Genomic DNA, 71,505 nt, shown 5'->3' with positions numbered 1-71,505 from the left:
GTTACTTCTAAAGGCTGTCATTTATTCCCCTGACAGCACAGATTCCTATTTTTATAATAAGAGTTTCCAGCTGGTGGAGGCATTGTCTTGCCCAGATAAAATTAATGTATCATGAGAAAGTTCCAATGCTGGGAGTAGTGTCTAGTGGAAAGGGCACTTCTTAAATTTTTACAAAGTAGGGGATAACTCTGGTTACCGAGGTGAGGCTCATGATGGGTAGAACTCTTTGGGAAAAGAAAGATCTTGGGTTCCATGTTGATCTGTTAAAATAGTTCAGTGGCATAGTCAGAAGGAATTTAATAGATTCAACTAAAATTAAGTTAGAGATGAAGATAAAGGAAGAACAGCACCTAGACCATGGCAGTGATGTGATGTGGATGGAACCACCCAGGGACAGAGTATAGAGTCGTAGGAGAGGGCCAGCTTTGGAGGAGATCCAGAATTTTATACAGAACAGAGGAGGAGTCAACCAACAGAGTCAGGTTGCAGGTACAACCAGAGTCAGGAAGAAGAGTCCTAGAGGGCTTCATGGAGGAGGTGGGAATTGAGCTTGGTCTAGCGTGTATGTGTGTATAGTTGCTCAGTTGCATCTGACTCTTTGTGACCCCGTGGACTGTAGCCCGCCAGGCTCCTCTGTCCATGGGATTTTCCATGGAGTGAGTCGCCATTTCCTTCTCCAGGGGATCTTCCCAATCCAGGGATTGAACTTGTGTTTCTTATGTCTCCTGTTTGGCAGGTGAGTTCTTCACCCTGTGCCACCTGGGATGCTCTAAGCTTGGTCTTAGTGGATGGTTAGTATCTGAGCACCTGGAGAGGAGAACAGAGGGAAGGCACTGGAGACATGGAATGAGATGAATAAAGCATGGAGGTGAGCAGGGGTCTATGTGCTTGTTTCAGGCAATCCTGATGAACCCAAGTGATGAATTCAGAACTGCTCCCTGTGGAGGAGTCACCTCCACCCTCCAGGAGCCCAGGCCTGGAGGCAGAGGACAGACAACAGAGGAATGAGCTCAGCCCTGTTTCAGAGGAAAGGCTGATCCACAGCAGGAGATGCCGACGGGGAGGGCTCTGTGGATGGAGGGATGTTCAGGTGGGGACCATGCTGGGCAGATGAAGGCAGTGAAGGGTGGGGTATGGGAACAGTGGGATCAGAGGCGTGGAAGCCATCAGAGCTTAGCCCAGTGTGTGCATCACCCAGAGAAAGGCAGCTCTCCCCCAGTCCCTCCCCAGGAGGCAGGTGGGCAGAGGCCAAGCTGGAGACATAGGCTCAGCACTGGGCTCGCACCTATATTTCATTAATCCTTAAATAGGTCAAATCCCTTTCCCACTGTCCATGGGGCTCATCGATTTTTGTGGTACAGAATTTCGCTGTGTTACAAAAAATCCATTTCCAATTTATAAGAGCAAGAGATGAAACAGCTGTTACTCAGCTTTTCTTTATTGACTGAGGAAGTGGAGGAAAAAAAAAAAAAAAAACGCTTCAGAAAACAGGAGAAGAGGAGGAAATTGCATGAATTCTTCAAACCATAGATCCCACAGACAAAATCCTTTCTCTATCTCCACTTTCCAAGTATTTGGTGGAGGGTCGGGGGGCGAGGTTTTGTCTGCTTCTATTTCATCTTTCCCAAGCCCATTTGACTCTGATGCTAGAGGTGGGCTGAATGGGTAATTTGTGCTTTTGGAAGAACATCAAACAGATGCAAGTAGCTTATTCCATCCATCTCTGAAAGACAGGGAGTTAATTAGGATGGGCCTGCGGCTTTGATGTGAGGCAGAAGAATCATAAGGAGTTCAGAACTTCTCAGTTCAGAGACATTTTCAGAAGGAGAGCTAGCTCACAGTTGTGCTGTGATTCCAAACAGCAAAAAGAGCTGGACCATCCAGTCACCAGATCTGAGAACCATGGCTTTAAGATGTGGGTAACTGCCTGAGTGCCCCTCCCTAAGGAAATGGTAACTCAGGCCAGTATTCTTGCCTGGAGAATCCCATGGACAGAGGAGCCTGGTGGGAGTCAATGGGGTTGCAAAGAGTTTGACATGACTGAAATGACTTAGCCCGCATGCACATAGCTGATTAACAACCTCGTGGTAGTTTCCAGTGAACAGCAAAGGGACTCGGCCACACATGTACAGACACAGGGATTTTTAATGATGTTGCAACTTTGCCATCAGCTTGTAGGTTGAGGAACCTTGATTCTGTAAGCCCATCTTACAGTTAATCCTAGCCCGAGAGGAAAAACCTTCATTATGATCCCTAGAGTCTGGAATGTTGGAGCCTGAAGGCATTTCTTTCCAAGAGCCCACAGTCCTGGAGGAGGGTTTGTCCTTTTTACTCACATACAGGACACCTGGCTGTTTGAGTTTTTCTGATTTCCTAGTTGGAGAAGGCGATGGCACCCCACTCCTGTATGAGTTTGAGTGCTGCCTTCTCCATTTCTACAGAAAAAGGCATTGATATTTCAGTAGAGGTGGCATTGAAGCTGTAGATTGCTTTAAGAAGTGTTATCATCTTGGAATTTTGCTTCTGGAACATGTTTTTTTCAAGGTGTGAATTATTGAATTACTTGAGTTTTAAATTTCATGTTTCCATAAATACAACCTCACACTGATGACTAATCTTTATCTACCAAGCAGCATGTTCAATGACGCGGTCGACGTGTCAAGCACATGTAATAAGCTTCATAAAGTTACTGCCGACATAAGTTATAGGGGAAAATCAACTCTCAAAACCTTCCGATAGAAGCAGAACATATTATGTCTTTAAAAGTAGATGTCTTTTCACAATGGTTCAGAAATTTTCAAATGGAGAGAAGAAACTCAAAAAATTGTTTACTGAGGTGTCAGATGTTCATTAAATGCTATGTAAAATTAGCAGGATGATAAATCTGATTCTGAAGCTCTGGAAAAAGTACAAGGAAATCTGTGTTTGGGAGGAAAGTATACAAGCACACACACACACACATACTTGTATATGTACATGTGTATGTAAATTATATACATAATTTATGTAGTTATTTGTATTGTATATGTAAATTATACTTGTATATGTAATTTATACCTTATCTCATTTCTGATTTTACAATAGCCAAAGTATTTTAGCTTTCCATCAGCCTACTCTGAAATTTTGAAGCAAATTGTAATTTATATTTATAATACTAACTTTAATAAATGTTCTAATTTTTCCATTTAAGTTAATTTCTTACTTACAAAAACTTTTCTAATGAACATGATGTCAAATGATGTTATCAAAATATTTCAATAGCTGTGATTAAAAGTGGTTGCTAGAAAGATACAGAAAAAAATCTTTGCTAGAAAATTGTCTCATTTTTGAGGAGCGCTTTTGATTGCTTGGGATACTAGTCAATCCTTGGTTGCAAGAGATAGAAACAGACTTCGGCAAGTTCATCAGAAGAGGAAGGATGTTGAGCTGTTGATGACAACAGTGAGAGGGCTGAGAATCAGTCTTTTTTTTTAAATTGGAGGATAATTGCTTTACAATGTTGTATCAGTTTCTGCTGTACAACAGAGTGAACCAGCTACATGTGTATGTATGCACCCCCTCCCACCTGGACCTCCCTTGCATCCTCTTCCATCCCACCCTCTAGGTCATCGCAGACCCGAGCTGAGCTCCCTGTGTTTTACAGCGGCTCCCCACTAGCTATCCGTTTTACACATGGTGGTGTATGTATGTCAATGCTACGCTCTTGATTCGTCGCACCTTCCCCTTCCCCTGCTGTGTCCACAAGTTCATTCTCTATACCTGCGTCTCCGTTTCTTCTCTGTAAATAGGTTCATCAGTACTATTTTTCTAGATTCCACATAAACGTATTAATCAATAATTGAAAATGAACCAACTGATGAAGGATTAATCTCCCATATATATGAAGCAGCTCAGAGAGCTCAGTATCAGGGATGTAGTCCTGAGAAGTAGGAGGTGGGGCTGTGGACAGAGCCCAGCTTGGGGCCACTAGTGACCTGGCCAAGATGCTGTCAGGCTCATGTCTCAGTGATCTTCGGGACTTTGTGCCACAAACGCAAACCTCAGAGTCCAGGGGGAGGACACGCAGTTGGTCAGTGCACGGCTGTGTGCCCACCCTCTTGGTCGTAGGCTGGGAGAGGAAGCACGTGGTGTTGCCAGTTTCCCTACTGCTTCCCGTGGAGACTTGTAAGGAGGCATTCCTCCCAACTCGAACGAATGTGTGAATCAGGTGGGCACATCCTCAAAACTGTGAGCTATTTCCTGCACTCACACCTTTGATTACTCAGCTCCTGCCTAAACCTTCCTTCTACCTTCACACTTTTGAAGTGACAGCTTCCACCTGAAATAACATGGCCCTTCTCCACAGGATCCAGTCCAAGCCACCATCATTCAATAAAACAGCTCCAGCCATCTCAGGAGACACAGGGGCTTCTGCAGCAGTTGTAATGCCCTTGAAATATTCTGCAACTTATAGTCACATTTTCAACATGAATATCACTAGGATACCCTTTATGCCAGGGCTCCCCAACCTCCAGAATCTAGTTCCTGATGATCTGAGATGGGGCTGTTGTAATAATAATAGAAATAAAGTGCACAATAAATGCCATGTGCTTGAATCGTCCCGAAACCATCCCTGTCCACGGAAAAATTGTCTTCCATGAAATTTGTCCCAGGGACCTCTGCCTCATACAAGGCGGGGAAGAAGGAAAGGGAAGAGAAAGGAGACCATTAAAATTATGAACAGATGTTCCTCCGGGCAGGGAAGGAAACATGCACAGAGGCCACACTCCCATTCCATTTTCCCGGGGATAACTCAGCTTTTCATTTGCATCTCAGCCTCAGTAAACCGGCCCATGTTCAGGTGTCACACAAGGCATGGCAGCCTAAAGACCAAGGGTTGTCTGGGCTCCATTCTCCTCTTCCTGCCCCCATAGTGTAACAGCTCCCACTGTCTCCTCCATGGCAGGACCATGGTACCCCAGCAGACTCTGCAACCTCTCTTCTCTGCTCACTTTTTTGGCCACATGACCCGAGAACACAAATGGCCAAGATGGTGGTGACATTGCTGTGTTCCCTGCTGGAAGCCTTCCTCTCTTGGTTAGGAAGCCTCCAAACAAGAAAAGCACTGGGACTTCCCTGGCAGGCCAGTTGCTAAGTCTCTGCACTTCCAGTGCAGGGGGCATGGGTATGATCCCTGGTCGAAGAACTAATTCCACATGCCTCATGGTGTGGTCAAAAATAATGAATAAATAAAAATTTTTAAATGAAAGGTTTAAAAAGAAACAAAAGAAAAGCACTGAATTGCAGCGACCAGCAATAAAAATATTTCACTGGGTCTGTCGAGAAGGCCAAGCTTTATCTTGACTGTCTTAGGGGTTCCAATTAGGCTGAGAATTAAGTTGACAAACAGTAGATTTACAGAAGGGTGTGCAGATACTTGGGCTTCCCTTATGGCTCAGACAGTAAAGAATACACCTGCAATGTGGGAGACCTGGGTTTGATCCCTGGGTTGGGAAAGTCCCCTGGAGGAAGGCATGGCAACCCACTCCAGTATTCTTTCCTGGAGAATTCAATGGACAGAGGAGCCTTGTGGGCTACAGTCCATGGGGTCACAAAGAGCTGGACACAACTGAGCAACTAAGCACAGCACACAGCACAGTGCAGATTCTTGCAGGCACGTGGGAGCCTCCGGAGGCCTTGGTGCTCGTATAGCACGTTGAACAGAGTTTCCGTCATAGGGAAGAAACTAAAATACTCAGAGGCTAAAGGAAGGTCAAGGTATTTCATCAGAGTTTGTACAGATTTCTCTCCACCTCGACTCCCCTTCTCAGGGAATGGGAATGCTTCTTTTCTCCTAGAACCGGAGGGTATCATTCATAGCGGAGCTTCATTTCCTGCCTCCAGGAGGAAAATAGGTGATCTGAGCACACTTCTTGCACCTGCTGTCTTTCAGGTGCCTTTAGATCAAAATAATCCTTAAGCCAAAGTGGTCTGTTTGAAATGGCCTATTCTGCTAGCCTCCGACATGAGGCGTGATCATACGATGGGTACCCTCGTTTTGACTTTAGATCTATTTATTTTGGCCAATGATGAGAAAGCACCACATACTGGTGGCTGGTTCACCACATACATCAAAACCCTGGACAGTATCCCAAACTTGTGCCAGCGCGAGTCTGTGCTCCCACACACAGTGAGGCCAAACAAATGGAAACATTGGAGTTTGGAGCAGAGGTTTGTTGCAGGGCCCTACAAGCAGAAGGGTGGTTCATGCCCTAAAAAGCCCCTAGCTCCCCCAAACTGCCTGAAGGGTATCAGCAAAACCCTTTTAAAAGCAGGTAAGGGAGGGTGCCTCAGGGTGTGTGATCAGCTCGCCTACAATCCTCTGATTGGCTGATGGGGAGGCTGCAGGTTGTGTCACAGGGTGAATAGCATCAGTCCTTAGGCTATAGGAGGCCTGGGCTGTGTGTTCAGGGTCTCAAGTCCACCACCTTCCGCTTGGTGGAGAGGGTGGTTTTCTTTATATCTGCAAAACAGCTCAGGAAATGTGCATCAAATACTGCCGTCTATGTATTTCAGAGAGGAGCTGCAGCAGAGAGTGTGGGGGAGGGGTTCTGTCCCCACCCCATCCCCAAGGCCCTATGAGTCCTGCTCAGTAACAGTACCTCCAGTCACTGCCTCTCATGTCCCCTGGACCATACTCAGACCTTAGACCACACACCCCTGCTGGGACACAAAGGGATTGAACCTGGGTCTCCTGCATTGCAGGCAGATTCTTTACCACTGAGTCACCAGGGTGTAAAGGCTCAAAGCAGAAGCTATGTGCTGTTCATCCCACTCTTCAGGTCCATCGGCCGGCTCCTCTGCTGGCTTCTCCTGGGTGGTTCCAGGGCTACATGCAGCCGTGGAGTCACCCAGAATGGATGGTTCACCTTATCCCCACGTCTGATGGATGGTGTCAGGCCAATAGGCCCTGATGTTTCTTGTAGGCCAGCGTGACTGAGCGACTGACACTTCTTCTTTCACTACTTTCAGCTTGCTTTGCAGCACTTGCTCTGCAGATAACTGCTGTACCAATAGTGCACATGTTCAAAGAGAGCGGAAAGCTGTAAAGAAGAGGAAATAAATAGGAACTGAGCTATTGACAACACTTCCCCGTTTGCCGATTTATTCTGTTTAGTGAGAGTTTGTGCAGATTCTGACCAGCATCGCTGAGAGGTGATTAGCTCCTTCCTGGGGGCAATACAATGCAGGCACGGATCCTCTGTAGGCGGGAAAAGGGTCAGAAAGAAGAAAAAAATTTTCTTTCATATTTACCTGGGCTTCCTTATTTCATGCAAGAGGAGGATTCCTGCTGCATTTTGTTTAGAGAGACTTGAAAACAAATCATCCCCACAAAGACATAGTTTCATTTTACTTTAAAATTTAAACGTCTGAAACGTCTGTGAAAAAGCAACCATCTGCTCTGTTTAGCATCCATGAATGTCCTCTTCTATTAATTATTTAGATATATTAGACTGAGGAGATCAAAATATAAAAATAATAACAAGACCAGCAACCATTCATTTTATTAGCTGTCAGACCCTGTGCTAAATAATTTACGCACACTGTGAGTAGGTGCTGTTATGACCTCTTTTTTCGCACATGAAGAAACAAATGTCAGAGAAAATAAATGCTGTACTCAAGGTTGCCTGGCTAGTGAGGAGGTAGGTACTGACCTGGCCTTTCTCATCAATAACATGATCCCGTGCTCTTGGTGGTGACATTACAGGGTGCTGGGTGCTGAACTTACTGTATAGCAGTGAGCATCTGGGGGTTCTGATCCCCACCACATCTGGATCAATTAAATAAATAAAGCAAAGCAGGAGAGGGGTTCTCTTCTCTGACCAGCCACACTGTTGAAACTCATCTCTTCCCACTAGACCACAAGATCTCCTGAATATTGTTAAAATTTGTTTTTTGTTTTTATGTTTATAGATCTTTCAAAAATATGTAAAGTATAAGGATAAGATAAGCTCCTCATTTTCTCACCATGCCGAGATAATCACTAGTTCTAATTATTTGGGCACTTAAAATTATTTTTAAGTCATGTATGTATTTATGTATGATATAAAGGTCTTCCCTAGTGGCTCAAATGGTAAAGAATCTGCTTGACAATGCAGGAGATGTGGTTTCTATCCCTGGGTCAGGAAGATCCCCTGGAGAAGGAAATGGCAACCCACTCCAGTGTTCTTGCCTGGAGAGGCAAGTATACTGAGGAGCCTGGTGGGCTACAGTCATGGGGTCACAAAGAATCGGACATGACTTAGTCACCAAACAATAACAACAGCAGCCGTCAGTGCAGCGGTCTAGCGGGCCTAGTAGCTCAGAGGTGGGTGCGGAGGCCAGTAACACTGAAGCAGCACAGCAAAGTGAACAAAGGCCGAGGGACTGGAAGCTTGGATTAGATCCTGCTCCTGCAGCATACCAGTTTTCTATTTTTTTTTTTAATTGCAGTATAGTTGCTTTACAATGTTGTGTTAGCTCCTGGTGTACAGTAAAGTGAATCAGCTGTACATATACATATATCCCTTCTCTCTTCAGCTTCCCTCTCAGTCCCAGCTTTCTCATTTTTGTTAAGTTATTTTGCCTTCCACTCTCTACAAATTCACCTTATATCCATTGATTTTTCTGTTCCTTTGACTTCTGTGATCATTTCACACGTAGTGTCTCATTCTTCAAAGTGGTTTCTCCAGCACAACACCGAGGAGTTAGGATGGGAGCTGTGTATGTGTTGGGGGGAGTTTATGGGGTGTTGGCTTTCTCTTTGCATATGAGACCTGCTCCTTCCACTGGGCTGTGACAAACACAGAGACGGGCTGCTAATCAGGAAGTAGAAATTGCACTTGACACATGCAGTTCAGGGGTTTAGGGAACAGCTCTCTCCATAAATTTCAAAGCACAATTTCTCAAAATATTCAAGCAAAATGAGGCTCCAGAGTTGAGCCCTCAGGGTATGTGGGGGGTTCGGGGGGTATTTGAGCAGCAGAGTAGTGTCTCAGGGAGAGGAGGCTCTAAAAAGCCTGACACAGGACTTCCCTGGTGGTCCAGTGGCTAAGACTCCGTGCTCCCAGTGCAGGGGGTCCAGTTTTGATCCCTATTCAAGGAACTAGATCCCACATGCCAGTAACTAAGACTTCACATTCTGTGAGCATGCCGCAACCAGGAACCAGGGCAACCAAATAAATATATAAATATTGAAAAGAAAAAGAAAGCCTGACCTAAGAGTTCTAAGCAGAGGCTTTAAGTCAGATGGGGACTGCAAGCTGGACTCCGTCACTTCCTGATTGTAGGGTTGCAGGCTGGTGAATTAACCTCTATAATCCCAATATTCCTGAAGCTAATATTATAACTACTTAGAAGGTCGTTTGGGAGGACCACCTGCCTGCCATTAACACAATGCTTGCCTAAACGAGCTCTTGTATTTTGTATCTGAAATTGAGACTCCACAGATCCTTTCTGTTGGAGAAGGCAATGGCACCCCACTCCAGTACTCTTGCCTGGAAAATCCATGGACGGAGGAGGCTGGTGGGCTGCAGTCCAAGGGGTCGCTAAGAGTTGGACACAACTGAGCAACTTCACTTTCACTTTTCACTTTCATGCATTGGAGAAGGAAATGGCAACCCACTCCAGTGTTCTTGCCTGGAGAATCCCAGGGACGGGGGAGCCAGGTGGGCTGCTGTCTATGGGGTCACACAGAGTTGGAAACGACTGAAGTGACTTAGCAGCAGCAGCAGATCCTTTCTGTAAAGAACCAGATAATACATATTTTAGGATCGGTGGCTATTAGGTCTCTGTAGCAACTACTCGATTCTGTATGGAGTAGCCATGGCTAAGACGTCAACACATGAGTGTGGTTGCAGTCCAATAAAACTTTACTGACAAAAGGAGGCTGTGGGCTGCAGTTTGCCAACCTCTGCTCAGATGAGGGGTCAGCGGAGGTTTGCTGCCAGAGGGCTTCCCTCCTGCCAGATTCTGTATACCTAGGGTTTTGTAAGCACAGCACGGAGCACCCAGGGCTGTCTCCCCTGGCACCTCTAGCCTGAGGCAGGTGGAGTTGGCCTCCTGCTCCCCGCTCTTTGGCCTCATCTTTGTCCCGGGGCCGCCTCATCTCAGCATCCTTGCAGGGCTCCAGCTCTAGTCTTCCCGAATCGGGCCTGCATTTCAATGACCTGGAAGCTGGCATCTTGCACCTTATGGGGAAAGAAAACTGATGGCAAGCTACAGTGTGGGTCCCCTGTGACTCAGCACATCACTCAGAGGGAATTCAGGGCCTCCAGGCTGCTCACGTCAGACCTCACAGTCAACCCTGGACACTTCCCCTCCAGGACTCCTTCACATTCTAACCAGAAAATCTCTGGGAATTTCCTTCCGGGGGCCTAACTAACTGATTTCCCTTCATGAGGAAAGGGCAGAGACACTAAGGATAATGTGACATAGTACTGGGTAAGGTGACTTCAGTGTCTCCAAGCCTCCCTCTAGTCATTCACTTATCGTGTGTGCAGGCATCCGAAGTTGCTTAGTGTGTCTAACTCTTTGCAACCCCATGGACTGTAGCCCACCAGGCTCCTGTGTCCATGGGATTCTCCAGGCAAGAATACTGGAGCGGGTTGCCATGCTCTCCTCCAGGGGATCTTCCCGACCCAGGGATCGAACCTGCGTCTCCTATGTTTCCTGTATTGGCAGACAGGTTCTTTACCACTGAGTCACCTGGGAAACCCTTATTTGTAGTCTCTAAGACTAAAAGCTCTGTCATGCTGGAGACAATAAATTAATCAATGTGCTGGCCTATAGGTAACGTTAGGACCTGTCTGCCTAATTTTGCCTTTTGTGCTGGAGGGCTTCTCTCCTGCCGGATTCTGTGCACTTGGGGTTTCCTGAGCATGGCACGGAGTGCCTAGGGCGGCCACTCCTCTGAATGTCCATGCCCTTTCTCCTGGTCTGGCAGGTAACCCTCTGGTGAGGACCGCTGGCCCCACCTCTGTTTCAGGCCGGCTGTGTCCAGGTTCAGAGTGGGAAGGCCTGCTGTTCTTACTCCTTTTACAATCTTGCAGTTAGATCTCGGCTCTGTGCCATTTTTTTTTTCTTGAGACGCCTCATGATTTTGCCCCTCATTCATTATTTTGTGCAATTTCTACAAATTAAAACAGAGATGCATCTAGACAAATGAAAACATGTTTTATTTACAGGAAAAAAGTCTGTACATTGTGTACACATAAAAATATACAAAACCAAACTAGAAAATATCAAAGTGTTAAACTGTGTACAAACACATTTAAAAGGTGACTCCTGGAAAACCTCAAGCCTTAATTCATGTTGAAGAGTACACATTTCATTTTAAAAAGTATCATACAAAAAAAATCCCCAAAGCTGTTAAAAAAGTTGACTGGTTTCCAAGGATTTTTTTTCCCAAGAAAAATTTCACAAGGATTTTTATATAGAGTCTAACACGATGTGTGGTGTCATAAATGTTAGGTTTTAACAGTTCTGACGCAGTTAATTTGTGTGAAACCTAAGCTAGGAGACTATTTTCCATAGATCCAAATAAGCATTTCTTCCCCTAATCTTGCAAAAACCATGAATTCTAGATCAACTTCTCGTCAAAGGTCAGAGTTCAGTTAGGTTTCTGATGAGGACACAACCTTTAGGTTGTAGTTCTACCCTCAGAGCACCTTGTAAATATTCCTGCCATACTTTTTAATGTAGCCAGAAGGTGTGAAATATGAGCGCATGGGAAAACTGGATTTTTTTATTTCATAGAAAGACATATAACATTTGCTTACTTCTCTTAAAAAACTGGTGCTTGCATAATTAAAAAATTTATTGTCAAGGTTTTAGAAATAAAGTTTGATGAAAAAAAATGTTTAAAAGCAACCATGTACGTAGATATGTATATATACAATTATATAACTATATCTACATGCACACTTGTTATAATAAGAGTCAGAACTATATCAGTGTCTTTCATTCCTTAAATTCCATTAGCCTGAGCTCATAGAGAAATTTTCTGGATTTCTTCTTACTAAAAGGCTTCAGTTACTTAATAAAGCAAGAATCAGAACTTATAATTTCTTCCCTCAACCAATTAATATCTTTCATTTACCAGTTGTATAAATAATGCCTGAGAGACAGATACATGCAGAATAATTTCATGATGGAAGTATCTGGAGTATAACACACAGGTGTGAACTCAGGCACACTTTCCCTAAGCACTGAATTTCAATATACAACTGCCCTCATTGGCTGTGGAACCTCTGGGTAAGAGTCCTAAACGATCAGAAAGTGAGAAGTCGACATACGCAATCTGGTTGAATATATTCAGACACTATGTGGCTTGCACACTCAGCCACGTGTTTCTTGGTCATCACCCTACCTCCTGGCTCTGCCTCTTGCCATAGTTAAGCAGCAGTGAGACTGGGTCACTTTGGCCACCAGCCTCAACCATGCACGGTGCCTTGATCTCTAAGAGAAAGGCTGGTCAGGGTGCTCTCATCATGACGTTATCTGTGCACACGAAATCCTCCATCACCTACCATCCCTCACGTGATCCTGATACCGCCAGACTGGACCTAATTAATTCTGTGGCTGTGAGTATTCCTGCCCCTAAGGGACAGCCCACAACATCAGGAATTAATCTGTTCCACCAGAAGGAACTGGCTCATGGTCATGTAACAGAGTGACCCTGGGTGGCTTTAAACACTTACTTTCATTTCCCAGCTTTGAGAAGGCTGATCATTATTTCAGCATGGCTTTGTCTAGATGCTATAGCTACTGTGATGACGATTACTAGGGAGCCCAGGGTTAATTAAAGGAGGGTGTGGGACATGTTGGGAGGACAGGGCTGGGGTTCCCTGAGCCCTGCATACTGTGGACAATGACAGACCCTGGGACCAAAGTTGAACCAAAGCCCCTCGCCAACCCTAACGGAGGAGGGTACTTATGTAATTCCTCCTGTCCACCTGTGAGCCCTTCGCCCTTAAGGTGATGTACAGGGCCAGCACTGGCATCCCAGGGGACAGCGTGGATGCTCTACCTATTAGACCCTCCCTTCATACCTAGGGAAGGGCTGGAGAGCCTCAAGGGGAGGACCTGAGACCTGGACGCGAGTGAGTTGTCATTTCTGGTCAACATTTCAGTGTGACAACAGCAACAGCAAAAGATGGAGTGAAGTTACCTCAAGAAGTGACGCAGTGTGACCTTCTTCAGTCCCGAGAGAGAAGGACCACCTAACGGCCTCGGTTTACAGAGCATCGCTTTATAGCAAGGGTGGAAGGTCTGGAAGGGGTGAAGCCTGAAAGAAATGCAGCGGGCACCATTTCCTTTAATTCCTTCATGGAAAGGCCGGCTGCTTACTGCAATGTGTGTATTTAGAGGGCTTAATCACTGTCTGCTGACGAGAAGAGTCAACACATCAACTATAACTGCCTAATAGATTCAAGGAGCTAAACTGAAACTCTTAAGCAGAAGAATGCCCAGCCTGCAATGTATGAATACTTGTACCGCGTTGTCTCAGTGTTTTTAACAGACCCTGGTTCCCAAGAGTCTTTAAGGCCATAATAAATCCAAAACCTTTAATTAAATGTTCTGTATCCTCTTCAGTCTTTCTTATAACCTCTGTGAGCTAAAGGTACATTTTAAAAGTGCATGGGTTACAACAAAATGTATTTGGAGGCCTTTGAAGTGTTTTCTGGGGCTTCTGAACTTGAATATCTATGCTGACCCACCAGCAAATTTCCTTCTGCCCAGTATCTCATGCCGGCAGAAGGGGCTGTTCTGGATACAAGGAGGCCCAGAGGGAAACCCAGTAGGAAGGTGAGTAAAGAAACTTCAGTGTCATGGGTATCTGAGGTCAGAGCCTGCACAGTCTGGGGAGGGCCCAGGGTGACTGGACCAGTCACCCTGCACCAGCCACTTCGCAGCGTCAGGACTCACTGAACACCGCACAGGGCTGTATCCCTTCAGGAAACGAGGGAGAAAAGCGGCCTGTTCATGTCTGCTTGGATATTAGTTGGCAGGCTGGACAGAACTATCCATCCCTTACCATAAATCTGGAAGCGAGGCTCTCACAGTAGGCTTGTAGTGGATATTGTCACAATCAAAGATTTTCAATGACCCCAAATTCACTGTGACAATAAGCCATAGGAGATGTCTGCGACTTGGCCCAGTTTCTGCTAAGTATACTGACCAGAGAGGCCAGTTTCTGTCAACCATTCTTGCTCAGGAAAAAAAAAAAAAAAAAACAAACAATCCTGGAACAAAAAAACCTTCTGTACTAAACTTTCCTGATGTTCACACTCTTGTGGAGAAGAACACATTTAAAGAAGCTGTGACTGTTCCGGCCAATAAGTTGTAACTGGACCGTGGAGATAGGTGTTGGGTATGGATTGAAATTGTACGTTGAACTAAGGTATTCCATAATGTTTCTGTTTTACTACATTTATGGGAAAAAAATTTTTTTTGATGCTTTTGTGACAAAAATTGAGATTACAACCAAATGAGCTGCTATAGCTAACACACTGGACTGACTCCTCTCTCACTGTCTTTCCCTCTGAATCATATACTTTTATTTTTTATTTGCTAAAAATCAGTGCTTTCACGCAAATGTATTTAATTATATGGCTTTGTTATGTTACTGACGCACAACAGATCTGTGAAGATGATGATGGGATTCCTAAACATCTGACTGTAGGAAGAATCAGCGGAAGTCAGTGTATCACCGTTAGGATCCCAACAGATGATATGAACCTGTGAGGAAAACACATGGAAGAGACAGGTGTGCAGCTCTAGAAGCACAGGGGGACAGCTCTAGGCTGGAAGGACCCCCCCGCACCGCCACCATGGGGAGTCCTAATTGTCAGTGCCTGTAGACACGCAGGTTGTGTGGAGGGCTGGCGGGTGCTGAGGCCAGAAAAGCTGGGGCCTGGGGCCGTGCTGCCCACGGCCGCCTGCTGCCCCATTCTGTGCATACCTGCCGCGATGTTCCCGCGTGCCTGGGGATTCTAGTCAAGCAAGGAAACGCTGCAGGAGGGCAAAGTGCCTCCCCTGGGTGCTGCCTGGGGCTGGCTTCTTCCTGGACTATCCAGGAAGGGGGCTTCATGCTTTTAGAAACGTGTCCTGATACACAAAACTGCAAAGCCTTCGGTGGCAGCTGGGAGCAGAAGTGGAGAAGACACCTCACAGGATATCCTGTGGGGTCTGCTGTTCCTATAAACAGGTCCGGGTGATAATCAGGGTTCATCATCAACCCTGGGCTCTTTCACGACAAATGACATACAAATGACACAGCAGATGTGTCAGGTACTGTCCCGAAGCGAGGCTGCTTCCAGGTACAAACCACATCTCCATCAGGTGTGTCAGCTGAAAGCAAAGACCAACATTCTGGAGCTATTTATCCATTTCTTACACATTTTTTTTCCCCCTAGCTATCTTTGAAAATTTTTCTTTTGTATCTTTCTGGAGTTTCTTTGAATTCCATTTCTATGTTCTGAACGGTCGGACACACTCACTGGCTTAGAAAGGGAAGGATCCCCATGGTCAGCACAAAGTCACAGCTGCAGACACAAGGTCACGCTGCCTCCAGGGTGCCTTCCAGCATCTCCGGGATGCAGAGCCCGGCTGGCCCCTCAGGCACCTGGCGGGCAGCGCACGGCCTGCAACCCGGGCAGCACGACCTTGCCTTTGCGGTGCAGGTCACCATGGGTGCCCACGTTGAGCCGCTGCACCAGCAGCTTCTCGTAGAGCAGCGGGTGGTAGGCGCCCAGTGTGCAGGCCGCGTCATGGTAGGGCTCGTGGTAGTGACACAGGTCTGTCTGCCGCACTGACGGGACGTATTCGTACACGTGCACCTCGCCACACAGGTTCATCATCAGCAGGATGCCTGGTGGGGGAGGGGGAAGCAGAGCCGTGAGCAACTCGGGGAGGGGGAGGCATCAGTCCTCAAGGGTGGCGGATTCCACCGTCGTTTCTTCCTTGTCTACGTGTCTCCCTGTCCTAACCATGTGTCTGCTTACAGTCTCTTTCCCACCAGAGAGCAGAGGATTCGAGGGTGAGGGCTGGGTCACTTATCCATCTTCTTGTCATTAGTGGCATGCACAGTATTGGTGGAGAGTTAAGGATCCATGTTTGTTGAATGACTATATGACCTACTTTCCTTTTTAAAATTTTAAATTTATTTTTTAAATGAAGGATAATTTGCTTTACAGAATTGTGTTGGTTTCTGCTCAACATCAACATGAATCAGCCATAAATATATGTCCCCTCCCTCTTGAACTTCTCTCCCACCTTCCTTCCCATCCCACCCCTCTAGGTTGTCACAGAGTCTTGGTTTGACTTCCCCGAGTCCTATATGACCTACTTTCTTGAGGGGAAGTAATGGGGGGATGGACATCTTTAGATGGGATGGAGGGTCACAATTGGGGCAGGAGATGCCTGCTCTGTGTCCCCTACCTTGTTGGCTTCACCTTGCGACTCTAGCTTCCAGTGAGTGGCATGTGTGAGGTCTGGGGACTGGGGCCGTGCTAAGACACGATGCTATTACACATTCACCCATCCAGCTGACCACTGGGGACCCGGGAATGAGAGAAGAAAAGACCAAGCAGTCAAACTTAAGCAGAGGACAGTTGGGGCCAGATCTGCATCCCCAAGTCTGAATATACTATTTCATTCCACACCCAGGTCCACCTGATTTACAACAGGAGAACTGTGATGTAACAAAGAAATGAGTGTAATGTGAAAAAAAATTTATTATAAAATCGTTAAAAGGAAAGAGATGGAGACACAGAGTTTAAGACAGCAAAAGAGACACTGATGTATAGAACAGTCTTATGGACTCTGTGGGAGAGGGAGAGGGTGGGGAGATTTGGGAGAATGGCATTGAAACATGTTAAATATCATGTATGAAACGAGTTGCCAGTCCAGGTTTGATGCACGATACTGGATGCTTGGGGCTAGTGCACTGGGACGACCCAGAGGGATGGTATGGGGAGGGAGGAGGGAGGAGGGTTCAGGATGGGGAACACATGTATACCTGTGGCGGATTCATTTTGATATTTGGCAAAACTAATACAATTATGTAAAGTTTAAAAATAAAATAAAATTTAAAAAAAAGTGTTTTTCTCACTGAAACTATCCATATTAAAGTTTCTTTGATTTCTTTTTTATTTTTAATATTTCAAATAGCTATAAAACTGCGTCATCATAGAGGAAGTCTCATCTGGATCTGTGCTAAAGAGCGTTATTTTCCGAGCTCTGTTATTTTCCCCATCACCTCTGTTAACACTCTTTACACTTGATCTTAGAAAGGGCGAGAAGCGATGTAGTAACACCTTTTAAACTTAAAATTATGTATGTGTGTGTGCTAAGTCGCTCAGTCGTGTCTGATTCTGTGACCCTATGGACTGCAGCCTACCAGGCTCCTTGGTCCATGGGATTCTCTAGGCAAGAATACTGGATTAGGTTGCCATTTCCTTCTCCCTTTTAGGAAAGGATAATCCTTGTTATGAAAAAGACATGAAATCACACAGTGAGTTCCTGTTACAGACAAGGCTGGTCTGCAGAGGACAAGCATATTTCTAAGTAATCAACTGTGTTTGCAGCATGAAAATGCTCACAACTGGGTAAAGTCCTGCACAAGGGCCTGGGGGAGTAGTGGGAAGGGCTTGGGGATGCAGAGAAAGGTTCCTGGGGGAGGTGAGGGTTGAATCTGTAGGCACCACCTGGGGGGAGGGGGAGGGGAGACAGGATGACAGAGAGGATCCGGTGTTCTGTTCAGAAGACATCAGGACGTGCCTTGACGGCCACAAAACTGCTTGCGGCTGCGAGTAACGCTGCTCCGTACAAGAGACACGGAGATTCTTCAGGTCAGCTTCTAGGAAGTCAAGCTGTTCCCAAGAGCTATGTGGAAACATCAAGTCCCAGCTCAGTCCCCCTCCTTCCTCCCAGCAGTGCTGGCTCCCTCCTCCTCTCCCCCTTCCATGAGCCCCACAGTGTGACCCAGATCCAGGTAGAGCCAGAGAGAACCAAGGACCAGTGCCTTCATATATAAATATATTTTAAAACAACTATAAGAGCTTCAGAAATTTGCTAGGTATTTCATGGCCATCCCAACTGAAGGCTGACAAAGGTTTAGGAAGTGGGGTCCTTATCTTGAGTTATCTGCATTCTTCCTCCTGGTTTTTGCATCTCATTTTGTGTTCTTGTATGAACTTGCTTCCCTGGTGGCTCAGGTGGTAAACAATCCTCCTCCAATGCAGGAGACCCAGGTTCAATCCCTGGGTCTGGAAGATCCCCTGGAGAAGGGAATAGCAAACCATCGCAGTATTCTTGCCTAAAGAATTCCATGGACAGGGGAGCCTGGCTGTAGTCCATGGGGTCACAAAAGAGTCGGCCATGACTGAACGACTAACACACACACACACACATATGAACTTGTGAGTTCCTGTAACCATGAGCCTTGGTCCAGAGCACTAAAATTTAAGTTAGAGCCGACTCTGCCCCAAGTGTTTAAATGACAGGCAGTTGTAGCGGTGATATCAAATCGTTAGGGCAACACCTTCAAAGGGAGGGAAAAATCAGTTTGCAACTTGTAGGGTACATGTGAAGTGTGGGCAAGATTTAGAAAACCAAGTGGAGAATATTTTTAATTATTCAAAAATTTTTCAGACATCATGGTCATTTCATTTAGCATATGTATACTCTGCTTTTTCATTTACCAACCATATATTACATATAAATTTGAGTTTAAATTTAAACTCTGCCATATAATAAATATTGAACATCATTATTAAATGTGGTTAAATCTGCACATCACTTTTCCTAGGAGTTTAGAGTACTTAGCCACACACAAAATCCTGAAATGAAACTTCTGCATGTGTTGCAAAGAGGAAGTGCATGGACCATGATGTCTGGAGTGTGTGCCAGCCCTGGCACAGCTTGGGGCTAGAGTTGGGAGATGGGGTGTGAGGAGGAAAGACCGCAGGAGGTGGGGTTGGGACCACACTGGGAGGGAGCAGGCTGTTAGGGACTGTTGGAAGCCTCTTCAGTTAAACTCACTCTGTATTCAACTGGGCACAGGCTGAGGACTGGGATTTATAAAACGTTTCTTTACGAAAAAAATGTAGGGTTTACCCTGGTGGTCCAGTGGTTAAGAATCTGCCTGCCAATGTAGGGGACACAGGTTCGATTCCTGGTCCAGGAAGATCCCACATACCGTGGGGCAACTAAGCCCGTGCGCCACAACTATTGAGCCTGTTCTCTAAAGCCTAAGAACTGCAACAAGAGAAGCCACTGCAATGAGAAGCCTGAGTGCCACAACTAGAGACTAGCCCCTGCTCGTTGCAACTAGAAAAAGCCTGAGTGCAGCAATGAAGAACCAACACAGCCAAAAAATAAATACATAAATTAAAAAAAAAGTAAACTAAACTAAAGAACGAATGTTTACATTTAAAAACAGGCGGCAGGCCCATGACCTACCATCCTGAGAATGACTGAAGAGAGTGTCTTCGCTATGGTCTGAGACAAATGCCTGCACTGCCGGCAGCATCTCTTCTGACCTGCGGTGATGCTGCTCTATCACCATGGTGACGTCAACACCAACAACACATGGGCTGCAGACATTTTCTCTGCACTATGCTGACGAGGGACCGGGTCTGAGTTCCCCAGCCTGCCTCTGGGTTTGATGACTTGCCAGAGGGACCTACAGGGCCCAGCAGAGAGTCAGTGATTTATTACAAACCTGGCTCACACTGTCCAGACTCCAGAAGGATGCAGGTGCTGGGAAGAGGCCCCACTGCTGCATGAGCATCTGGGCACAGTGACCCACTCTGTCAGAAGGGAGGGTCTCCCCAAACCCAGGCTCCCAGAAGCCAGCCAAGGGTCAACCCTGCAGGCAGGGGTCCCTGGTGATCAGCAGGCAGGCCAGCGGGGCTGCAGCCTGTCTGCACAGATGCCCTGTACGTATAAACTCACAGCATCACATTGTTCCTCATCATTCCCCCAAGCCAGACCCATATGGGGACTTCACATCTGGCTACACTAAAAATTTTTTTTTTCATTTCCTTTCTTAGGACTGCTCAGGATTACCCCCAGAGCAAAAATGAATACAAATCATCTCATGCTATCTTATTCAGTAAAGAATTTTTAGAAAAATCACTTAAGGAACTTTAATGTTACATAATTTCGTTTATGGACTATCCAAAAGGAACTGCTTTCAGCACTAATAAAATTTTACTGCTCTCAGTGTGCAGCCAGACTTTTTGATAAGTGGATCAATATTTAGACACTTTTTAATGTATTTTTCCAAACCAATCAAATGGGCATGCAGCCAGTTCCTAAAAATCTTTGAACATAATTCATGTTAAGTTTTTTGGCCAAGTTTTACAAATGAGTAGAGATTCATTTGAAGAAAAAAAAGTGCAAATTTTTCTGGGCAATTATGACTCAAGAGCCATTCATTTGCCAAATTACAGGTTTTAAAATATTGTATAATTCAATATAATTATCTAACCAATTAAAAAGCATTTCCACTGGTCTTAATAAAAAGTCAGTCTATGACTCAGCTTAACAAGCAGTATGTACACTTATTTATTTTTCTAAAACCTGGATAAAAAGCAAACTTCCACCTGCATCTTTGCATGTTATGTTCAGACGACCACAAATTCTGAATAAACAAGGTTCTCCTATAAAGACTCTACTTTTGGGGCTCCTCTGGTGTTCAGTGGTTGACAATCTGCCTTCCAATGCAGGTAACGCTGGTTCAGCACCTGTGTGGGGAACTAAGAGCCCACATAAGCAACTAAGCCCACTCGACAACTAGAGAGCGCACACCCTGCAACAAAGACCCAGCCCCGTGCAACCAAAAAAAAAAAAAAAAAGAAACCCAAACCTCTACTTTTCATATACATAGATATGATTGATGTGTTAGAGTCTAACAGAACTTAATCATTTAGATTTTAATTGTGATCACACCAAATTATCTTACTTTGCACCTGGCAAAATATTTAAAATGATACCCCAAATTGTTAACAATAATAGAATTTTCTCCTTGATGAATGTATCTTTTTAACATGGAGCAAAATAAGCTATGGACATAAATAGAACCTAATGCAAGTGATGGGAAAAATACAGGCTCTCATCAATTTCAGGTAATACTTGAACATAATTCAAATAAGGAATTTCTGAGAATATCCAATAAACCCTGCAAAACATGTTTCTGAATGAGGGGTGAGGGTGAAAAGTTAAGGGTATTGAATGTGCTGGTCTAATGGAAATGTAGTAGCTATTCTGTGGTTTCTCCATAAATTCATCATAAGATGGAAAATTATGAAAACTGTACTTAAGATTACTGAAGGAGCAAAAATGACATTTTAAGTGACATTTCCAGAAGATATCTGTAATTAAAATGTGGTTTCTATGGGGATGAGATGAATTGGGAAACTGGAATATATATACTATTGATACTATTTATAAAATAGATAACTAATGAGAACCTATTGTGTAACACAGGGAACTGTGGTGAATGGGAAGGAAATGGGAAGGAAATCCAAAAAAGAGGGGATATATGTATATGTATAGCTGATTCACTTTGTTGTATGGTAGAAACTAACAGGCTGTAAAGCAACTATACTTATATAAAAATTAATTTAAAAAATATCAAAGACAATATTCACAATAGCAGCTCAACAAAATGAGTTACTTAAATTGTAAAAAAAGAAGTGGTTTGGAAATTTGCATTTCATGTAATAAAATAATAATTTAACAAGCATGTACTATATTAAGTAAAATCATGTAATGCATGAATAATACTTGAAAATCAATTTTTTAGCCCATTTATATTGTATTATTTGATGGTAACATACATTCGGGATTCACTGTTTACAGGGAAATATAAAAAGTTGTTCCTCGTCAACATAATAATGATTGGTTTTACACAGTCATGTATGAGATGTTAAGCGGCTTATTATTTTGAGTTAACGTGTTATTATTTTGTGTTACCATCTGAGTTTGGATGATATATTGGAAAATTAGAGTCCTGAATGCAAAATAAAGTGGAAAAGAAATGAAGTCATGACTTGTTTTTAAGCATATTATTCTGCCTGTATATTCAATAGTCTGAAATTACAGCATTTGCATCTGTGAAGTCTAGAAATAGTACTTATGCTATAAACAATTGAGGCTGCCTTTTCAAAAGGTGTGAGCGGGTGCTGGTGGTTTGTACAGTGAAAGCAAGTCTCCTATCAGCGCTGGTCAGGTTGGTGCAGAGGCCAGTCTGCCTGACGATGCTCAGCCCGGAACCCCCTGGGGTGAAGCTGGAGGGCCTCCTACATCAGACGGCAGAACCACCCAGCCAGACTTCAGGACTTCGGATGAACTCACACACCTCCCACAAAACTATCAGTGTGTATGAAGGCAATGTGGAAACCATGGAATTCCTAGGAAATGACTCTCCATTCCCTAGGAAGGCCTCAGTGCTGTCAGAACCACCTCCCAGTACCAGGTAATGAGAGAAGGCCTCCAGCATCCAGACAGGGATGAAAAAGAGAGATGTTCTTGCCATGTGAACAAGTGGCTCCCAGTGGACTGAAGGGTCCTGACACTGTGGGACAAATGTTCCAAAGAAACGGGTCCTGTGGAGCATCCAAATTACCTGGATGTGTGCTGCTGCTGCTGCTGCTGCTAAGTCACTTTAGTCGTGTCCGGACTCTGCGACCCCGGATATGACAGCGCACCAGGCTCCCCCGTCCCTGGGATTCTCCAGGCAAGAACACTGGAGTGGGTTGCCATTTCCTTCTCCAATGCATGAAAGTGAAAAGTGAAACTGAGGTTGCTCAGTCGTGTCCGACTCCTAGCGACACCATGGACTGCAGCCCACCAGGCTCCTCCATCCATGGGATTTTCCAGGCAAGAGTACTGGAGTGGGGTGCCATTGCCTTCTCTGGGATGTATGCTATTTCTTTTTATAAAAAAAGAGTTTTTTTTTAATGTGGACCATTTTTAAAGTCCTTGTTGAATTTGTTACAGTATTGCTTCTGTTTTATGTTTTGTTTTGTTTTGTTTTTGCCACGTGGCATGTGGGATTGAAAGCGTACCCCCTACATTGGGAGGCAAAGTCTTCATCACTGGACCACCAGGGATGTCTTATGTTACTTCTTTTTAATTAAAAAAATATAAAGCAGAAAAAACTCAGGTTGGTGCTCTGTGATGACCGAGAGCAGTGGGATGGAGAGCAGGTGGGAGGAAGAACCAAGAGGGAGAGGATACGTGTATGTTGTTGTTTTGTCCCTCAGTCGTGTCTGACTCTTTGTTACCCCATGGATTGTAGCCCACCAGGCTCCTCTGTCCATGGGCCACGGACAGGCATACTGGAGTGGGTTGCCATTTCCTTCTCCAGGGGATCTTCCTGACCCGGGGATCGAACCCAGGTCTCCTGCATTGACAGGCAGATTCTTTACCACTGAGCCACCAGGGAAGCCCAGATACACATATCAAATCAGATCAGATCACATCAGTCGCTCAGTCGTGTCCGACTCTTTGTGACCCCATGAATTGCAGCACGCCAGGCCTCTCTGTCCATCACCAACTCCCGGAATTCACTCAGACTCACATCCATCCAGTCAGTGATGCCATTCAGCCATCTCATCCTCTGTCGTCCCCTTCTCCTCTTGCCCCCAATCCCTCCCAGCATCAGAGTCTTTTCCAATGAGTCAACTCTTTGCATGAGGTGGCCAAAGTACTGGAGTTTTAGCTTCAGCATCATTCCTTCCAAAGAAATTCCAGGGCTGATCTCCTTCAGAATGGACTGGTTGGATCTCCTTGCAGTCCAAGGGACTCTCAAGAATCTTCTCCAACACCACAGTTCAAAAGCATCAATTCTTCGGTGCTCAGCCTTCTTCACAGTCCAACTCTCATATCTATACATGACCACAGGAAAAACCATAGCCTTGACTAGACGGACCTTTGTTGGCAAAGTAATGTCTCTGCTTTTGAATATGCTATCTAGGTTGGTCATAACTTTCCTTCCAAGGAGTAAGCGTCTTTTAATTTCATGGTTGCAGTCACCATCTGCAGTGATTTTGGAGCCCAGAAAAATAAAGTCTGACACTGTTTCCACTGTTTCCCCATCTATTTCCCATGAAGTGATGGGACCGGATGCCATGATCTTCGTTTTCTGAATGTTGAGCTTTAAGCCAACTTTTTCACTCTCCACTTTCACTTTCATCAACAGGCTTTTTAGTTCCTCTTCACTTTCTGCCATAAGGGTGGTGCCATCTGCATATCTGAGGTTATTGATATTTCTCCCAGCAATCTTGATTCCAGCTTGTGCTTCTTCCAGTCCAGCATTTCTCATGATGTACTCCGCATATAAGTTAAATAAGCAGGGTGACAATATGCAGGCTTGACGTACTCCTTTTCCTATTTGGAACCAGTCTGTTGTTCCATGTCCAGTTCTAACTGTTGCTTCCTGACCTGCATATAAATTTCTTAAGAGGCAGATCAGGTGGTCTGGTATTCCCATCTCTTTCAGAATTTTCCACAGTTTATTGTGATCCACAGTCAAAGGCTTTGGCATAGTCAATAAAGCAGAAATAGATGTTTTTTCTGGAACTCTCTTGCTTTTTTGATGATCCAGCAGATGTTGGCAATTTTATCTCTGGTTCCTCTGCCTTTTCTAAAACCAGCTTGAACATCAGGAAGTTCACGGTTCACATATTGCTGAAGCCTGGCTTGGAGAATTTTGAGCATTACTTTACCAGCATGTGAGATGAGTGCAATTGTGCGGTAGTTTGAGCATTCTTTGGCATTGCCTTTCTTTGGGATTGGAATGAAAACTGACCTTTTCCAGTCCTGTGGCCACCACTGAGTTTTCCAAATTTGCTGGCATATTGAGTACAGCACTTTCACAGCATCATCTTTCAGGATTTGGAATAGCTCAACTGGAATTCTATCACCTCCACTAGCTTTGTTCATAGTGATGCTTTCTAAGGCCCACTTGACTTCACATTCCAGGATGTCTGGCTCTAGGTCAGTGATCACACCATCGTGATTATCTGGGTTGTGAAGATCTTTTCTGTACAGTTCTTCTGTGTATTCTTGCCATCTCTTCTTAAAATCTTTTGCTTCTGTTAGGTCCATACCATTTCTGTCCTTTATCGAGCCCATCTTTGCATGAAATGTTCCTTAGGTATAGCTAAAACAAAATTCTACTCTTTTTTTAAAATAATACATGTGCCATGCACAAGGGGTAAGCATCTCTTTGCTGCTGCTCTGGACAAGGGGATGGTACACAGAGTACATCTCTGACACACATAAGGATGTCCTTCTGTGACCCGGAAGCACAAATACGGCCTTTGGTCAGAAGTCAGGGAAAAAGCAGTAAGTTGGTGCTTCCAACGTGATCAACATACCACACCCTCTCCTCAGCAGTCATATACACCTGGGAATTTATCTTAAGGAAATAGTTTAAAGGGAAGAAAAGTCTGCATGTTCACGTATAGAATAAATGACAGTATGTATTAGAATTGACATGTGGATATAGTAACAATTCATCAATATGATGGGTAACATCAAATGTCTTCCATCAGAGAGGTCCCTGCCCATAAGGCACAGCGTCCAGTAGGAACTGGTTGCTCCTCCAAAAGTTCCTTTTCTTCCTGCTGTCCTTCGTAACTTTCCCTGTGGTGAAGACGGTCTCCATCTACACCACCCAGGGCCATAGCCACTGGGAACACAGGACTTTAAGAGCCTGAAATGGGGCTCAAGCACCGAGGGAGAGATTTTCCTCCTGTTTAATCTTAATTAACTTACACTTGAGCAGCCACCGGTGTCTAAGAGCTGCCAGCCTGGACAGGACGGAGCTAGAAAATGACCACAAGTGTGAACTGGCCCCACAAAAAGGTGTTGCTATGACTCTCCTTTCTCCCAGGACCATGAGGACATTCACAGGAGCAAGTGACTCGCCTGCAATTGGAAAGCCAGTGACATCAGAGGACTGTCGTTCAGCCCAGCCCCCACTCCTGAAATGACCCCCAGCTGCAATCCCGTTGTCCTGGAAAAGAAACCACACAGGCAAGCAGTGTCCCTGAAAACTCTAAATGCTCAGCACATAGCTGTGAAAGGAAGCTGGCCACAAGTGGCAGGATTTCTTTCAACAGCAAAAACACACAGAAATGTTGTTCCCCAGCTATGACTATGTCAGAGGAAACTTTCAAACTTCATATCGGTAGTAAGTGTGTCTGAGAGCCCCCACTGTGCTCCCAAGCTCTTGCTGTGATCAGATTTCTGCCACAGGAATTCCCAGGGAGACTTGATTGGATGGCCACATCCCATTATGCTGTCTCAGCATCATTCCATCCTGTTCCACGTTCTTCCCTAGGTCAGCAGGATTCCATGACACCACACGAAAGACAAATCATAGTCCACCCTGGTTTTTCTGACCTATTCTAATCCCAGATGTCTGCGCCTAAGACTGACACTTTGTAGTTTGTTCCACTCATACTGGAGCTCTAGAATCCTTATGTGGTAGCTTGGATTACTGTATCTAACCTGCCATTACTTTGCCAACAAAGGTCAGTCTAGTCAAGGCTATGGTTTTTCCTATGGTCATGTATGGATGTGAGAGTTGGACTGTGAAGAAGGCTGAGCGCCAAAGAATTGATGCTTTTGAACTGTGGTGTTGGAGAAGACTCTTGAGAGTCCCTTGGACTGCAAGGAGATCCAACCAGTCCATTCTGAAGGAGATCAGCCTTGGGATTTCTTTGGAAGGAATGATGCTAAAGTTGAAACTCCAGTACTTTGGCCACCTCATGCGAAGAGTTGACTGATTGGAAAAGACTCTGATGCTGGGAGGGATTGGGGGCAGGAGGAGAAGGGGATGACAGAGGATGAGATAGCTGGATGGCATCACTGACTGGATGGACGTGAGTCTGAGTGAACTCTGGGAGTTGGTGATGGACAGGGAGGCCTGGTGTGCTGCAATTCATGGGGTCACAAAGAGTCAGACACCACTGAGCGACTGAACTGAACTGAACTGAACCTGCCACTTGTGGTTATAATATAATTACGTATCTGTACCCTTTGCTCTGGGAATTTTGCAGTGTCTCCTAGGAGAATACCCAGAGTAATCTTTCACTCACAGAAAAAATAGAACACAACATGGACTTCCCTGGTGGCACAGTGGCTAAGAATCCACCTGCCAGTGCAGGAGACACAGGTTCGATCCCTGGTCCAGGAAGATCCCACATGTCGCAGGGCAACTAAGCCTGTGCGCCACAAGAGAAGCCACCAGAACGAGCAGCTTGCGCACCACAACCAGACAGTATCCCCTCTCTCCACAACTAGAGAAAACCTGCACACAGCAATGAAGACCCAGCTCAGCTAAAAATAAATAAATAAATATTAAAAAAAAAACAACCACCTTAGAATCTGACAAAGTGCCTTGGAAACAAAGTGTTTCAAAGGCATGACATAAAATGGGTGAGGGAGCTCTGCTTAAGGAAAATAACATGCAGTCATGAATTTTGTCTTGAATTCTGCATAAAATATTTCATATTTTTATAATACCTCAAAACTGCTCTAAACCCACAAGCCTCACTTTGCATGCTTCTTGGGCCTGCATCACTGACCAACTCACGTCACTTCCATAAACATTCCTTTAGTCATGGTTATCACCTGTGCAGCCCAGTGCAGGTTGTATATTCATTAATACTAGGGTAGAGACTGCTACAGTGTTTTATGGACAAAATTCCTATCCTGGGTTTCCACTGCAGCTTTCATATGCCAAGGGGAGCTAAGGTCTTTCTTAATATCACCCTATTCAGGTGCCACCAAGACAATAACAGGGCAAGAGGCTGAAACATGGGAAAAGAAATGGGTTAAGACCACATTTGAGGATAAAAACCTGAGTGCAAACAATACACTAGGCCAAGTGTGATGCCCTTGTTACACAAAGTCCACTATCCTGTGGAGAGAGTGGTGCTCAGCCTGAGAATCCTGCTACTCAAAGCCCAGACCCACTGGTGACCTTGCAACCCCTGGGAGGTGGTCCAGTGGCCATGAATTCCCATCCTCGACCTGGCCCCACATCAACAATGTGCATGCGAGTGGTGGTGGTCCTGAGCGGCCCTGAGGTCTCCACCCCTTGAGTCTGGGGGGCCTCTGACGGCTGTGACCCACAGAGTGTCCTCGGGCTTCTGCCCTGAGAAAGCCTGCTTCCACTTCCTGTCACTGGAACACCTGCCAGGAGCCCTGAGCTTCCATCAAGAGTCCAATTACCATGAGGCCACCATCTACAAGCACATGGTCACCAGGCCAGCTGAGCTGCAACCCCCCAGGCATCCAGCAGATGGGCCCAACAGGGGGAGCAAGGTCACCCCATGGGGCAGCTGAATGCCCGCAAGTGACTCCATGAGTCTGGAACAAAGGGGTCACCCAGCTGGGCCCTTCCTGACACACTCCATCATGAGAGAAAATGAAACAGTTCATTTCAGATCTTGGAATGTTGAGGTAGTTTCTTACTCGCCTGCAGAAACTGAAACAGAGTCTTTGCACTCTTTTTAGTGAATCTATCTTCCCTCTAAAGACACCCTCTAGATGCTCTTGTATAGCACGGATGTACAGTCACTTAGCATGAACCTACACCTGCTGCTACTCACCCAACCTGATAGCCACATACCGATAAAGCCAGAGGACGGCGGGTTGGGCTGGATCTTCTCCTTCGTGTTCTCCTGGATGATGTCCCAAAGCTGCCAGATAAACTTGGGGTGAAGAATGTAAAATGGCTGGTTCGGGTTTCTCTGACGATGCTGAACATACGGTGTGAACAGGTTGTAATCTGGCTTCTTGTACCACTAAGAGAAAAAAACACACAGTCAAGGCAGAGGTCCACACTGTGAAAAGGAAACTGGGCAGTGCTGGGGTTGTGGGTAGTTAGAGGCTGAGGACCAGACTGGGAGGGGGGTTAGGATGCCCCTTCTGTAGGCACTTCTACACTGGATGAGGGGTGAGTGAGTATAGGGGCTGAGGTCCAGCCTGGGGGACTGGTGCTTATTCTTTAGTAAAAGGAGGGAGAAGGGCTAGAGCAGAGTCAGCAGACTTTTCTAGAAGGGGCCAGGTAGTAAAAGAGGTTAGGCTTTGGGGCCATGGGGTCTCTGCTGCAACTCCTGGGCTCCACTGTATACTTACATGGAAAGCAGCCACAGATGGTACAATATGTGGCTGTGTTTCAATAAAACTTTATTTACAAAAACAAAGGCAAACAAACAAAAAAGAAGTAAAGAAAAACAAACAAACAAAAAAAACAAAGGGAAAAAAAACAAAAACAAAAAACAGGGCCAGATGGCCCATGGCCATGGTTTCAATCACTGTATTTCAGAAATATGCTTTCCCAATCTAATCTCTAGTTCAAAAACATGTCAGCTGTTGCCTGGGGTTGGGGCCAGGTCTGGGAGGTGAATGAATGACACAAAGGACTCTGCAATGATGGGGAGATTCTGTTCCTTCATTGTGGTGCTGAATACAGGACTGTATACATTTGCTGCTGCTGCTGCTAAGTCACTTCAGTCATGTTTGACTCTGTGCGACCCCATAGATGGCAGCCCACCAGGCTCCCCCGTCCCTGGGATTCTCCAGGCAAGAACTCTGGAGTGGGTTGCCATTTCCTTCTCTAATGCATGAAAGTGAAAAGGGAAAGTGAAGTCGCTCAGTTGTGTCCGACTCCTAGCGACCCCATGGACTGCAGCCCACTGCCCAGCAACACACACATGTACAAAGATTACACATAAATGATTGCATGAAACCTCTTCATGGAGGGGTTTGATGGAGGGGCTTATGTAACTCAATGAAGCTATGAGCCATGCTGTGCAGGACCACCCAAGACCGATGGGTCATAGTAGAGACTTCTGACAAAACGTCCACTAGAGAAGAGAATGGCAATCTGCCCCAGTATTCCTGCCTCAAGAACCCCATGAAGGGCATGAAAAGTCGAAAAGATAAGACATCAGAAGATGAGCTCGGCCATGCACTCCATTGGGTGGCAATGAGTTGCACACAACTTAGCTATTGAACAACAACAATTATATGAAAACATATACACTAAGGTTGATTTTTAAAAAGTCTTCAGAAGCATCTCAGGTGCCACCAAGAAGTGGGGTTTGGAGAAGGTGTATGGGGAGGGGTTCATCCGGCTGACCGTCCCTTCAAATAGACGCCTCGGGCAAAGATACTGGTGTTTCTGCTCAGTGGTGTCTGACACTTTGCAACGCCATGGACCATGCCTGCCAGGTTCCTCTGTCCATGGGATTCTCTAGGCAAGAATCCTGGAGTGGGTAGCCAACCCCTCCTCCAGCAGATCATCCCAAGCCAGGGATCAAACTTGGGTCTCCTGCATTGCATGCAGATTTTTTATCTTCTGAGCCACCAAGGAAGCCTGGGCTTGTATTACGATCCTACATAACAGTCCCTGGTTGAATGTGGTCTGTGGCTTTAAACATTTTGAGAAGAATAATTTGAACTGTGGCCCCCAAACCCCGGGGGGCAGTTAGAGAGAAGCTCAGGGTCTTCGCCACCTCCTCCAGACCCTCATGGAGCAGAAGCAGAGCCTGGTTTCCCAAGAGTGGCACAGTCACTGCCCATGTCCATTGATCAGACAGCTCATGCCCTGAGCTGGGAAGCTTCTAAATCAGGAGGAAACAAGGCCCACAGCCAGAGACTCTCATGGGTCCAAAACAGCAAGAAAGCTGTCAGAACTTAAAACCACAGACCTCAGACTGGAAGGAAGCTGACAAGTGCAAACACCCACTTGATGCTGGTTCTCAGTAGAAGGTGTGTGTGGGAATTGATTAGAGAGCTCTCTCAAAATCACAGGTGGAGGCTGGATACGGCCGGATTCCTGGGAACAGGGCTTTGGAGATGTGCGGGATAAGCCTTTAGGAGATGCTGATGTGCACTCCTGGGTGAGAATAGTTAGAGTCATGCCAGGTGTGTGTCCAGCCTCTGTCTCAGAATGCATGGTGACAGAATGCTTCTTCCAGAGGGACAGTCCATCATGGGCAGCTCTTTTGGAAAGGTACCCCCCGATAGGGCTGAAATCTGTTCCCATCTTCATCAGAGGAAGCTGGCATCCTCTGGGGTCATGGAAAACAAGTCCACAGCCAGTGGCACAGCTTATAGCATTGCTCATGGGGATAAAGTGCAGCCCAATTTCCTAGCCCCCTTTCAGAACAAGTAGAATGGCTTTTCACGCCAGGCTTCCCCAAAGTACAGAGGTTGTGAATGTAATTCTCTTATATATATATTTTTTCAAATAAAGAGCTGACTCACTGGAAAAGACCCAACTCATTGGAAAAGACCCTGATGCTGGGAAAGACTGAGGGCAGGAGGAGAAGGGTGTGGCAAAGAATGAGATGGTTGGATGGCACCACTGACTCAATAGAAATGAGTCTGAGCAAACTCTGGGAAATGGTGAAGGACAGAGAAGCCTGGCGTGCCGCAGTTCATGGGGAAGCAAAGAGTTGGACGTGACCTAGTGATTGAGCAACAACAACTTACTTTTGGCTGTGCTGGGTCTCTGTTGTTATGCACAGGCTTTCTCTAGTTGCTGGGAGCAGGGGCTACTCTCTAGTTGTGGTGCTCAGGCTTCTCATCCAGGTGGCTTTTCTTGTGGTGGAGCACAGGCTCTAGGTCACTTGGGCTTCAGTAGCTGCAGCACATGGGCTCAGTAGTTGTGGCTCCCAGGCTCTAGAGCGCAAGTTCAGTAGTTGTGGTGCATGGGCGTAGTTGCTCCATGGCATGTGGGATCTTCTGGGATTAGGGATCAAATCCATGTCTTCTGCATTGGCAAGTGGATTCTTTACCCCTGAGCCACCTGGGAAGCCCACTCCCTTATATTTTGCTGGCTGGCAAGAATATTGTTTTTTTGCCTTTTTATACTGCTCATGGGGTTCTCAAGGCAAGAATACTAAAGTGGTTTGCCATTCCTTTCTCCAGTGGATCACATTTTGTCAGAATTCTCCGCCACAACCCGTCCATCTTGGGTGGCCCAACACAGCATGGCTCATAGTTTCATTCAGTTAGACAAGGCTGTGGTCCATGTGATCAGATTGGTTAGTTGACTGTGATTGTGGTTTTCATTCTGTCTGCCCTCTGACAGATAAGGATCAGAGGCTTATGGAAGCTTCCTGATAGGAGAGAAAGTCTGAGGGGGAAACGGGGTCTTGTTCTGATGGGTGGGGCCATGTTCAGTAAATCTTTAATCCAATTTTCTGTTGCTGGGTGGGGCTGTGTTCCCTCCCTGTTGCTTGACCTGAGGCCAAACTATGGTGGAGGTAATGAAGATAATGGTGACCTCCTTCCAAAGGTTCCATGCATGCACTGCTGAACTCAGTGCCTCAGACCCTGCAGCAGGCCACTGCTGACCCACGCCTCCCCCGGATATTCATTGGAAGGACTGATGCTGAAGCTGAAACTCCGTTACTTTGGCCACCTGATGAGAAGAACCATCTCATTGGAAAAGACCCTGATGCTGGGACATATTGAAGGCGGGAGGAGAAGGGGACAAGAGAGGATGAGATGTTTGGATGGCATCGCAGACGCGATGGACATGAGTTTGAGTAGGCTCTGGGAGTTGGTGATGGACAGGGAAGCCTGCGTGCCCTAGGGGTCACAAAGGCAGAACTGAGTAACTGAACTGAACTGAATAATCTTGTTTATCCTCTATTCTATAAGATTAAGAAGGTTTGGAGACAGAAGCCAAAGAGCTGCACACTCAAGAAAAACCTGTGACAGGCTCCATTTCAATAATAATGAGTTGTGGAGTCACAAAGCTTAGCCTGTCCCACCAAGAACTTCCCATTTATTTCAAAATATCTTTTAAAAAATGGGAAGGTGATGTAATCATCCTACAATGGAAAAATTCAGCATGTAAGCAGTCCAATTTCCGGTATGACTAGGACTTTCCTAGCATCTAGATGTTGTACGTTTTGTTTTTTTAAGTCCTCCAGAACAAAAACACTTTATCATCAGAGGGTTGATGCTCACCATGGAGCTACTGCAACTGGGAGTCAAACAGTATGAGCATATGTGAATTTAATTAGCGCCTATGATCAGTTTCATTCCGCCTGTCCAAGTTCAGTCCCTGACTTCTTCCTGTTATGTATCAGTCAAAGGCACCATCTGACCTGCAAGGGTCAGGGCACCAAGGAAATACTCACCAGGTTAAGATTTGCAGAATAAGGAGCTGGGTCCCAGGCCACCAAGATGACATCTTTATACAATGCACTGTCCATGAAGTGGTAGCTGGGGTTGGTTAGAATCTGCAAATATATACAAAAATCACTGCAAAGCAAGGGCTTAGGTCTTCAGAATTAGTATTTTTTAAAAGGTGAAAACTTGTTTTTTATAATCTTATTTATTTTTGGCTGTGCTGGGTCTTGGTGTTGGGCAGGCTTTTCTCTAGTTGTGTTGTGCGGGCTTCTCAGTGAAGTGGCTTCTCTTGTTGCAGAGTACAGGCTCTAGGGCATGCAGGCTTCAGTAGTTGCGGCACTTGGGCTTGGTAATTGCAGTTCCCAGGCTCTAGAGCACAGCTCAGTAGTTGTGGCACACGGGCTTAGTTGCTCTGCAGCATGTGGGATCTTCCTGGACCAGGGATCGAACCTGTGTCTCCTGCATTGGCAGGTGGATTCTTTACCACGGAGTCACCACAGAAGCCCAAGAAGTGAAAATTTAAAAGAGGAATTGGAAAAAAATGTTCCTCAGATTTTCTAGGGGAGGGAGAAAGGCAGGCTTTACATACTAGAAATTTAGAAAATATCTGGAGAAAGGAGGGGGGAGCAGTTTCCTTTTTTAAGAAAAGAGCCCTCAATGGACCCATCTAAAGATACCAGCTCTGGATTGAATCCCCTGGCTCCTCGGCTACCCCAAAAGGCTCTTCTTCAGTGGCTTTCACAGGTCATTGAGGGTGAGCTGCAGACCTAGAAAAACCAGAATCTTCAGGTGCCTCCCTGAGACAAACAGCCTCAGGACAAATGGAGCCCAGAGATCTGGAGACTGGGGCCCTCTCTGGCCCTGGGTGAGTCCTTCAATTTCATCTGCCCATCACCTTTTTAAAACTAGAGTTTGGTGGTGGGGTGGGGAGGGGGGAATGATGCATTGATTTGTCTCAGTTTTAAGACACTCTTCTTCACATCTTAGTATTTCTGAAGTTAGGGTGTATCACAGTGACAGGTGTCTTAATTTGCTGGAGCTTATCTTCTCCTCTTTGAAAAGCTGTCGTCAGACAGAAGAGGAATCTTCAATCAGTGGCGTCTCTGCATTCAGGAAGCAGGGCCTGACTCTCACCTCTCTCTCAGGCTGCGAGCCCAGGGCCTGATGCAGAAAGCACACCTTTTGTTCGGTAAGAAACTCACTAAAAATTTCTCATCACTGCATTTTTTACATACAGTTTGAAATGCTAGAAATTGTTGTGGTTTGTTCTGAGAATAATTTTGTTACGAATTTTGGAAAACATTCTTCTTAAGAACATACAGAAAAGAATCTTCCTTTTTAAAATTTTCAAATGACAATGACAAAGTGAAATTTCTGAGGTGTTCTGCTGCCCCTTGAATTCTGTATCTTTGCCTTTCTGCCCTCCACCCCTGATTTATTCTGTTTAACTTCCTTTTTCACAGTTCCCAGAACTCAGTGTGCTACCTATATATATTTCTACCTCGATTCTGATTTTTCCTTTTGATCTTATTTACTTTTTTTCCCCTCTTCACAGCACACATGAATTCCCAAGTCTCTGCATTTTTTCTCAGTAATTTTTTATTATTACAAAACCCTGAGATCATGGTCATGGAAAGCTGGGTGATTTCTCTTCATTCATCCAGTTAAGCTATTTACTTGTAAAACATACATCCATGAAAAGTCTACCCAGCTTACCTGGGAATTAATGATGCGGACGGTGGTTTTATTTCCGACATCTTTCTCGTAGCCACGTGTAGGAGCAGAGTTAAACCTCAAAACCGCATCATGGGAATCTGAGGGACACATGTGACAAAATGACTCTTTTTTTTGCCTCTGCATAAAAATCAGCATTATCTAGGAAAATATCTTAAAGCAAATCTTTCAATACCTGAAACTGGACCCCAGTAAAGTTCAGACACTCCTCCCCCCTCTCCACACACATTGTTCGGTATACTGTTTATTTAGAATGAGATCCTGGCTGGGGGCAAATAAACATGAAACCGTATCAATCCATTACAAGTGGTCCTACAGCATCTAAGTTATATTTAGATGCTTGGTATGCATTCATAGTCTTTAAGGACATGCTTTACGTGTGCAGGAAATGTCAAGATGTGTGTGTGTATCTAGACTGCTCTGTGGAGTCTCATGTGTTTCCTAGAAACAGTGCTGAAACCACAGTTAATCAGCTATAGGGAATTTCTATGGGTTTTCTCCAGTTTCAAAACAGTATGGAAGTTCCTTAAAAAACTAAAGCCAGAGCTACCATATGACCCAGCAATCTCACTCCTGGGCATATGTCAGAGAAAACTCTAATTTGAAACACACGCACCCCAGTGTTCACAGAAGCACTATTTACAACAGCCAAGACATGGAAGCAACCTGAGTGCCCACCAACAGATGAACAGAAGAAGATGCGGTACATCTATACAATGGAACGCTACTCAGCCATAAAAAAGACTGAAAAATGCCATTTGCAGCAACATGGATGGACTGAGAGATCATACCAGGTGAAGAAAGTCAGACAGAAAAAGACAAATCTATGATATTTTTATGCGGAATCTCAAAAAATGGTGACAAATGAACTTATTTATAAAACACAAACAGACTCACAGATATGGAAAACAAGCTTATGGTTACCAAAGGGAAAATGAGTAGGGAAGGGACACATTAGGAGTTTGAGATTAACAGACAGACAGTACTGTATATAAAATAGATAACCAATAAGTACCTACTGCATAGCACAGGGAGCCATACTCAATACCTTGTAATAACCTATAATGGAAATGACTCTGAAAAAGAATATATGTATGTATAACTGAATCACTCTGATGTACACCAGAAACTAACACAAAATTGTACATCAACTATATTTCAAGTTTTAAAAAAAATGACTCACCCATGTATAGTTTGTAACACTGTATAAGGGTCATTTGGAAACTATCAGCTCATTAAGTCATGCAGATCTTTCAAATATCTATGTATTTCATTATAAGGTATCAAATATCATATATATCACCATGGATACCATCACTTTTTAAGTTTGGGAAGCTTCTAAGCTCATGGTTGAAAGCTTTGTCACTGGCAATGAATACCGTTGGTTATGTTTCTAAAAGTGACAGGCTTACTTACTTCCTTTTTGAGAAAATACCTGCCAAATGTCCAAGTCTAAATTAAGTATATCTGTCTATCAGTCGTCTGTCCCAAGTATAACTGTGTTTCGTGATAAAAAAGGGCTCGTTCCACTCACAGCTCAATCACAAGAGTGCTTTTCTACTGGGGGCTGGTTTGCAGAAATGCTTTCATTGTTATTTCCCATTTGGTCTTAAAAACACATGTACTTCAAAGACTGAAATATAATAAAACCAATCATTTTTACTGCTTCATCAAGGGCATCCATATTTGGAACTGGCACCCTTTCCTGTTACTGTTAAGCTTGGCAGCAAAGCATTCCATGAAGGCTAGTAACATTGGGTACCACTGCTTTGATCTGTTTTATCCACTGCTGCTCCTGCATCATCCTATTCAACTGCCAACAGCCAAAAGGACCTGTGAGTGCTATAATGGAAATAGTTCTCACCTTGTGAACCCCTGAAAGGGTCTCGGGGACTCCAAGTGCAAGGTCACACACTCTATGAACTGCTGACCTGGGGCAAAAGTGGGGTGGCCTCCAGGCACTGAGAGGTAATCAGGGTGGGCACCAGGGCCAGAGGTAGGATGCTAGCACTCCTGGACCATTTCTCTCTCTAATCCAAGCCGCCTCAACACAGCCTCCATCTAGAGGTAAGGTGAACAAATGGAGGAGGCCAGGCAGTGGGTGCATTTCTAATTGATTATGTAGAAACTTCAAATTAATCGATCACTGCAGCAAATGCCCCAGGTTTTAAAAGCTGGTGTTCTACACTGAAAGTGTTAGTTGCTCAGTCATGTCTGACTCTTTGCAACCCTATGGACTGTAACCCACCAGGCTTCTCTGTCCATGGGATTCTCCAGGCAAGAATACTGGAGTGGGTAGCCATTTCCTTCTCCAGGGGATTTTTCCCAACCCAGAGATCAAACTCTGGTCTCTTGTACTGTAGGTGGATTCTTTACCATCTAAGCCACCAGGGAAACCCTGTTCTACACTGAGGTGTGTTTTAAGCCTCAGAAGGACTTGACAAGGCACAGGGCACAGAAACGCAATCTAGCTTCACTCTTCTGGAAGTGGTATGAGTTTGAAGAGTTAAGAGGTCAATTTCGTGGAGGACATAGAGAGACAGGGACAGAGACTGAACCTCCTCCAGCTGTCAGGGAGCAGAAGGGACCAGGATGGGAGGGGGAGTGTGCAGAGGACGAGCAGAGTCCATCAGGCAGATCTTGCCTGGCTGTGCCTCTCCCAGATAATCGCCTTAAAAACTGAACTGTCCATTCACATTTAGAGGGAGAGGAACGGATCAGACAGGAGACAGGAGAAGAGAACATAGAGTCAGTCATTTCTGGAGGACACATTTCCAGGCAAGAGCCACTTCACGTTGACCTTGAGAACAGAGCCAGGCTCAGCACATCACTGAGGAAGATGAAAACCCTGCAGGGAGTGGCCGGCCAGAAGGCACAGCAGCATGAAATCCAGACCCAGCCCCGGTCGCTGCATTCCCAGAGCCCCCAACCCTTCCTGAGGGCAGGAATCTGTAGAGGGAGCCCACGCCCCAGTCTCCGGGGAACAGCCTGCCAGAGACAGTTCTTCTTCCTCCCAAACCCGCCACTCAGGTCTTTCTCACCTCACTGTGACTTTCACAATGTGCTCGCTCCAATCTTGGCTCTGGAGCAATCTTTCCCTAATGAGACCCTGATCCATCACTTCTCCGCTTTAAGATTTCAGAGCTTTGCACCAGGAAGCCAGGGATGGAGTTGGAGTTTCTGAGACCCAGACTGGAGTTCAAACCTGGCTCCATCCTCTGTGTCTCTAGGTGCATCAGTTTCCTTTATCTACAAAATGGGAATAATCTTGTCTGTCACTTGGCATCACAAGGCTGGTTAACACAAAAGCATGGAGGATGGGAACTTCCCTGCAGTAACAGGGAAGACCCTACACATTGCTGTTGTTCAGTCACTAAGTCGTGTCCAACTCTTTGTGGCCCCATGGACTGCAGCTCTCCAGGCTTCCCTGTCCTTCACTATCTCTCGGAGTTTGCTCAGACTCATATCCATTAAGCCCAATGATGCCACCCAACTATACGTGGTACCTACTATTATGATCATTATGTGAAGCCTAACTTCTGGAGAATGACATATGAGAGCATGGGGCGGACTTGCCACTAGTCCAGCTTATCTGTTGGCTCTCCACCCCCAGCCTCTTGTGCTCTCCCTCATCACCCACACACTGAACTGTTTTTCTCGTCCACCTGCTCAGCTGGCCTCAGACATCAGCCCTCGAGGGGTGGCCAGATTCCAAGTTCATCTCTTCCCTGTCTGTCTACGTGTCTCTCTGTCCTTCTAATTGTGAAGTGTCTCTTTATAGTCTGTCTTTCCCACCAGACAGCAGAAGATTTGAGGTTAGGGCTGGGCCTCATCCATCTTTCCATCACTAGTGGTGAGCACAGTGGCTTGTGAAGAGTTTGGGACCATGGTTGTTGAATGACTATATGACCTGCTCTCTTGCTTTTTAAAGCAATGGTAACAGGATGCCAAATTCCAAGTTCACCCAGGAAGACGTCCCCTCCCTGCAAGGCTTCTCTCCATCCTCCCATTTCCCACATGCTGGCCGGAATCTGAATTTCAAGGAACAGACTTGATCTCGCATTCCAGGCGATGCCTGTTAGCTTAGGGCAGACGTGTCTTGTCTAGAGCGTGCTTCCCCAGGATGGCTGCTAGTGAGCTCACAAATAATTATTATTTACAGAACAGGTGAAAAAAGATCATCTCATGACTCTAGCAATGAGTGTTCCATGTTTCCAAAACAGTTCACTTTGCTTTTCAGTAACATATTCAAAGTGGAGGTGTTTACAGCTGCTACACTGTTCTCAAAAACAATGACAAGGTATGCCTCAGTGCAACGGAATTGGGGAAACACTGTGGCACCGCAGCAGCCAGAAGAGGGAGCTGCTGAGGCAACCCCGGGGCATCCCTGGTTCCCTTGGGGAGGGGGCCCAGGGAGATTTTCTAGCTCTGCCCTCATAAGACCAGAACCTCCTGCAAGTCTTCTGATCTTCACTTAGCCAATTCACAAGTACAATAGATGCTTAGGGGTTAAGATGAGTTTAGTTAAACAGTACAGCATGCGCTATTGGTGGCTCAGATGGTAGAGAATCTGCCTGCAATGAGGGAGACGCGGGTTCAATCCCTGCGTCAGGAAGCTCCCCTGGAGAAGAGAACGGTTATCCACTCTTATATTCCTGCCTGGCGAATTCCATGGACAAGGAAGCCTGGTGGGCTACAGTCCATGGGGTTGCAGAGAGTCAGACACTACTGAGCCACTAACACAAAGCATGCCCAATTCCAAGCTTCCTGAAGAAACTGGCTCTGTGACTTTGTTCTCATCAAGAGAGGTGCTAACAACTGTGTATTTATAAGTGTGTGTACATTCAGTTCATGTCAGCACCTGGCATCATGAGGGCTGATGCTGAGATGCCAGCTTATGAAAATGAAAGGCTTCTTTCTTGTCTTTACAAATGGAATTGTGCTATATTATATACTCTTAAAAAGGCAGATACAAAACTGGATTCAAAGGAAACGAAGCAAAACAATAGAGAATTTTAAAAAATTTCCAAGTGTTGGTTCTTCACGTACCTTTCTACAATTCTAAACATGAACCTTTGTGTGAGCGCAGATGCTGTCAATTAAATCTGGTTGCCAGAAACTAAGAAAGATATAACTGACACATCGTGTTCCCCAGAAACATGGAATTCCCAGGGCCATTCACACTCTCTTCTGAATTCTGAACAGAAAAGAATTTATAAGACTCTGGTCAAATAGAAGAGAATTTATAAGACTCTGGTTGGGGATATTTACGCCCAAATAAAGAGTGAGGGAATTCTGCCTGATGGATGAAAGCAATGCAAACACACAGGTAGGAGGCAGTGGGGCTTAAAACAAAGCAAAAATAAAAAAAAACAAGAGCAAGTCGGCGCCTGCTTTAAAGCATGCTGGTTAAATTCCTCCTTCCGTGATTAATCATGTCCTGGGAACCAGAGGGAAGTGTGGCTTTACTTCACCCCAGGGGCCCCTGAGCCAGAGCTCCCTCCTAATTGGAAGCAGCCGCTCTGCTCAGCTTTGGCCGCAAGTTTCTGTGACACTCGGACAACGTGATTATGAGCCTGCTTAATGTCAGCACGGGGACACTGGGACTCCAGGCCGCAAGCCCAGGCTTGAGCTTTGTTTTTTTCCAACTTGTTAAGAATTTCAGATTCAGCCTCATTGCCGAGACCCTGTGGGAGTAGGTCTGGGCTGTGCAGCCTGGTGATGGGGCATCAGCCACTCCTAGAGGACATGGAAAATGCCCCGGCCCCAGAGATGGCGATGACTCCTTTCTGTCCAGTGGGCAGTGACCCCTGCAGATTGCGTCCAGGGGGGCTGAGCTAACACCGTCCACCGTGAGGAGTTACAGGGGCGTGGTTTTACATCTGGCCTCGAGGCCAAGGCTGCGTCCAGTAGGCACTTGATTTCTTAGCACCTAGTACAGAAACCTGCCCAGAGGAGGGGCCACGTGTCTGCCTAAGGAGTGGAGGAGCTACCGGATCACCGGTGCTGCAGCTGGCTGGGCTGGTCACAAGGGTGTCGAGGGCCTGAAACTAGACTGCAGTTTCTTGAGAAGGGACTCTGCATCTAGATGTGGGAACCCTCCTCACTTGCCTGCTGCCAGCATGCCCCACAAATCTGGGGCTCCAGGCTGCAACAACAACCCTTACATGTATTTCCAGACAGCCTACCTGCCTGTCCAGTGGCCTTCAGGTTTCCCAGTCCCCATAAGGGCGGGGAGGAGGCCTTAAAATTAACCTTTCTCTCTACAGCAATGCAGGAGACACAGGAGATGCAGTTCGATCCCTGGAGAAGGGAATGACTACCCATTCCAGTATTCCAGTATTCCAGTATTCCAGGAAGAATACCTATTCCAGTATTCTTGCTTGGGGAATCTGCTTGGGGACAGAGGAGCCTGGTGGCCTGCAGTCCATGGGGTCAGAAAGAGTCGGATATGACTTAGCGAATAAATAACAATAAAAGGAGACCTCTGCTGGATCCACCGGGGTTCATTCGGTCCCAGGGAAAGAAGACCCAAGACTCTCCAGAAACACAGTGTCAGACTGGCCGCCCTGGGGGTAGGGGTCGGGTGGCCTCGGGGACCCACCTATCTCCTCGCCCAGAGATGAGTTGAGGATGGCGCCTGCCGACGTGACCACGGCGCAGGTCCGGAGCCTGCGCGGGAGCAGCCGGCTGAGTGGCACCGGAGGGACCAGTGCGCGCCAGCCGAGTGCCGAGAAGGGCGGCTCAGTGCCGTCCAGGGTGCGCACCTGCACGCGGCCCCGCAACGCGCACAGCAGCTCGGTGCGGCTCCGCCCGGATGCGCGGCGCCCCCGGAAGCGCACGCCGTGCTTGTTGGCGCGCAGGTAGGCACCCATGGCCTTCTGCAGACGCGGGTGCAGCATGCGCGCCGACGCATCGCCCTTCCAGAGCCGTCGCAGCAGGGCCCGGGACATGGACGAGTACAGCCGCTCCCCGTCCTCGCCCCGCGCGCTCAGGCTTTGCCTCCGTGGCCCTCGCTTTGCCCGCCGTCCGGGGGCTGCGCGTGGCGGCCGAGCCCCCTCCGGGCCTGGGTCCCCAGGGAAGAGGCGCCCCGACGTGCCCGGAGCGGAGTCCTCCGGGGCAAAAGCGCTTAGGGACGTTCTCCCTGTCTGGACCGAAAGAAACTCTTGTTCACGTTCAAAGCCATCTCCGGCCCATGTCCGCAGGGGGCCAGATGGGAGTCCCCGGGGAGACCCCCGCCGCAAGTCCGCGCCCTCGGGCAGGCCCTCTGAGGCCCCCATAATGGCCCGCTGCCTCCCTTGTGCGGGCAGCAGCCTCCGGGTCTCCAGAAAGGAGAAGGAGCTGGGCGCAGGCTTGGCTGGGCTGCTGTCGGTGAAGTAGAGGAAGATCACCACAAAGAAGAGCCCCCATGCAAACACCCCGCAGAGCATTCCTTGTCTCCATTGCTTCAGGTGCGGTTTCATGGCAGGTCCACGGGGTTAGCGCCTGTGTCCTGAGATGGCGACCTGGACCTGAAAACAGAGGGTGTCACAGTGAGCCACGCACGAAAGCGCTGGGGACAGTCCATCCTAGAGGGTCTCTTGGGGCGGTTGGAAGGAGCATCAGAAACCAGGATGGCCTGGAGCTCCGGCTAAATTCAGCGCTCATACGCCCCCACTCTGAATGCCTACAGAACAAGAAGTCCCATCCCCTCAACCCAGGGTCTTGGGAGAAGGGAGGTGAGCTCGGTGTACCATGGAGAACTACCCAAGGCACCTTGGTGATGTGTCTGCCTGCCCACCATCACGACTGCTTAATTCTCCCCGCTGCCCCCTTCCCCGACCCCTCCCCACAGCTGGTTCCAGATTTCAGTTTAGTGAAGCTGGCAGCAGGGCTCAGTCCGGGTCGCCCTCTCTCGTCACAACACTGGCTCAGAGCTCAGATCCTGTACAACAAAGGGCCAAGCGCTTCTAAGGGAAGCTTCCCCACAGTGCCCCGATGGTCCCTAGTAAGTGATGACCCAGCCACTGAGGCTGCAGGGGAAGGTTATGTTAGGGTGTCTGTGGACCTCAAAACACCCCCAGATGTTCACCCTCACCACCAGCCTCTGATAGAGTAAGATGGACAAATGTCGAAATTTTAAATAAGGGAGCAGATGAGGAGATGGGAGCAGATGAGGTTTTCATGCGAGGGCAAGGGGTTTACTTAGATAAGAACTGAAACCAAGTGGGCGATCCCTAGGTCAGTGTGGTCACCTGAGGAAGCTACACAGAGTCTCTTGTGGAAAAAATGATGTGCTAGGGTGAGAAACCCACACGCCTTATGGCCCTGTAGCTGATTACAGATGGACATGGGTCCTTCGCTCTCTTCCCATGGAGAGGTGGGTCTGGGTCTCTCCCATTTGAGCAGGGGGAGTGCTCTGACCAGTTACCAGTCTCAGGTCCAGCAGCTTCCATGTCCTGCCTTTAAAATGCTCACGAGGGAGGAAGTAGTCACCAGCAGAAGCAGACATCTCTCCACGGACTGAGAGATGCCCAGCTGAGCCCTGGCTGTCCAGTTGTCCCAGCCCACTACCATCCTGGACTCCAGCCCAGTGGAACGTTCAGATGATTCCAGTTCTGTCCAGCCTCTGGCGGCAGCTGCATGTAAGACCCCAAGCGGGAACCCAGTGGAGCCAGTTAACCCTCAGAACCAGGCATGATAAAGACACTGGTTTAAAGTGATAGAGGTTGCTCTTCTGAGCCACAGGTCTGGAGCTGATTCGTTACATCAGAAATGATCATTGGAACAGGCTCTGCTAGAAAAGCCAGATGAGAAGTTCCCCAGATGCCTCAACAGTCATGCACCCTTGAGACAAGTCCAGCCTCTCAGAGGGATTATGTGAAGAGCAACATTCACTGAAGTGTTTTTTAAGTTGTGGCTTCTTAAAAGCTGCTGTCTGCTTGACACATCAAAGCAAGGCTGTAGATTTCCTTCGCAGCCACACATCAAACCCACACACAGAGCATGGTCTCACCAAGCCAGACACACTCATGCCAGCGAACAAATGTACAAGAAATAGTGCCAGCAGTTAACTTGCTCTCTGTCAGACTCTGTGCTCACTTAACATGCTTCCTTCGTTATCTTATTTGGTCTTCCCAGCACCTGGTCAGGCTTCCCAGGTGGCGCTAGTGGTAAAGAATCCACCTGCCAATGAAGGAGACATAAGAGATGCAGGTTCAATCCCTGGGTTGGGAAGAGCCCCTGGAGGAGGAAATGGCAGCCCACTCCAGTATTCTTGCCTGGAAAATTCCATGGACAGAAGAGGCTGGGGGGCTACAGTCCATGGGGTTGCACAGAGTTGGACATGACTGAAACGACTTAGCACAGTGCCTAGTTAAGTAGGAAACACTGCTGTGTCCATTTTATAGAGGAGGGGGTTGAAGCCCAGAGAGGTTAAGTAACTTGCCCAAAGCCACAGAGATAGCACGCAGTAGACAGCACCAAAAAAGCCACCTGCTTACACTTTTAATGCTAAGTTCTGACTCCATCTGATGGTACCAGATGAGGCTGTCTATTCTAAATACGCCAAACTGTGGGACTCTGAATACACATTTCCATTCCTGACCGTCTCGGCAATGTCCTGGTACTGGAAAAGCTTCTCAGGGACTCTTGAGGGACAGCCAACGAGCAGCGTCCCCAGACAGACACTGCCTGGGGACCACACTGAGCAGAAACTGCTAAATGATCTTCCCAAACCTGTCCACTCAGGAGCCCACGCTTCAAACTGTGATGCCCCAGACTGATGATCGAAAAGCTGTTTCCAGGATCTCAACATTTCTATTAGCAATCACAAAATTACCCTTAATAACAGTTATTCTGTGTTTCCTCCAGCTGAGCACCATGCCGCATTGCTCTGACACCAACCACCGCAGCTAGCAGGGCCCCCACGGGGAAAAGACTCAGTCCCACACGATGGCCCCACTTCAGACACCAGCCTGGAGCGGGCTCCCCAGGCCACTTGCACTTCTGGCAGTTTGGCTACTGATCTGGGGGCTCCCTTAAGTTTGAAGATTTGCTAAAGAGACTGGCAGAACTCAGGAAAGCACTAATATTAATACACACCAGTGATCACAGTCTCTGGGAAAGGGATACACAGAGTTTGAGGGGTGGGTGGGGGTAGTCCCAAGGGCAGAGGTTCCAGGCTCTCTATACCTGGGGTCTAGGAATGTCACATGAGCGACATGAATGTGTTGACCAATCACAAAGCTCCACTGAGCCCTGACCCGAGTTTAGTTGGGGTTTCACTAGGTGGACATCACTGACTGAATACTTGGCCATGTGACTGAATTCAAACTCCAGTTGCCTTCCCACCTCCAGAGGTCAGGCTGGCCCCAAACCCCCACCATCTCATCACTGGATTGGTCTTTCTGGTGATTGCCCCCATCCTGGAAGGTTCACCAAGACTGACCTCTTTAGCACAACAAAGACCCTCTTATAACTCAGGAGATTCCAACGGTTTTAGAAGCTCCATTTCTAGACCTGGGACAAAGACCAATTCTTTGTACTGCAGTAAGGCAGTAGTAGCTAATTTAAAAGGTAGTCTTTCTGCTCCTGGCTGGAAATCCTCATTACTGCCGGCTGCACTGGGAATAGCTTTGAGCTAATCCTGGCAGGTCACTAAAGAATAGGAAACAGAGGCTTCTTATTTCAGCATTCGCTTCAGAGTCAAAGTGAGGGGTGTGCACAGGGCTGGGGTTGGCAAAGCCTTGACTTCCTGAGGAGGAGCTGGGGGCCAGCACAACACCCAGCTGCCTCCATTCAGCAGGGTCAGGAGGCCATGGGAACTGAGCTGGCAGGGGACCTGCCACATCCCACGGCACACTCAGGGCATCACATGCACAGCCTGCTTTATATGGATATGCCTGACTCCCAGCAGAAGACTCGAGAAACCCTTTCCCTCATGGGGAGGTGAGAGATGTGAAAGGGAGGGATGTGATGAGAGGATGTCTCGGGACTCGAAAGGAGGAAAGGAGAAGCCCTGCAGGACGGACGGAGCTGCAAGGGGCCAGGACCCTGGGAGATGTGGGGTTCCCTCCACAGGTCTCTGGGAGGTGGAAGGGCAGGTCTGTGAGGCCTCGGACGTGGAGAAACGAACATCATCCCAAGGTACAGGATGACTTCTCATCAGGTGAGACTTCCGCGCCTGATGCTTGGTAATAACCTGAAGGCATGGGTTCGCTGCCTCCGCTCTGGGTGAGGCTTCAGCTGTTAATAAACTGCAGCTGTGCCTGCAGCCTCTGTCACTGCAAATCTCTGCTGCCAGTTAAGGAAACGTCCTCCAAAATGATGAAATCTCAAGGAGGTGCAGATCCTCTGCCAGCAACAGGCTGCAGAAATCATTACGTGTGTCATGGTCCCAGTTATTGGTACTTTTGCAAAGATCCAGGACATAGAGGTGGAGGATGCTGTCAGAGTCAGAGCCCGGATCAGTTTTTGCCTTAAAATAACCATACAGCCTAATAGGGTTTCCCAGGTGGCTCAGTGGTAAACAGTCTGCCTGCCAATGCAGGAGATGTGGGTTCGACCCCCTGGGTCAGGGGTCGAATAGAAAATGGAATAGAAAATGGCAACCCACCCCAATATTCCTGCCTGGAGAAACCCATGGACAGAGAAGCCTGGTGGGCTATAGTCCACAGGGGTCTCAAAGACTTAGACATGACCGAGTAACTGAGCACATGGCCTAATAGGAAGAAATGTTGGATAAATGATAGAAAAAACATTTTTCTCCCGTTAGTATAGTACACCTGAAATGCTATGATGATACAGCTCAAATGGATAGTGTCTGTAACTCACTGATCTATTTCATCAGCAGCAGGGGGACATGAATGGCGCCAGGGACATACAAATAGAGGCTCATCATACAAATCATCGGTCCCCAGGCGGTGATGAAAAGGGGCTCCTTGATGGAGCACATGCAGCCTTTTCTGGGATGGTGTCTTTGACTGAGGCTGTTGAGGTCCTGCTGGCCAGGTGAGAAGCATGGCCTGTGCTGTGTGGATTTCTCTCTTTTCCTTTTAGGATTCCAACATCAGCACCTGGCCGTGCTAGGGCATAAGTTCCAATTGGGTGCTCTCTGCCTATTTCAACCAATTTTCTTCGTTCTCACCTTTTGCCTACTTTCTGTCGCCTTTGTAGCCAAGCTTCTAGGAAACGTAACATACGGACAAGGATTAGAGACAAAACAAAAAAGTGACCCACCGCGAGAAATCATGTTGATGCTTCTACCTGCTATGGAATTCTGATGCCCAAATCTTATATGCTAATTCTCAGAGAAATGAGTCCCATTTCCACATGGATGTTTTTCAAGAGCACAGAGTATTCAAATGCTCCCTCAAGTCATTCAGAAAGAAATCACATTCTCAAAAAGGCACAATTTGTGATAAGTTGTCTGATGAAATTATGCAATGTAAGCACCGGCACAGACCAACACCACGATGCAGCTGAGGACTGCGTACATTTGTGCTCAGTCACTTCAGTCGTGCCCAGCTCTTTGTAACTCTATGGACTGTAGCCCACCAAGCTCCTCTGTCCATGGGATTCTCCAGCAGCTGAGGGAGCTGAGGGTTAATACCATCTTATTAAGGCTAAAGAGAAATTAGGGCTTCCCTGGTGGCTCAGTGGTAAAGAACCCACCTACAAATGTAGGAGATGTGGGTTTGATCCCTGGGTCAGGAAAATCTCCTGGAGAAGGAAATGGCAACTACTCCAGTATTCTTGCCTGGAGAATCCCATGGACAGAGGAGCCTGGCGGGCTACAGTCCATGGGGTTGCAAGAGGAGGACACAACTCAGTGATTAAACAATGACAACAATGAAAGAAAAGTTAGTTCTGGGCTTTGCTTCTTGAATACTGTCCTACCTACCCCCTGAGGTTGACAAGCTTGATTGCTGGTTTTCTTGAATGGAGAGTGTCTTTTCTTTTTCTTTTTTTTTTTAACACACACACTGATGGATGTGTCTGCCCCAACTGCCATTCGGCCAGGTTTTCTCTTGGCTTAAGAAACTCTTGTGCCCTTTTGTGTGTGTGTGTTGTTGTCTAAAACCTAAGTATTTGTTTTAACACTGAGATAATAATAAAGAAGATGTAGTGTATGAGCTACAGTGAGGCACTCGTGCATCTTAACAGCCTTCAGGAGTCATTTTCTTTCAAGAATCATTTTTCTAAAATTAGCTATCATCACATCTTCAAGGAAACACTCAGCCTGCCAAGCACAGGAGGGGGCTGCCCTGGAGGCAGTGCTGCTGTCTCTCCAGCACCTCAGGCCTTCCCTTCACAAAGGACCGCTTTCGTTTTTCATTGTTTATAAATGTGAGGAATCCTCAAGGCCAGTAACTGTCCACTCCTTAGGGCATCCTCTATCCATTTCAGCCCATTCGTAGGCTAATGTCCGAAGAATAGAAAGGAAAAGGTCAGCCAGGTCAAGCAGAACTGGTGGGAGGAGAGCCCCTTCTCTGTCTCCCTCTTAACCAGCAGGAGGGCAATTCATCCTCAGAAGGAAGGGCACCCCACTGCTGGCGGCTTCTGGTCAGTGACCCCAGGCCCTCAAAAGGGTGCGGCAGTCCCGGATGGGAGGAAGGATGCTACTGGGGCTGGACCACGGAGGGCGCTCGCTGGGCAAATGTGTAAGTTACAAACCTTAGCACCAGGCTTCCTCTCAGGGCAAAATGTGGCAGCTGGGGCAATGTCAGAGCGGAAAAGCGTGAGCCATTTGACGTCCTATGAGCAGCTCCCAGCAAAGGAGACCTGTGTTGTGGGGTCACGTTAGGTCAGGCGGGGGCAGGGTGGATTATGAACAGCAGATGTCAGGGGGGTGGACCAGACCAGCATCACTCGCTGCTATCAACAGGTGCCCCCACAAACCACTATATCTATACTGTCTCATTTTAATTCTTCATTCTCAGTTTTACCAACTCCAGTATTCTTACCTGGGAAATCCCATGGACAAAGGAGCCTGGCGGGCTACAGTCCATGGGGCTGCAAAGAATCGGACACAACTGAGTGACTGAACACACACAATGTTTATAACAAACTCCTCTTTGCTAAGTCACTTCAGTTGTGTCCAACTCTGTGCGACCCCATAGATGGCAGCCCACCAGGCTCCCCTGTCCCTGGGATTCTCCAGGCAAGAACGCTGGAGTGGGTTGCCATTTCCTTCTCCAATGTGTGAAAGGGAAGTCACTCAGTTGTGTCTGACCCTCAGTGACCCCATGGACTGCAGCCCACCAGGCTCCTCCATCCGTGGGATTTTCCAGGCAAGAGTACTGGAGTGGTAATGCCATCACCTTCTCCAACAAACTCCTTACAAACATTATTAATCTCATTTGGCTCTGAATGGTTCCCTTTCTCTACACCATTTCAGAGTCCCATCTTTTTCTATTATATCTCAAAGCTGGGGATGGTGCACCTTGCTTAAAATTTTAATGAAATTTTTTCCCCTCTCTGCCACAAATACCATGCTGAATTCTAGCCTAAGTCCCTGCACTGGTGGGATCATGTGGTCCCCTAAAATCCTGTTTCCCCTAACATCCTTTTTTATGTTCACAGAATCCACAGGGCTCTGAGCTGGCAGCCACTGGAGAGTCTCGCCTGGCTGGCCAACCACATGAATTCCGCCCATCAGAAGGGGAGGCCAGCTCTCAACACTTTCGGAGGAGCTCCAGGTGTAGAGGTCCCTGATCCCAGGGGGTTTGCTCTCTCAGTAGGAAGACAAAGTGATGATTCTGACTACCTTCGCTGTCCCAAGATGGGTGAGTGGACAGAGGAGAGACTGGGATTGAAGTCATCCTGGTTGCTTCCAAAAGGAGGGGACCAGAGGTGGACTGTGAGGGACAGAGTGGAGTTGGGGGCGGGGCTCAGTCCCTTCTGGCCAGGGTGGTGAGCCTGGCTGTCTGGTACACACATGGGCGACCAGGAGGGGTGGGATACCCAGATGGACGGGGACATGCCCTCTCATTGGGACCATCTCCCTCAGCAGTTCAAGGTCTGTCCTTTGGCAGCAGAGCAGATGGAAAATGGTTGAAAAGGCAGAGACTTGCTGGATTTAAAATAGATAAGCAACAAGGACCTACTGCACAGCAGAGGGAACTCTGCTCAATGTTATGTGACAGCCTGGATGGGAGGGGAGTTTAGGGGAGAATGGATACATATGTATAGCTGGCTGAATACCTGAAACTATCACAACATTGTTAATCAGTTATACCCAATAGAAAATAAAAAGTTCAAAAAAATAAGTAAGAGACAAAGGTTCACATGGGCAAGTGGCACTGGGCAGCTTTTAGCTCTCAGAACTTTCTGCAAGGGGGGTGGCAGGTGGTGGCAGGGCAGTGGGGTTGGGAAGCCTGTTTCTGGCTGTTCAGAGATGCACAAGCTGACTGCCAGCTGGGGTCTCTGGCTGCCTGAATCTGCTCTGGACAGAGTGGTCTGTTTGTTTTACGATAATCAGCATTCAGATATTTACACTTTATACCAGTAATGTGCCAAGGCTCACAGCTGAAGTAGCTCCAACACTCACGGTGATGGGAAGGATGGGAAGTGGCATACTGCCATGGGGATGTAAGGTTTCTCTCAGATTCGCGGTCAAAGTGTCAGTGGCCGGCAGGTGGTCCTTACGAGGGGGCCTCCAGCCAGCAGGAACCCTGCTTCCTCAAGAAGTGCAGGCCTCCCTTCCTCATCTGAGAGGGTCCGGAACATCACCAGCAGGAGACGGGAGTGGTGGGGGATGCTGGCACCACCCAGGGGCAGCTCAGGGACACCGCCCCCGAGTCCAGACTGCGGGTTGGACAGTGAGACCCACGACTCTACAGTGTGTAGCTGACCAGAAGGCCCTGAGGTCGGACAGCCTGTTCTGAGCCTTCTTGTCATGTTAGAAAAATCTGTTAAGCCTCAGCTTCTTCATTCAACATGCACCATACATGTCCTAACCCTCATTGGTCTACAAGACTCACCACAGTACCTGGCTCACAGTGAGAGTTCAAGACACAGTAGTTTTCAGTTCAGGTTTGGTATTGTGTAAAAGTAAAGAAGTGACACCGTGCAGACAGAGAGAATAGACTTGTGCACACAGTGGGAGGAAGGAGAGTGTGGGACAAACTGAGAGTCACATAGACATATATACGCTATTATGTGTAGATAGCTAGTGGGAAGCTGTTGGGAGCTCAGCTCGTGCTCTGATAACCTAGAAGGGTGGGTGGGGTTGAGAGAGAGATTCAGGAGGGAGGGGTTATATGTATACTGGTGGTTCATGTGATAAAGAATCCACCTGCAATGGGGGAGACCTGAGTTTGATCCCTGGGTTGGGAAGATTCCCCTGAAGAAGGGATTGGCCACCCACTCCAGTATTCTTGCCTGGGTAATCCCAAGGACAGAGGAACCTGGTGGGCTATGGTCCCTGGGGTTGCAAAGAGTCTGACACGACTGAGGATGCACACATTCCCCCAAGAGCCCAAAGAGGGCGCTTCGGAGACCCCTCTCAGGAGTCTTCGAACAACCCACGAGGCGTGTGCACTCCATCAGAGTGGAAGTGGGCAAAAGCCACTTCCTCAAACTCCAAGCTCACGGCTCTAGCTCTGTCTGCACAGAGGAGTGTGGATAAATGTCAGGGAAGCACTGAGGCGAAAAGGAAGCTGCAAAACAAACCCAGCACATCCTACTGTTTATGTAAAACCTGACAACTCCAATATAAATGGCAGATAGAAGCTCCTTTGAGGAGGGAGGGAAGGGCCTGGGTGAGAGGAGGAGGGGTGTTGAGTTTCACCGCTCAAGCGTGTCTGGAGTAAAATGGCAAAATATTCACAACCATGCAATCTGAGTTTGGAAACTCACTATTTCTGTTTTACACAGATTTCAAGTATTTACGATTTCAAACATAACAAAATTTGTCAACATAAAACTTGTCCTGAAAGTTGTAAAAACAAGAATAAGAACTCGTTAATTGTGTTTATATTTATGTTTCTGTTTCCCGATCTCTTTGGGTCATAATTCCTGCCAATACATCAGCACAAAATATAAATCTGACAGTGAATTCCAGCCTTGGTTGAGGACTTTCATGTGACAGCGTTATCAGTCTGGAAGAGAAAAGCTCAAAGCTAAAATGATTTATGGAAGCGTAAAAGAGCTCTGAGCTCACAGCAGGCTGTGAGAAAAACAATTTTTGTTTTAAAACACATATACACACTTATCATGGAGTCAAATAGGAAATCAACTTGAAGATTTAATATAAAACATGAGACTTTAAAGACACTTCTCTGTGTGGAGCTTTCAACTCTGCCCTGAGCTTCAAAGCCAAGTTTTCCATCTGCAGACCTCACCTCAGCAAAGGTGCGAGGGGCTAGGGTGGACTCAGTGGACCTCAGGAAAATCCAACGTGGTCTGGATGTTTTCGGTCTAGCCTGCTTTTCCAGATTTCAGTTTCAGAACCAGTAAAATGTTTCCAGGTTATGAAATAGTTTCTGAAGTTTCTCTGAGTTTCGGCCACCCGTGATAACGTACTCTAGTTCCTACCTGCCTCTGGTCGCTGCCAGTCACTGGGTCACTGTGCCCTGGCTGAGAGCTGCACAATTGTTCTTGCATCTGGTGTGTGTGCACACAAGCACAGTGCTGATTTTCCATTGCTTCATTCATTCCTAAACTCCACAGATACCTGCACACCTGACACATGCTGGATTCCAGGTATGCGATGTTAAACACATCAAACATACCCCCCGCCCCAGGCCTAAAGTAATGTGGGAAAGACAGAACCAAGTTCACAAGTCTGGCAGGATGCTAGGCATCCTGACTGATTTTTTTTTTTTTTTTTCCCTTTTGCTATACCTTCCTGAATTCACGGGGACAAAGAGCAGACCTTCTCTGACCCAGGATGACTGTCACAGAAGAACCAGCAGCCCTTTATGTTAATTCTCAGCTTTGAAGTTCAAAAGCTGCATTTCAAGGACTGTGGAGGGGAGGACACAAATTTGGAAGAATCCTTTTTGAGTCGGTTTTCCCTTGCCCAAAAGGAGGTAAAAACTATCCCTGGTGGCTCAGATGGTAAAGAATCTGCCTGCATGCAGGAAACCCTTTTCGATCCTTGGGTCAGGAAGATCGCCTGGAGAAGGGAATGGCAAAACATTCCAGTATTTTTGCCTGGGAAATCCCATGGACAGAAGAGGCTGGCAGGTACAGCCCATGGGGCCGCAAAGCGTCAGACACGACTGAGTGAGTAACACACAAAGGCTGATGGAAAGGAGAAGGGGAATTGAAATAGGAGAGTGAGACACTCAAAATACAGCTTCTGTGGAGTTTAGATAAAGCTGCATTTCTTGAACCCCGGGGATGTGGGTTGAAGATGCTGCATCAATGGGGGGTTGTGACGGTGGTACTGCCTGTATGATCTCTCTACCCCCACCCCTCACACACTCATCTCCTCAAGCGCTCTTCTTCCCAGTGACCATGGTCATCTGCTCCGGGGCCAACCTCAGACCCATCCTGCAGTGAACAAGGGAGCACCTGAGTTCCCCAAGATACCTTGAGCTCTGCAAGGATGACTCTATATAGACCCATGGTCTAGGGAAATGTGGCACGCTACCTGTGAATACAAAGCTGGATGTGGTCACAGTGAGAACACAGGTCCCAGGGCTGAAGTGCACGCCCTCGTTCTGTCTTCTCCTGTCATTAAGTGATGGAAAGAGATGGAAATATCTAAAAACCCACAAAAATCTCTTCTACTCGCAACACATTCCTTGTCATCTAATGATACTAAATAGATTGAACCATATTTTACATCCACAATCTTATAAAGTCCCACAGCTGAACAGAGTGCTGCAGGAATTAAACAGGAGGAAAATTAAGAATAGAATGACTATGCTGTAAAGTCTATAGAGTCATCCTCGCAGAGCTCAAGGTTTCTTGGGGAACTCAGGTGCAACTTGTTCATTGCAGGATGGGCCTGAGGTTGGCCCTGGAGCAGAAGACCACAAGGTGGCTCCCAGGGCTCACAGACAGGACCCCCAGGGTCCGTGTTCCTGAGAAAAACCCCCGGCAAGTGGAGAGAAGCATGGGTGCCCCACGTGCTACGGTGGGACCTGTGCTCCTCAGTCAACCTCTGCTGTCTTTGTTCTCTTAGCTGGAAAATTAGGAACAGCTGCTCTGAATGTCTCACAAAGTGATTGTGGGGACAGATTGAGACTGGGAGCCAGAGGGACGTGGAGCTGGAAAGAGCCTTATTATTATTGTGCATCGTCTTCTCTTGGTGGTGAAGACACAGAGGTTACAGAACAACACTTCTGTGTGTGGTGCGACACGTATGTGAAAAAAGAGAAATGGAGACAATGGATGACACATTGGAGACAATGAAGACGCATAGAACAATGGATGGACAGCAAGGGGGAAAGGGCCAGGGGGAGGATTAACTGGCAGACTGAGGTTGACATATATACACTATTGATACTAAATAGAAAATAGATAACTAATGAGAACCTACTGTAGAGCACAGGGAACTCTACTCAGTGCTCTCTGGTGACCTCAATGGGAAGGAAATCCCAAACAGCAGGGATCGATGTATACATACAGCTGATTCTCTTTGCTGTCGTTGCTCAGTGGTGTCCTACTCTTTGCAACCCCATGGACTGTGGCCCGCCCGGTTCCTCTGTCTGTGGGATTCTACAGGCAAGAATACTGGAGTGGGTTGCCATTCCTTCCTCCAAAGGATCTTCCCGACCCAGAGATCAAACTCTAGTCTCCTGTGTTGCAGGCAGATTCTTTACCGTCTGACCCACCAAGGTAGCCCATAAAATAGAAAGCTAATGAGAGCCTACTGCATTGCGCACGAAACTCTACTCAGTGTTCTGTGGTGACCTAAATGGGAAGGAAATCTGAAAAAGACGGAACATATGTATATATATTCGCTTTGCTATACAGCAGAAATTGACACAACAGTGTGAAGCAACCATACTCCAACAAAAATTAATTAAAAAAATGAAACCTCCTGGCATCTGCTCCAGACTTGAACCAAAATCCCAGAGGCAGGGCCCATGTGCCTGCATTGCATGTTGGCCCTTGGATGGCTGCATGAGTGAGTAAAACCTCAGGGCAGGAGAGAGAACAGGTACTGTCCTCCCATGCAGTCAGGAGGTGGTTTGGCAGGAATCCCCAAACCACCCACAGAACCACCCACAGATGCTTGTCTGACCACAGCTTCCTAATCCCCATCACCTCTCCCCAAACCAGCTACACCCACCTTGACCCATATAGCCCTGTGCAGCCCTGGACCCCACAGGCGAGACTGGGCTCCCAGCTGAGTGCCTCTGCGAGGGCCATTTCCTCTGCAGGAAGATGGGGGCTGTCACCTCAGGAACCAGCTGGGGCACCCTTCCCTGGCTGCTTCCTGTGCTACCCAGCCCTGCGTCCGTGCCTGCTTCTCCCACTAGCAAGGGACTTTTAACACCCGAGGCACAGATACATGAATAAAAGAAACAGCAGAGTGTAATTATGCTTACAAAAACTTTCCCATAGCGTTGAACACTACTGCCTTTGCAAATCATACCCAGATTCCCATTTTACAGAAGCAAGATGTTAAGCAGCTGAGTCACAAACACCAGTTCTCTCTCCTCTGAAAGGCTGAGTGCCATCACACAGCTCAGCCAGTCTTCCAGAGGATTTTTATTAGATTCTACACAGTCCATGTGCTTCCAGGCACGGGTGCTCCCAGAATGGTCTCCCCTTCTTCCTTTTTTCCTTTTCCACACTTTCTACTTGATTCTGGAATGGTCTATGATAAACACAGCTTGTAACAAACCTTTCAAAAAGAACTTCTCTAAATGTCATCCCTGCTCAGCAATGTACAGATAAAAGTTTTAAAATTGGCTCTCAGGCAAGGGGAGTGGGGAGGAGACCTGATTTTTAGCATTTGCCTTTCTATGGTGTAAGTATTTCCACCACAGCCAATTTCAATCTACTTATGTGTCCTTATTGAACTCAGAGGTGGGAACAGACACAGAAGCTCATCTCAGTATTTTTACTACACAGATGCAATAGATGCAAAGGACTCCTGAAGGAGAAAAGGCAGAAGATGTGATGAAACTGTTAGGAATCGATGAGTTTTGAGAGCTGACCATCTTTGTTTTTAATATAATTTAATAATTGGCTCACAAAATTCCTGGGGGCTTCTCAGATGGCTCAGTGCTAAAGAACCCGCCTACCAGTGTAGGAGACACAGGACATGTGGATTCAATCCCTGGGTCAGGAAGATCCCCTGGAGGAGGAAATGGCAATCCACTCCAGTATTCTTGCCTGGAAAATCCCATAGACAGAGGAGCTGGGCAGGTACAGTTCATGGGGTCACAAAAGAGTCAGGCATGACTAAGCGACTGAGCACCAATGCACAGAGTTCCTGAACATTGGCAAGGGAGCTGCAGAAACTGGGGCACCTCACCCCTCCCAGAAGAAGTCTATTCTGCAAGGGTATTCATGCCAGGGTTCCTGGTTGTTCAGACACCTGGAGGGCTTCAGGGTCCTTTAAACAGATGCAGAAGCACAAGTTTAGACCTTCGAGGAGGGTGCCATGTGGCTACCAGACAGCAGGTGTCTGTATGGCAGAGACAGGTGCACATGGGTGTCAGTCCTGCTGGTGAAGGCTCGGCTTCGGGGAGAGGGTCTCCAGCGCTGCTGGCTTTCAATGCCCAGATGACAGGATGGTGATGATAAAGCTGGTTTGCTGTTTCTTCCCAGCATGTCCTGTTACACACATTCACATGTCTTGACTTTTATCTTAGGTCCCGCCTTCTTGTAAGACTCTACATCATGATGTCCAAGCTCTGGGATCCATCATCCTCAGAGGCTTTCGCTTCACAGGTGAGGGTGCTGAGGTTCAGGGGCGGGCACGAGCTCTCAGGGGAAAGTGACGGGGGCTGGCAGCCGGGTTTTGTCTTTTTATAAAATCACTTGCTATTCAAAGTGCTGAAGGCACTCTATTTTATTTGCTTGTTCATCTGTACAGGCACTGACTCATTTCCAGAGGGCTAATAAGATTCATCCTCCGTGACTTACGGAAACCTCTGTGCAGCCTGCTCAGTTCTGGAGGTGACACTGAGTGGCCTGGCTGCATCTGACCAGCTGCCTGTGTTTAAGCCTCACCCGGTGGTAGAAGGAGTAGAGCTCACAGGCTGCAAGTGTGCTGCTGTGTCAGTGATAAGCCTAAGAATGACCTGTGAGCTGGGCGCTATGAGTGCCTCAGTTTCATGATGAGAAACCGAGGTTGAGTCCATGGGACATCAGTCGGGCCGGCTTCACAGGCACACAACCGGGAGCCCTAAGGCAGCCCTACAGGAACCCGCGTGCAAAGGGCCAGCCTTGGTTTCCTGCTCCCCTGCTGCTGTCTTGGAGGTCTTCAGAGTTGTGTCTTTGATTCTGTGTATTCTAAGTGAAGCTAGAAGGGAGACCAGGACCATGGAGCGTGTGCTCCAGCAGAACAGAGGTGGAGTATTCTCTGTGCAACCACCAGTCCTTGCTACTCATCCATGTGCGGCAGCTGAGTTTTTGTGTGGACATAAGTTTTCAACTTCCCTGGCAGCTCAGATGCTAAGAAGTCTGCCTGCAGTGAAGGAGACTCATGTTTGATCCCGGGTTGGGAAGATGCCCTGGAGAAGGAAATGGCAATCCACTCCAGGATTCTTGCCTGGAGAATCCCATGGACAGGGGAGCCTGGTGGGCTACAGCCCATGGGGTCAAAAAAGAGTCAGGCACAGTTTAGCAACTACAACAAGAACATCAACAGCATAGAATGTATAAACCCAAGAGTGAACCCAAAGGTTAACTATGGACTTTGGGACATTATGATGCATCAATGTAGGTTCATCAGATTGCAACAAATATACCATTTGGGGGTATGCTGTTAATAGAGGATGCCGTGCATGTGTGAGGCAGGAAGTCTCCATATGTTCTGCTCAATTTTGCTGGGAACCTTAAGCTGCTCTAAAAGTCTGAATTTTTTGTTTTAAAAAAAAGTAGAACAGAAAGAAGAAAAGAAAAAAGAATAATGACCACAAATTCCTCCAAAGTAGAGGCCTGGAATCTGGAACTTAGTCTGTTGGCTCCAGAGTTCATGTCTCTCACAGCGACTGCCCTCTACAGTTTACAAAGGGTCTCCCCATATTGTCAAGTCAGTGCCATATGGGTTTCAAATTAAATGTCCAGTTCTGACCTCCGGTGTGCTGAAAAGAAACTTTTCACAGCTCATAAATCGTTAGCACCTGCTATAATAAAGTAAGCATCAGTGTTCAAGCCTCCAAGCAGAGGTCAGGGGCTGAAATCCCCTGCCACGCCCCCACAGTGCTCGTGTAGGTATGGATGCAATGAGGTGTGTGTCGGAGAAAGAGATGGAGACGGAGGCAGGAGCACGGAATCCAGCACAAGAAACGCCATCCGCCCTCCCTCAGGGGAGAGTCTGGGAGCTGCGGAGACCATGACAAGAAGCCAACTTAGTTCTCTTTTTAAGAAGGAGATGGCTGACCTCAGCACGTTCCTGTTCCCACACTTGTTAACTGTGGCCAAAGAGTGTAAACCAGGGAGCGAGTACAATAACAACCCTGTGAGATGCACGATTCATGGAAGGAGTGTCCTCGGCCCCTCTCCTTGACTCCCCAGCCCTGAGGATAAAGAGGCAGTGGGCGGAACTTCACTGCTTGATGGCAACAAGCCCAAGTCTGCCATGAAAGGAGCGACTTTTACTCAACAAATACCTACAGGATCTACTGGAGGAATGTTCGAGCTGGCGACACAAAGGCAGATTACATAAGTTTCCACGTCTCAGAGTCTTTTTTTTTTTTCAAGTAATTAATTTATTTGATGGGGGATACTTACCTTACAATACTGTGATAATCTTGCTATACATTGACCTGAATCAGCCACGGGTGCACATGTGTCCCCCCATCCTGAACCCCCCTCCCACCTCCCTCCGCACCTCATCCTTCTGGGTTGTCCCAGGGCTTTGGGTGCCCTGCTTCACGCATTGAACTTACACTGGTCATCTGTCTTACATATGGTAATATACATGTTTCAATGCTATTCTCTCAAATTATCCCAAATTATCTCGGCTTCTCCCACAGAGTCCAGTGTTCTTTATGTCTGTGTCTCCTTTGCTGCCCTACATGTAGGATCATTGTTCAGTTCAGTTCAGTTGCTCAGTCATGTCCAACTCTTTGCGACTCCATGGACTGCAGCATGCCAGGCTTCCCTGACCACCACCAACTCCCGGAGCTTGCTCAAACTCATGTCCATCAAGTCGATGGACATGAGTTGGATGGTGATGCCATCCAACCATCTCATCCTCTGTTGTCCTCTTCTCCTCCTGCCTTCATTTTTCCCAGCATCAGGGTCTTTTCCAGTGAGTCAATTCTTCACATCAGGTGGCCAAGGTATTGAAGTTACAGCTGCAGCATCAGTCCTTCCGATGAATATTCAGGACTGATTTCCTTTAGGATTGACTGGTTTGATCTCCTTGCAGTCCAAGGGACTCTCAGGAGTCTTCTCCAACATCACAGTTCAAAACTATCAATTCTTTGGTGCCCAGCTTTCTTTATAGTCCAACTTTCACATCCATACATGACCACTAGAAAAACCATAGCTTTGACTAGACGGACCTTTGTTGGCAAAGTAATGTCTCTGCTTTTTAATATGCTGTCTAGGTTGGTCATAGCTTTTCTTCCAAGGAACAGATGTCTTTTAATTTCATGGCTACAGTCAGCATCTGCAGTGATTTTGGAGCCCAAGAAAATAAAGTCTGTCACTGTTTCCACTGTTTCCCCATCTATTTGCCATGAGGTGATGGGACCAGATATCATGATCTTAGTTTTTTGAATGTTGAGTTTTAACCTAGCTTTTTCACTCTCCTCTTTCACTTTCATCAAAAAGCTCTTCAGTTCCTCTTTGCTTCCTGCCTTAAAGGTGGTGTCATCTGCATCTCTCTCCCAGCAATCTTGATTACAGCTTGTGCTTCATCCAGCCTGGCATTTCACATGATGTACTCTGCATAGAAGTTAAATAAGCAAGGTGACAATATACAGCCTTGAGGTACTCCTTTCCCAATTTGGAACCAGTCCATTGTTCCATGTCCGGTTCTAACTGTTGCTTCTTGACCTGCATACAGATTTCTCAGGAGGCAGGTAAGGTGGTCTGGTATTCCCATCTCTTGAAGAATTTTCTACAGTTTGCTGTGATCCACATAGTCAAAGGCTTTGGTGTAGTCAATAAAGCAGAAGTAGATGTTTTTCTGGAACTCTCTTGCTTTTTCTATTATCCTCTCTATGAGGCTGAAGGTAAAGACCCCCCTGAACTCCGAGGGAACCCCCTCCCCTGACAGCTGCCCCTCACCCATCCTGATACACAGCTCAGCTGGACAGAGCAGGTGCCCGGCCTCTACACCTGGGAAACAGATCATCTTTATTTACCTGTTTGTCAGGGTTGCTTGTGTTTCAGACGGTAAGGAATCTGCCTACAGTGCAGGAGACCTGTTCAATCGCTGGGTCAGGAAGATCCCCTGGAGAAGGGAATGGCAACTCACTCCAGAATTCTTGCCTGGAGAATCCCATGGACAGAGGAGCCTGGAGGGCTACAGTTCATGGGGTTGCAAAGAGTCTGACATGACTGAGCACACACACAGCACAAACAAGGGAAAGGCAGGACCTCTTGTAAGATCTGAATTATTCATCATCAGTTTCTAGGAGGCCACAAAATTGTCTTGACTTTGAGGTTCCCTGCCTGAGAGTAAATCTTCTCAAGCAGTCTGAAACAGTTGGAAAGAAGAAAAAGAAACAAGCAAAACACTCAGCCTACTGCGAAGGTCAAGGCTGAGTTCACACTCTCCTGAAATGTTGGGGTCCACTGGAAACCAGCTTCAATAACCCATGGTTCTGAATTCCCAGAAGAACACAGCACCAGTTGGTGAGCTAGTTTGATCACAGGCTTAGGCCTTCCTGACTGGCATCAGGATTTCAGAACCCAGTAAGAGAATTTTCTACCCAGTTTCAGTTTTCAAAGACCTTGTCCAGGACAACAACATAATTAAAAAGTGCAGAGAAACCAACTGGTAATGCAAACCTCATTAAGTTGGCACAGCGTGACTCATGAGGAAAATTAAAAGGGCTCAAGGGTGTGCAGAGAGCTAAGGTCCTACCGTTTTCACAGATTTTCAATTTTAATATATTACCACAAATAGCAGTAGCACTGAATACTGTGGGAATCAACCCAGGCCTGTGACAGTGGATGGTGCAGTGCTAAGTCATATCTGACTCTTTGTGACCCCATGGACTATAGTCTGCCAGGCTCCTCTGTCTATGGGAATCTCCAGGCAAGAATACTGGAGTGATCTGCCATGCCCTCCTCCAGGGGATCTTCCCAAGCCAGGGATTGAACCCACGTCTCCTGCACTGGCAGGTGGGTTCTTTACCACTAGCGCCACCTGGGAAGCCCAACAGTGGATGGAGGTTCCTCCAAAGAGCTTCCTTTGCCAGGTGTGTATGTCCAGAACCGACCTGGGTCTGTGAGACTTCGTGGAGATTCCAAGTGTTGCTGGTGCTGGGGGTTGTCACGGGACAGAACTGCCGCAATGCCACAGGCAGCAACGTGGCGGCTAAGGACCAACACACATGTTGTCATTAAAATCCACTTAACTGGATTATGAAAGTGATTTAAAATGACTTCCTTGGGTGAGAGGAAAGCCACGCTTAGGTACCTCTCTGTTCATTTGCAAGTCATCCCTTGTATCTTAAGCATACTTAAATGGAGCAAGAACAGTTTATTCAAACGCTCCATGTATTTTTTTTTTTTTAACTCTATGTGCTTTCATTAAACTCCTGCAATGTTCTATTTACTACAGAGAATCACTTGAAGTCCCTAACTTCAACCACTGGTGACAGTCTTTATTTTCATTCTAGTATGGGTTCAGAGTAATGGAAAGAGTTCCTTTAATTAACTGACTCACTCAGGGCTGCCCCGAGCCCTCACTTGACCTTTAGGGAAAGCAATGCAGAGTGCTTAGCACATAGAGGACGTAGTCTGGGAAGATGCTTGGAAAATACAGGAAGCACCATATAAACTCTCATGATTCCAAATGCAGCTGACCCTCTGTCCCTCCTGGGAAGATGCCCTTAGTCTGCATGGCTGTCTCCTGCAGGGAGTGCTGGCAGAACGTGTAATGGCCATGCGTGACATTCAGGCCAGGTGTGACACACCGCTGGGGACACAGCACAGTACCATCTCTGGCTTCCCACCAAAGGTGTGTGTTACCTTCTCCACCTGCACTGGGAGGGCCAGAACTCAAAGCACTGCACTTACAATTCTTTGTGGTCAGCTGAGATTTGATTTTCCTGCCCAGGGACCTTTCCCAAATTTTAATATCTGTTCACAGATGATTCATGGGCAAGCAGGAAAAAACTGCAGCCCAACCACAACCACCACCAGCCCATCCCTGGGGACCAGCCTTATTATCCCACCAGGGGCTGCTAATGTGTGTGGCTCTGATTGTTAGGATTTGATACGTTTATGGATCCGAGATGAGTGCTTTTGTAAACTCTCCCTGGGAAGGTCCTACCCAATTTATTTACTAATTACTGGCCAACTACACATGTCCCTCACTTCTGAATGCTCTGTTAAAGAAAGGAACAAAGATGCCCAACTACATCTGGGATCATTATGAAAAGAGAGGCGCTTTTCAGGTGTTCTCTGTGAGATTCAGGGAGGCATACAAATAATAGAGTTGAATGGTTTAAGTCTGACTTCCTAAAGTAGCTAACAAAATGTGAGAAAGGAAGGCCTGCTCCAGACCCGATATGTTCCATGATGTCACTGCCCTGGCACCTGGAGATCATCAGGTGCTCGAGGTTTTGCTCAATTGGTAAAGAATCATCTGCAATACAGGAGACCCAGCTTCAATCCCTGGGTGGGGAAGATCCCCTGGAGAAGGGAATGGCAACCCACTCCAGTTCTCTGGCCTGGACAATCCCATGGACAGAGGAGCCTGGCGGGCTGCAGTCCATGGGGTCGCAAAGAGTCAGAAAGTGAAATTCACTTTTGTGTATCTTGGTGTGAACTTTACCATCTGTCCTCTGTTCTCCCCACACAAGCAAGGGGGCCTGTGACAGCCCCTGTGTTCTGTTCACCCTACAAACTGCCAGACACTAAAGGAAGGACACTTGGTTTTGAGGTACTTAGGTGACCGGACTGGACTTTAAGCAAAAATGTCCTTGGCAAGCACACAGGATAAACAAGGGCAATGTCGAAATATCTAACTGCAACCCTCAGTCCTGCTTTCATCCACCATGTAAAAACACAGTATAAAGCAAGCACACACCTGTCCTTCCTCCTCTAGTCCTGCTCTGAATCTACCTCCCCCCACAGGGAACTTGAGTTGTGATACCAGGAGTCCAGTCACCTGGCCCAGCCCAGCACCCTAGGGGCACCCTAGATACCCTGCTGGAGATGCCACTGCAGGATCTGGTCCCGAGGATGAAACGCATCCTGCACCTACCCAGGTACCGGGAGATGCTGACGCTGTAAGAACCCTCACGCTGCACACAGAGAGAAAAAAGCGCGTGTTCCCACACGCAGTCTTTGTTGTTGTGCAGTCGCTCAGTCACAGCCAACTCTTCTGTGACCCCCTGGACTGTAGCCCGCCAGGCTCCTCTGTCCATGGGATTCTCCAGGCAAGAATACTGGGGTGAATTGCCATTTCGTTCTCTAACACACGGTCTACTTATAATAAACAAAGAGTGCAGTTTAAACCCTAAACATTTTTGAGATCTTCCTACTCCATTGACAATGTGGAATTCTCCAGAGATCTCTGATACAGGAAGAAGAGTGTTCTCTCGGTCAGAAGGCCAGGGTTCTGATCCTGAGTTTGTTTCTCAGCAGCTGTGAATCCCAGCCAGGAACGTTTACTTGTCACGATTCACATTCTCTCTCATATCTGACATAGAGTCACATCAGTCCCGGGATGTGTTCCTCCCCTATTTAAGTGTGAGTGTGTGTGAGGGTGTGCCAATGTGTGTGTGTGCTTGCGTGATCTTTTAAAAGATAGTCCTCTTTTTTTTTTTTTTTTGTCACTGGGACTTCTCAGGGGTATAGTTTTCCCAATTGTAAAATATAATTTACATAGTAAGACCCTTCTTCTAATAGGAAAAGCAAATTCATTCATTTAATCATGCACCTATAGGATTAACTATATCATTTATAAAACAAATTCCGTATTAATTGCACTTTTTCCTACCCATCTGTGGCCAGAGGTACAAATACAGGTTTTAACACACTGCAAAAGAGCCATCAATAGACTTTCAAGGAAGCTGCTTTTCACATTAATTTCTGATTCATGAAAGCTATTGGGGTATCTACAAGATTTACCTTTTCCCAAATATAATTTAAAGCCAAGCCATTCTACGCTCAGTCACTCAGTCATGGCCAACTCTTTTGTGACCCCATGGACTGTAGCCTTTCAGGCTCCTCTGTGCATAGGATTTCTGTGCAAGAATACCGGAGTGGTTTGCCATTTCCTACTCCAGAAAGTCATTCTAGAAGCCACAATAATTAGCAACATGCAAGAACCTGTACTTGAAAAATTTGTATAATTTGAACGCAGAAAACCAATGGTTCTAAAGTTAATATAGCATTCTTCTCTCAGGCTCAAATCCTAGAAGCAGCCTGGCATAGGACTAAGTATGTGAACTTTAAATTTCTGAAACAAAGGCTTCTGACCAAGACACTGCAGGATTTTTCTTGACGATGTATTCTCTAATGCTTTAGCCAATATATTTCTAAACATCCAAGAGGCTACTTTCTAGGCTTGCACTCTTTGATGACCCAGTAACTCAAAAGTGTGTTAGTTGCTCAGGCGTTTCTGACTCTTTGCGAGCCCGCGGACTGTAGCCTGGCAGGCTCTTCTGCCCATGGGATTTTCCAGGCAAGAATACTGGAGCTTGTTGCCATTCCCTTCTCCAGGAGATCTTTCCAACTCAGGGATCGAACCCAGGTCTCCTGCATTGCAGACAGATTCTTTACTGTCTGAGCCACTAGGGAAGCCTCAAAGCACAGGGGTAATTCTCTTGAATCTTAGCTTATATTTTTCTTTGAAAATGTCACTGCTGTCACACCCCGTGAGCCTGAATTTCACCCTACTACTGCATGACCGGATATCCCAAATGGCCTGGGCCACCTTTCAGCTGCAACTCAGGCTTCTATCTGCCTCCAGGTTCCAAAAGACACATACTCCAGGCCTTGTGCTTGCAGCCTGGACAACCTTCTGGAGCCAGCACGCCTGGGTGGGGCTGGGAGCTCTCAGTCAGTGCGCTTCCTCTTCAGAGTGGTATCTCATGTTGCTGCGTGGCCTTTGGAGACACCCAAGTTCAGTTCAGTTCAGTCACTCAGTCATGTCTGACTCTTTCCCACCCCCATGGACCGCAGCATACCAGACTTCCCTGTCCTTGACCAACTCCCAAAACCTGCTCAAACTCATGTCCATCAAGTCCATGATGCCATCCAACCATCTCATCCTGTCACCCCCTTTTCCTCCTGCCTTCAATCTTGCCCAGCATCAGGGTCTTTTCCAATGAGTCAGTTCTTTGCATCAGGTGGCCAAAGTATTGGAGCTTCAGCTTCAGCATCAGTCCTTCCAATGAATCTTCAGGACCGATTTCCTTTATGATTGACTGGTTTGATCTCCTTGAAGTCCCTTCTCAAGAGCCTTCTTCACCACAGTTCAAAAGCATCACTTCTTTGGTGCTCAGCTTTCTTTATGGTCCAACTCTCACATCCATACATGACTACTGTAAAAACCATAGCTTTGACTAGATGGACCTTTGTTGGCAAAGTAATGTCTCTGCTTTTTAATATGCTGTTTAGGTTGATCATATACAATCTTTTCTTCCAAGGAGCAAGTGTCTTTTAATTTCGTGGCTGCAGTCACCATCTGCAGTGATTTTGGAGCCCAAGAGAATAAACTCTGTCACTGTTTCCATTGTTTCCCCATTTATTTGCCATGAAGTGATGGGACCGGATGCCATGATCTTAGTTTTTTGAATGTTGAGTTTTAAGCCAACTTCTTCACTCTCCTCTTTCACTTTCATCAAGAGGTTCCTCAGTTCCTTTCTGCCATCAGGGTGGTGTCATCTGCATTTGGAGACATCCAAGCCCAAGTTCAGATCCCAGCTCTGTTCTCACTCTTGAGGCAGCCACTTCCTCCTTCTGAGCTCAGTCTCATAGCATGGCCCAGGTTATGGCCAAGGTGCCCCTTGATGCCCTGTGCAGACATAACAGCAGGGTGGGGCATGAAAAGTCTCAAAGCAGAGGCTCTGATTATTCTTGGCGTCACTGCTCTCCCCAGGACTATGGGCTGTTGGAAGGGATGTCCAGTATGGATAACTAAAGGTTCCTTCTCTTCTGAGCAGGGGAATTAGCTTTTCAATACGCCAGAAAACACAATTATCCATTCCATGCAATCCGCATGCTGGAAGACACCTTGGAGAGAGTTTAAGCAGAGTCTTCATCTGGCAGCCCTGAAAACCATGCAGGTCTGTGCAGAACTCGGGACCGAGAGGTCACCCTCCTGCTTCATTCTCTGAGAAAGTCCAGCGCAAAACTGCTACCCCAACCCTCACACTTGTTAGAAACAACATCTGCCTGGAACTGGGGATTCTTTCCTGGAGAAGACCACAGTGGGCAGCGGAAAGTGGGAGGGGTATGGACAGGTCTGTTCAGACAAGTCCCTGAGAGTGGGTGGCGGTGCTCTGATGTCAGTCCATCCAAAGGGCAATTCCATGTCAAAGCAGGAGGGACTTGATGCTGGGAGGCAGACCGGAACCTGCCTACGGCCAAGGGAAGACAGTAGGCAGACCACTGCGGGAAACCCAGCTTTTACCAAGTGGCAGGTCTAGGATGGATGTGAGGGCTGGACCAAACTACTGGCTGAGGACTGCTTGGGCCAGTCTCACACCCTTTACATTAGGGCCAGTCTCACACCCTTTACATTAGGGCCACCACTTCACCCACAGGCCAGGTGTGTTCCATGCATTTTGAATTGCATCTCTTCCCCATCAATTTAGGGGGGCTGGACGGGGCTTAGAATTTAAGATCAGGATGGGATTTTGTAAGAGCCATAATAAATCCATGCTTCTGCCCAAGCCCCATGTTTATACATAAATCGCTCAAAAGTAGAAAAATGGCAGATGTAGTAATCCACAGTCTGATGTTTATGCATAAGAGTAGCTGGTCACATCTTCCAGCACACTCAGGATTTGGACTTGACACCAACCTGTTAAGAACATTGAAAACTGCTGTGTAAATTACACCTGCACAGTCCTGATTCCAAAATTAGTATCTGATTCTATGTAATTATTTCTCTTACTGTCAGTTGTCAATTTAATCCCCTAGTTCTTTTTAAAGGAGTGTCCAATGATTAAAATTGCAAAGCTTGACATACCCCTACCTTGAAGGCACTATCTTTGCTAAGACATTCAAGCAAGAAAAGTAAAGTAGTTCACTTAATTTAAGCAATTACAAATTAAGATGATATAATAGAAGATCCAGGAGGGAGAAAAAACACTGTATACTTAGGTGAATATTAAAACAAAGGCTGTCCCAATTATTAATGCATAAAACATTTTTTATGCAAAAGCATCAAGAATGAGACAACAAATCTAGACATTAATTAAAAGTTTCTCAAAGGTCAAATATCTCCAAGTTTCTGGAAAGGAACTTGTCATTGGCTTACCTAAGTAATAGGTACAAAAGTATAGAAATAAACTGGTATTTATAGAAAGACTTAAGCACTGAGAAACACTTGGATAAACTGTAGACACAGAGGATAAAACTCCAGTTAGTATAAGCATGCACACACTTCATCATCTCAGGAAAAGGAGAATCTCAGAAAAAAAGAGCTCCAGAAACAAACATCTACAGGAATTTCTCAGCAACCACTTCACTGTTCAACTTATCTCACAGGCTGGCCACAAATCCTTCCCCAGACCCAACAGATGTGTTCACCTCATGAGTAAACTTTTCCGTCTTAATTATCCTCATCAGAGACTGAGCAGCGCTGCCTGCTCTTCTCTACATAATAATCCATTCACATATTTTCAGATGTGAAATTATCTCAGCTTTGAATCCTACAGTCTAAATGTCCTCAATTCTTTACTTCTCAGATCGCAGGTACCACTTACTACATTCAGCAAATGCTGGTTTCTGCTGAGCTCTCTCCCACCTTTGGCCCTTCTTGTCTGAACTTTGGGTTCAGAACCCCACTAAGAGCTGAGGTTCATTACACAGTCTCTACAGAGATTTAGCACAAAGCTTCAGAAGCTTCACCTGCACCAAGCAGAAAGGAATACCCCCAGTTTACCTCACTCACAACAAAAATTTTATCAAGAATTCCAACATGTTTGAGTGACTTTTCTTAAACTCAGCGGTAAAATTCAAGGCAATTCTTCCATTAGTTTCCAGCATTCCCCACTCCCTACTGCCAACAGTTTTCCTGATGTATGTGGGAAATGCGAGCCTTCAAGGGTTGGAAAAATTTTGGTTGCCAGTTTCAGAAAAATAGCAGGGTAAAAATAAGCTCAAGGCCACACATCATTTCTCCTTTTAAAAGAAAACGTCAACCCCAAGTTTGCAACAACAGCATTTCAATTTTTGAAAACCACGGGTCATGAATTTTATTTCAATATGGCAAAGTATGTCGACCAAAATTAAAAAAAAAAAAAGTAACTATCGAGTAACCCGCCCGAGGCGTTTAAAATGTGCAGAAAGTACTTAAAATGCTTTTCGAGTCCCCCAGCAATGTCCTCACCAAGCAAACAGCCAACCGAGCTGGGGATCAGCTGGCCCCTTCCCGGTCAGAACGCCAACCGCACACAAAGCAAAGATTCCGACCAAATATGGTTTGCCTCTCCTCAATTTTTCAGCCTGATCACTAAAAATACGTTCACAACCAATCCAGCCAAGCATTACTCTTCTCCCAAAGTGCTTCTCGGATTATAAAACAGCTTTGAAAGTTCAGCCTGACAAAACAAACACGGTACCAGGGGGAGAGACCTGGAAGGCGTTCGCAAAAAGTCTCATTTAAATTCCTGGAAAGCACGGCTTCTCAAACAGCTATTCGGATCGCTTTGGAAGGAGGCAGCAGCCGCTTAGCTCCAGCCAGGAGTTTCACTCCGCTCCATTCCCCTGCATCGCAAAATCCGAAGGAGATGGACGTTGCATTCCATATCCCCGAATGCATCAAATCTCCTTTCGGTACACGGTGGAAAGTGGGACAACTCCGAAGCCGCCCTCCTCGCGCCAGTGCGCAAGAACGAACACCCCACTGCTCAGGATTCACAAGATCCTTCTGCCCCAAACGTTTCAGCTACAGAAAACTAGAGATCAGTGCAACGCACTTTAGACTTTAAGAAGCGCAGTTGTGCCTGCGGGTGGGGTCGAGAAGACAATTAAAGACCTCGAAGCCCCTTCTAGAGCCAAAATTAAAGATCAGTGTCACTGAGGGGCACACTGTGTCCCCCTATCCCCAGAGCGCAAGTCTTCCGGTGGGCTCACCTCTCGAGGAATTTCCTGCTTCTCCCCCCAAAACTGTCCTCAGCGCTCCCCCTACACCCCACCACAGGTCTGGGAGCGGGTCGCCGAGTCTAACTCGGTGCGGAGTTGCGCCCGGCTCCGGCGACCCAGCGGCAGCCGTCTGGCACCGCCCGACCCCGAGCCCTCGGTCGCCCACCTTTTCCGTACGCCGCGCCTCCCTGCGCCCGACCCCGTGGCGTGGAGTCGGGGACGAGCGTGTCACATCTTCTTCTCCCGCGGCCGCTCGGGTGCGCGCCACGCGCTCCCACAATTGCACGGACTGGAGCAGAGAGCCGGGGCCCGGGCGCCAGACGCGCGCGCGGCTCAGCGGCTCCCGCAGCAGCAGCCCGCCTCCGCCGAGCAGCCTCCTGGCGCCGACCCAGAGACCCAGCGACCCGCGCTCGCGTCCCGGGCGGCCGGCGGGGTATTCTCTGGTCCTGTTCGCTCGGTGTTGAGCGGCGAAAACGAGCGCGGGGGACTCGGCCTCCGGGCCGGCGCGATGCGCCTCATTGTTCCAGGCGGCGGCTCCCTGCTCCCAGCCCCCGCGCAGAGCCTGCGCCGCGCCCCGCCCAGCGCTCCCCAGCGCCCACCCCTTGCCCCCCGCCCCTCCGCCTCCGAGGCTTCCTCCGGCCTCCCCTCGCTGCCGTGCTCACCTAGCGGGCGGCAGCTGGCCTCGGGAAGTTCCGCGACCACTCCCCACTGCCTGGCGGCGGCGGCGCAAACGGTACAAGGTGGGCGCTCCCCGGCTGCGAGCCGAGCCCCGCTGCTGGCACAAAGTGATCGTAGACTGGGGCGTCGCGGTAGCCTGTAAAGGCACGCCTGTCCGCGCCGCCGCTGCCAGCCAGCCCCGGTCCTCCGAGGGTCACCTGCACAGGCTCCGCCCGGCACCGCGCGCCGCAGCCGCTGGCACTCGGGCCTGGCCGACGGCGGGGATGCTGTGAGCTGCGGGGCCGGGGTCGGGGCACTAGGCCCCGCGGAAGTGAGTCTTTGTGCGGCCCCGCTGCGACACACCCTACCGCGGCGCCGAAGGCCGGGCTACCTGCGCGCGAGGCAGCGCCCGGGAGCGGGCCGGGTGGGGTGCAGGGGAGCGAGCGCAGCATCCTCCCGGCCCGCAGGCTCCCTTTGTTCCGCCCGCTCGGCCGGCCCCAGGCCGCCGCCCGGCCCTCGCTCCCGGAAACTCCTCGGAGGCGCAGGGGTCGGGGTTGTAGCGGGAGTGGCCACCTGCCCCTGGGAATTCCCTAATGCACCCTCTGCCCGGCCATCCCCGCCGGGCGGGCAAAGTTCTCCGGACCGCGGCCCCCAGGCTGCTGGCCCGGCGCGCGGAGAACAGGCGCTGGAGCCGGGGGTGGGGCGGCAGATCGGATGTCCCTCTGCCAGCGTGCGGAATGTCCATTTGTCGCCGCGGCCCTCGTCCCTTCTGAGGGGACCGCAGCTGGTCCCTGGGACCAAGACCACGACGCGCTTTGTTTGCTGGTAAACACGCGCCTTTGAACTTCAATGCGCTCCCCGCGTGCGCGAAGGAGGCGGTAGGCAGTTCCCCACCCTGTTGTCCTCCGGCGGCCCCAGAGGGCTGTTGGGGTGGGGGTGGGGGAGCCACCTGGTAGTGGTCGTCTCAGAGGGACAGAGGCCCTCCATCCTAGCTCCCAGCAGGAGCTGACAGTTTGGAGATACAAATCCTTCACTAAATACACTATTTTAAAATTCGTATGTACATTCGTTGACCTAATTCAGGATTTTTAGAAGAAAATAATGAATTGGATATCCAATCCATTCAATATTTACTGAGTGACTGCTGTGTTCCGGGACTCCGGGCTGGAGAAGGGGCAGTAGACAAGCAAGCTGAGTAGCACCTCTTTCCTGCCTTCAGGGAGTTTGCGGAAATTTAAACCATCACCAGGTGTTCAACTAAAACCGACTGGGCAAGACGCGCTGCCCTCAATCAACAGTGGGGGCCAAAAACGCTCCCCCTGTGTTTCCCCA

At 47.4% G+C, this 71,505-nt stretch overlaps 1 protein-coding gene across 5 annotated transcripts; it reads right to left on the bottom strand.

Moving 5' to 3' along the window:
• Window positions 1-11,174: 11,174 nt before the first annotated feature.
• Window positions 11,175-70,261, bottom strand: ST6GAL2 (ST6 beta-galactoside alpha-2,6-sialyltransferase 2). 5 transcript variants are annotated; one of them, XM_027555439.1, is made up of 6 exons: window positions 70,179-70,261; window positions 41,546-42,452; window positions 34,924-35,021; window positions 33,216-33,317; window positions 28,682-28,856; window positions 11,175-15,892 (listed from the first exon to the last, which is right to left on the bottom strand). In XM_027555439.1, exons 2-6 carry the CDS (start codon window positions 42,402-42,404, stop codon window positions 15,639-15,641), a joined length of 1,488 nt encoding a protein of 495 aa, XP_027411240.1. In that variant the 5' UTR covers window positions 42,405-42,452; window positions 70,179-70,261; the 3' UTR covers window positions 11,175-15,638. The 5 variants fall into 5 exon arrangements, with proteins under 5 accessions (XP_027411240.1, XP_027411239.1, XP_027411242.1 ...); XM_027555438.1 differs by lacking the exon at window positions 70,179-70,261 and adding an exon at window positions 69,683-70,105; XM_027555441.1 differs by lacking the exon at window positions 70,179-70,261 and adding an exon at window positions 69,508-69,590.
• Window positions 70,262-71,505: the final 1,244 nt, after the last annotated feature.

The sequence above is a fragment of the Bos indicus x Bos taurus genome, chromosome 11, assembly GCF_003369695.1.
Source record: "Bos indicus x Bos taurus breed Angus x Brahman F1 hybrid chromosome 11, Bos_hybrid_MaternalHap_v2.0, whole genome shotgun sequence".
NCBI classification, from domain to species: domain Eukaryota; kingdom Metazoa; phylum Chordata; class Mammalia; order Artiodactyla; family Bovidae; genus Bos; species Bos indicus x Bos taurus.
This window is presented reverse-complemented; position numbering and strand designations above follow the sequence as displayed.

Bases quoted from the DNA above. Each gene is read 5' to 3' on its own strand.
- ST6GAL2 (XM_027555439.1), bottom strand. From the start codon at position 42,404: ATGAAACCGCACCTGAAGCAATGGAGACAAGGAATGCTCTGCGGGGTG. The intron at 33,318-34,923 runs GTAAGCTGGGTA...ATATATTTGCAG, and splicing joins TCCGCATCATTAATTCCCAG to ATTCTAACCAACCCCAGCTA. The intron at 28,857-33,215 runs GTGAGTATTTCC...TTTTTCTCTTAG, and splicing joins ATTCTGCAAATCTTAACCTG to TGGTACAAGAAGCCAGATTA.